Here is a 66,863-nt window from a genome sequence, read left to right as displayed (position 1 = left end):
TTAAGGGGTAAAGGACTTCATGTACTTCCATATATTTCTTCCTACATTTTCATATAAAAAAAAATCATATTGTGTTTTTTTAGATTGTAAAATCTTAAAGTCAAAAATAATTTTTAAATTGTGAAATGTAGAAACTAAATAGGTCCTGAAGCTTTTTTATTTTTAGTCTCTCGAACTTTTACTAATTATTCAATTTAAAAATAATTTTTAATCTTCTGTAATCTAAAAATAAAATATAACTTTGAAATTTAACTATGAAGGTGGAAAATATTTCTTATACAAAATAATCAAATTTGATTCACATATTCAAAAAGTAAAAGGCCATGAACTCCAAACATAATGAAGGTGATCAACATAGTTAGTGTAACATCCCAAAATACAGTAATTACCATAATCCAGAATTAATTACAATTAACAGTAACATAAACAGTCTTTGCATTAAAATTAGGATTTAAAAGCCGAACGGCATCAGTACAAAAGAAGGCGCATAAACGCAGGCCATGAGAATCTGAAACGAACGTTCTTAAAAGTATAAAACAACGTACGACAAAACAAAACTTAGAAGCTTAAGACGAACGACCTTACAAAATATTTGGCCGAACGTTTAAACTACACTAACGTTCACAGATCTATTCTAACGAGCGCTCTAAGGCTCGGCCTTCACATCAACTTCCACCAGATTTGTTTCATCCAAATTTTCTTCTTCCAGCATTTGCTCAAGGGATGCTCCACCATCTGCTCACATCCACAACGGATGATCATTGCATTTTGACAAGACGGAACATACATGGACAGTAGACAACACAAGGAAATGCAAGGGTAAGCTTATGATATTTAATTTATACAACCATCAAATAAGTTTACATTTCAATCCACACATACAACATGTAAGCATGTCAATTAACAATCATATAGAAACATATATAAAAGACAGACCGTCCGGACTGTATGAATCTGTGTAGTTACAAGCGTCCTTGCACCCGAGTGATGTAGTAACTGGGATACACCAAACAGCTGCCACTCGAGGTAAGTCCGTTCTTACGTCGCCCATGTTAACTTATGAACTAAGGACCTCCTGCCGTTCCCACACATGAATACCCCCTTCTACTTGAAGAGGCGTATCACGGAACATCAGGATGGACAGCGAGTCTTAACTTATCCACAGTCATACTTTACCAAAGTCAATATCCAATATAGAAATCAGAGTCGTTCCTCCTTGGAACGCTCGTTCAAATATCAATATCATAACTTCATTTCTTAAATCGTTCTCACACCTTAACTCTTTCATTAATTCACATTTTCATTCTATGTTCCACTTTCATAAAAAGACGAACGTTAATTAACTGTATGGACGAACGCTATTTGATATCAGATAATTATTCAATTGTACGAGCGCTTGATAGGAGACCTTGCGCGATTTAGAACGAACGTTTGATATGAGACCGAACGGTATTAAAGACGAACGCTCGACATAAGGTCGAATCGTTATCAAAGGTGGACGCTCGACATGAGGTCGAACGCTCTCAGAGACGAACGCTCGACATGAGGTCGAACGCTCTCAAAGACGAACGCTCGACATGAGGTCGAACGCTCTCAAAGACAATCGCTCGACATAAGGTCGAACGCAAATCAAGGACGAACGCTCGACATGAGGTCGAACGCTCTCCAGTATTAAAATGGGGACGCTCGTTCACGAGCAGAATTCTTTCCAAATGAAGGAATCCCATTCTAAGTTTATTTAAGGAAAACCGAACGGTTTAAGACCGTACAGTGACGAGCGTCATTTATCAAAGGGGATGAATAAAATTTCAGATTTTCTCAACCTCAGCAGAATTTTCCAGATTTCAAATTTATAAACTTTATAACTTTCATTCCAAATTTATTTCACATTAACATAGTTCTCATACAGATTTCAACATTTTAATCATTCCAACTCTACCATAACCATACTCCATTCATCCATAATCAAATCAACATGCGTTTCAAACCACCAACAATATATACAATCCATGCAAACAGTGATCGTTCATGACAGATAAATCAAAATCAGAAAACCAGATTCCTTAACAGTGGTCAACCATACAGCTCAAACATCATGCAGTTCATACATGCACAATAACAGTGATCATCCATACAACTCAAACCTTATATTTTTCATTCATACAACTCAGATCATACAACATACAGTATAAATTAAACATATAAGCTTCCCTTACCTGGATAGCAGTGAACGTTTAACAGTGTAACTTGATTCTCTCCAACTACGAATTTCTACCCGACAAGCTCTTTCTTACGCTCCTCAACTAGGTTTAACCAAAGAGAACTCAGAAACTCAGATTTTTCTCTTTGCATGCAACTGAAACAGTGTTCCTAGAAATTCTAGAACTAGGTTATGGCTTGGGAACTTACCAGTTACAGGATCAAAAGAGGTTCGGATCAAAACGAAGCTTACTGGCCCGTGAACGTTTCTATGGTTTCAGAAAATTGTTTGGAGTTGAGAGAAGTGAGTAATGGTAGAGAGAAGATGAAGGTTCTTAGTGAGAAGTTGGAGAAAATGAAAGGGTAAGTTTCTGAGATTGAAGATGAATGGTGCAGGTGAGAGAGAGAGTTTCTCAAAACTCAGATTTTGTGGATTCCACGTCAAACAGGCGAGCGTCTCCTAGCCTGCCACCTGCACACCAAACTCTGCTTTTGGAAGCTTCTCCTGCGACACATGGCATGCGTGCATGCACAGATTGGTGCGTTTTTAATGCACTGAATGTGTGCAGTGGTGCGCGTTTCAGAGAATGTTGTGGCACGGTGTTATTGCACAACAGAGGGATTTTAAAAGCAGATTTGAAATGGGATTTAATAGGATAAGCATGGATTATAACGAGCATAAATCTGGTTTATCACAGAATTATTATTGCTAATTATATAGGGTTTTACAGTTAGTAAACATTAACTCTAGTTCACAGTTTATGACAAATTTCTATATTTCTATCATGACATCTCATGCCTCAACATAATTTACTAACATTTTGTATTTGACTTTTACATTTTTCAGAATGTAGAAGCAACCTAGGAGATCATAATACTAAGGGAATACAATGTCCATGACATTCATCAAAGTCAGGTCTCTATCACTAGCAATGACATGTGGACCACCCTCATATGTCAGAAATAATCCTTTAAACCTTTTCAAAGTCCAAGTGAAATTGTTTTCTTCTTCACTTGATAAAAATGCAAAGGTAGCTAAGAAGGTTAACCCTCTAGATGTCATCTTAACTATCTCAAGCAATAACAATCGATATTGTATGTCGTACCTATCAAGAAAATAATATTAAATGCATTCAACAATTTCATTGCATTAGATCCAAAAGAGGTCACTTACCACTTCAAATTCGTCGACACATCTACTCAAATGGATCTATTTATCACGACCCATCATCATTAGTTGTTACAATTTAGTTCTTGACCATCTTAATGATTGTTTGTAAGTATATCTTGTGTTATATATTTACTTGATTGTTGTAACGTTACAATCATTATTTTCTTTTAGAATCAATAGAATATTTGCAAGTTTCACTTGATTCTTAGTCATATCAATAAGTAATAATTGTTCAATGAAATTTAACCTCGCAGCAAAAGAGTGACCAAGTAAACTTTGTGTCAAATAATGGTTATGATATCCACATATAACCTTCAACATTCATCCCTCTACATTAGAATTTGGTTTGTCCTTCAACTTAAAAAGACACTTGTATTTTCTTGTATCATATATATTTGGCCGAATATCAAGTTTGTATTTCTTGTATTTTCCATCTTTTTCACGTATGACAAATATTTGATCAATTGTAAAATTATTTGTATAATCTTCCTCTCACACTTCATTAACGAAGAAGAGAAATCTAATACAAAACTCAATTTTACTTGTGATTTCATCAAACCGAAAGGATAATATTTCATTTTACAATATAATCACCTATAACATAATATCTTCACCACTCAATAACTTACTTCATTGGTAATAATACTTATAATAATACCTCAACAAATTATGAAAAAAAAGTTTCAACAAATTAAAAGCAAGAAAAACTTAAAAAATAGAAGTAACCAAATTTTTGAGGGAAAAAGGTAGTAACTATATCTCGAAATTAGGTGAAGTAAGTAATTAGATTTTGAAATTATGTAAAGTCTTAATTGGATTTCAAAATTTGATGATTACGTTAATCAAATTGTTAATCAAATTTTGAATCTGGTGAATTTTTTATCCAAATTTTGAAATTTAGTAATTTTTATAATTAAATTTTGAAATCCTATTAATTTTAATATATGGTGATTTTTTTAAGGATTTTGAGATTTAGTAAACTTTTTAATCATATTTCAAAATTAATTGATCTTTTAAATTGGATTTCGACATTCGATTTGCTTTCTAACAGGAAATGCAACATAAATAACGAAAGAAACTTAAATGAAACACATATACGTGACGTGGAAGATGAACAGACCACCAACAAGAGAGATAACCATCAAAACTCTGCATGAGAAGTGAATACAAATAAAACCAAAGGAATCATGAAAGAGAAGCAGAAGAACGAAATGACCTTGGGATCACAAAGGAAAAACAGAAGAACGTAGTGAACTTGAGGTAGTAAATATATAAAGATAAAAATTAAATGACATCTGGGTAAACAATAATTATTCTTTGTCTTTTTTTTTTTTTTTATCTTTTATTGAATATTATATTCGTCTACTTGGAGGTGCAAGTACTAATTTTTATTCGGTGCAGAAAAAAACTGCCTTAGGAGGAGGGAATCCACTGGATCCAAACCGACACAAGCCCAATATGTAATCTATAATGATATCTGGAAGGTCAAACTGAAATGTGGGACCTGATTGGATAGTAATTATGATTTCCTACAGTCCTTTATATGGTCAAAGGGCAATGGATGGAAAGCTTGGAAATATGATTTCTGAATGTTTACCATGCATCATTGCAGACGCGTATTGTGGGACAGAGATGGCTTTGTGTTTGACCTGATCATGCAACACCATTGGAGTCATCTTCTTGTCAATGGTATCATACCAAGCTTTCTGCTTCACATACGAATGATTGGAAACAAACTCTGGCCAATGTGTTGTTCTGCTATCAAAATGAAGAAACTAAAACGAACCAATCATTGTTTCATGGTTACTTCATTTTTGGCATCTTAATCCAAAATGATTGGGTCTTGCTTTCGTTAGGTTGTCTCGTAGTTGTGTAATCCTTTTCTATCACAGACAGTAACAAGCTGATTTTTAATTTTCATGGTCTCTATTTCACTGCTCAGTCTAGTGCCAAAATGATTTGATTCAGATCTTTTTTAATCATGATTTTCTTTATCCTTAATTGATAAACTTTTCTTTTATCGTTTCTATGGGCAAGGTGTTTAATACTCCATTAACAGCAAAACTGAATCAGGTTTATATCTAACTTCTAACTAACCAGGTTTTGCTGGATTATGTATTCTTCCTGTTACTTTCCCCTCTTTCCTCAATTTGCTAAAAGCCAAGTAACCAGAGATTCTCACTAATTACTAATACTAATTCAGTTAAAATTTTATTTAAAACTCATTTTAAGTAAAACATGCTTTCAATTCACATAAGCATGGCTAAAACGAGAAAGGGAATAAAGAAAAGAAAATACAAAAATTATATTAGTGAATAAACACGACTAGTGTGTATATATATATATATATATATATATATATATATATATATATATATATATATATATATATATATATAAAATCATATATACTACGTAATTACTAAAAGATTATTGCCGTTGCTAATTATTTTACGCTTTTGAAATATTTTACAAAAGCAAGGTATTAAATTAAAAAGTAAATATATATATATATAATTAACGTTTTGGAAATTTTAAAGTCATCAATAAAAAATAATTCCAAGTATACCAAACTTTCCTATCAATCCTCGGGTAGATACTTGGAATTATTTTTTATTGATAATTGAGTCATGGTACTTTTATTAATACGGACGATTTCTTACTTTACCCTTGAAAGCAAATATCTTGTTTTAAAAGAGATCGTTTTTATTTCATTTTATTATTTGGTTACAAAGAAAAAAATAAAAATGAAATAAATTATCAATACCCTCTAAAAAACAAAGTTTTCTTTACCAGATATCTTCACTTTAAAATAAAATTATTACTTTCTCGCGTAATGAACTCGTAAGCCTATGTAAGCAATGTATAATGAACTAAGTATTAAATTAATGTTGAGGTTTAATTGAATGAATGTGTGGAAGCTTTTCACGTTTTTAATTGTAATTGGCAAGCAAAAGAGCATAGAAGGAGGGAATGTCTCACTTTATATGACTGAAATAGTGGTCACTTACCTTATCTATTATTTTTGTTTTATTCCATGTATTCCGTTTACTAATAATAAGTTTGTAAATAAATGTCAATGTCAGATAAAATAACTGAATTTTACCAAATATAATAAAATATATAGAACCATATTTCGTATTCGAAACTCTGGCCACGACACAAATTAAATAAGGAAATAAAATTTCTAAAATTTAGGATGCGGTAAAGGTTGAATCTATTAACATATTCATAACATTCACAAAGATAAACTGTTCTTTTACAGGATAATAAAAGACATTCACCTTTAAATGTAAATTATCCATAGACGTTAATGAGGAGCTAACTTAAGGTTAAAATTTTAAATATTTTTAAAAGGAAATAAAAAATATACCATAAATTTAGTTTAATTTTATACTGCCTTCCTTTTTTAGATAATATCTTTCTGGAAATATAAATAATGTAGTTTGAGACATGATTTGTAAGCTAACTTAGTTACTTTCTAAACTGTGTTTCTCTTGTTTACACTAGAAACAACTTTATTAATTTTTTTCTACAATAAATGAAAAAGTTGAAGCAAACACTACCACAATTCCATGAGGATCCCTAATTATTGTCTTATTGAAACTTTAAATTGGTGTTATCATTAAAAGATATGGCTTCATAATTATGTCGAAAGATAATCTTTCTCCATGAAAGTAGTAAAAGATGAATAAGAAATCTAAAAATATTCACTCAAGATAAGCAAGAGAGGAAAGTGTATACGGATAGGAGACAATTTAAAATGTTGTTACTTTATGCTTTTAAAGAGCATCTTAATATGACCATTGAATATTTCACAGGAGCAAAGTGGGTGGAGCGAGATTTATGGACGAATAACATAAAAACATGCTTTATTTTATATCAAAGAACATGTTTTTTTAATCGTAGTCATTCACAATTTACATAAATGACAACTATTTATATACTAGTATGACCATTGACTCAATTAATTACGGTATATTGTTATAGGATTATGGTGTGAATATTTCAAAGTCCAGGATCTAGGCTATGTAGTGGGTGAACCAAATCAGCGTACAAAGTTCCAATCTCAGTCCGTTCTTTTCGGCGTTAAACGTTGTCTAAAAACACGAAAGCAAATATACAAATTATAGAAACATCAAATGTAATTTAACAAGAATTTAGGAGATTGTAAACGACAGTGTGAAACGAAATTATGGGAGGGTTGAGAACAAAACACGCCCACGTGAGTGCTTCAGCTTCGGGGACATATATAATGAATCAAACAACAATATTTATGATGGAAGTACTCTCTTCTAAACAAAATCAATTTATAATAAATAACTGTAAATTTTATTTTATAAACTTAAATATCATTAAAATTTATTTTAATAAAATTTATTGTTTGTTAAGTATATTATTTTATTTAATATTAAAATATTTACTAATATATATATATATATATATATATATATATAAAAGTAAATATAAATTTTATTTTATAAAATAATTTTTTAGATTGTATTAGATTTAAAATCTATTTTCTAACGATTTATAAATTATATTTATTTATTTTTAACTTTTGATCTTAAATATGTCGCAGTGTTTGAAACCTAAATTAAGGGCACATGCATGGTAGAATAATTTTTCTGATATAACTAATATGGGTTAAAACTAAGTATTGTAAGGAATGATCTACACACAAAGCAAGTGCACAAAGTACACTTTTGCTTTCTCTATCTTTATACTGTTTTTGCAAACAAAAAGGTGAATATTCTATCAACGAATAACGAACTTTAATTCTTTATCTGCTACCAAGATATTCACCAAAGCCAAGCTCATACATAAATAAATAACAAGGTCCCCAGTGAGAGAATAACTCAAAACCATCCCTATTTGGCTTTGATTGGAATAACAAGATCAAAGTTTTTCATAACTTAATTTTTTCATGGTTAGTTATTAACTTTAGTTTTTATCAGCTACAGATTTAAACTCACAATTTAACACTTTCTCCTTTCCCTTTTATGACCCAGTGAACCTTATATCTCTTATAAAAAAAGTACAGTACAAGTGTGAACGAATATATATGAGGAAATTTTTTTCTAACATACAATAATTTGTTTTTTAATTTTTCAAGTAGTATACTGTAATTAATATTTAGGTGGATACAGTGATTTTTGGATAGGAATTCGATTTCTGGGTAATGAATTCTGATTTGAATTTTTGTGAATTTAATTGAGTTATAGTTCAGAATTCAGATTTGGAAAATCAAGTTTTGAAATGAATTTTAAGATTTTAGTCAAGATGTATATTAGAATTTGGTTTCTGAATAGTTAAGTTTTGACTTAGTTTTTCGAACAGTTAAGTTCTAACTTGATTTTGTGTGATTTTAAACCAAATTAGAATTTAGTTATCCGAAAAAAAAATTATAAAATACATCTCGATCAAATTTACCAAAATTCATTAGAATTTGACTTCTCAAAATCTAAATTCACGAAAATTCAAGCCAGAATTTAGTTATCCAAACTGATTTTTGACATGTGCAAAAACTATGCTATTCTGATAAATATTAAGCACATGTACTACCTTGGAAATAGAAAAAAAAAAGGCAAAGTATACTGAGATAAAAGTTCTATATATATAGGAGTGCTAAAACTTGTTTAATACAATAAAGTTGATTTTCTGTTCAATCAACTTGTATGCTTTCTCATATTTTATTAACAGAGATGCATATGATGTTTCTGAATCACTTTATAATCCACCACCAGTATAACGCTAAAATATGTGCAGTGGCCGCACCATAATCTCAACACAAACTCAGAACTTTGTAGTCAAATTTTGACTTCACACTTCTTTATTCACTTAGAACTATCACTTTGTCAAAAGTTATCCAGAAAGGAATTTTATACACTTTTTTTATATAGCTTAATTTTCCCTTTTGGCCATATATATGACCCCCATTTCACGTATAAAAATGGACTAATTTATTTCCTTAGTACATGCCATTTGCTTTTTGTTACGGTTGGTTTTGGTGAACTTGATGGACGAAATTATTTAATATATATGCTTGAACCGAATTATCACTAGAAATTGAAAAATCTTTGACTATTTTTGTACATGACTGTAGATGTAGTATTCTAGCGAGTGTTTGACAAATTACATAATAAAAATTCATCTTTATACAAAATTAGTTATTAAACTTAATTAATAATTTAATTTTTATATTTAAGTTTATCATTTATTTTTATCTTTTTATTTTTTTTATTCAATTGACTATCTATTTTTATTAAATTAAATTAATGTAGTCTATTTTAATAAATCAACATACCTTAAAAGGTGATTATATATTTGTTTAAACTCTCTTCTCCAATTCTAACTCTTTTTTCGACAACACCCACCACCACCCACTCTCTCATTTCCTCTCACCAGGCATTAATTATTTAAATTAATTCTATTTAACAAAAATATAAACTTAATTAATATAAATATAAAAACTAAATTATTAAACAAGTGAATAAGATAATAATAAATAAAAATAGAGATATATATTGAAAGTGGATTTAAATTAAAATAAGTCTCAACATCATGAAATCCTATATTCATAATATATTGCATGATACTTCTTACATCATATCAAATTTATCGTAGCTAAATAATATATTAAAAATAATATTTAATCTGTTAAAATTGATTATTATAATTAATAAATTATTTATGAAAAATAATTGACTTATAAGATAATAAACTAACATTTGGAATGAAATTACTACAAAATATAAAATAATGTTAGGTTGTGGTGTGGTTCACTTAATTTTTCCTTATGGTTGGGTCATTAGGGGAAAGATTAAGACAAAAGAAAAATAAAGTTGGTAGGAATTTGGTATTACTTGAAAGTCTAAAGAGATAGAGAAAAAAAAGGCGAGGCTGGATTTTCTCTTTGTATGGTATCCAAGGCGAGGCTTTTGTGTGTTATGGTTATAGTAATCATTTAATTTATTATTGGTTTGATTATGCTTTTAAAGAAAATGTCGAACACTGTGAAGTTGTGACAGTGGTAAATTGGCTGTTCTGAAGACAATGGATAATGGGTTGGCTCACAGTTGGTTCACATGAAATGACCAATTAAAAGCACAAAGAAATAAGGAAAAGGAAAAAGGAAAAAGGAAAAAGGGTTTCGTGTTCACATGAAATCTGGGCCATAAATATCGCATTCATCCACTCACCCATCAAACCAACCCATATATTGCTTAAACTGTTACTAATTATATTACTAATTCTATGTTAAGATCTATACAACAGACAACACAGGATGAGAAATAACTGTTTCACGTATTGTAGCACGTTGTTCATACAAACGAAGGAGCACCGCTTTTTATGCGCGAAACTAACTTCAGCGTTTACTCGTTAAAATAACACTACTAATCAGTCAACTAAGAAGATTTATTTACTTGAGTGATTTAATTTTAAATTTTAAATAAATTCTAAATGTCTAATATTTTGTGCATTTAATTATAGAGTTGTTGCCGTGGTGATATTTATTTGGATCACATTCTTTGTGTTATGGTTGTTTGGCACAGAGAATAGACATACCGATGGGTACATTATTATTACATAATTATTGTTACGTTGGAGCATTGGTTGGTCGCACAGAGCCACGCCCAGAGCGGTGTTCTCGACACCTGTGGCTACGAATGAGTGTGCGAAAAAAAAGCATGTTTTGTGTTACGTGTTTTTCCTTTTATAAATTGGTCTACTAAGCACTCAACAGTGGGCGGAGTGAGTTTATTAACTTCACCACTCTCTTCTCTTTCTCTATCTCCTTGGATACCAAAACCATAGCACTCAAACCAACACCCCGACTCTACCTTTTTCTTTCTTCTCTCTCTTAGCATTCCCCATTCTCTTCTTTCTCAGTGGTGGGGAAAGCATGGAAACCACCTCAGTTTCCAAAATACACTTTGCATTGTTTTGTTTGGCGTTCTGGTTGGCTGTTCAGCTGGACTGGGTTCACTGTAGTGTTACCTACGACAGAAAGGCCATTCTCATCAATGGCCAAAGGCGACTCCTTTTTTCTGGCTCTATACATTACCCAAGAAGTACCCCAGATGTAATTTTCTTCTTCCATTTCCTGCTATTTTGTTTTCTTGTTTGGCCATAGAAACTTTACCTTGTTTACTGTTGTTTTTTTCCTGTGTAGACGTGGGAAGATCTGATTTACAAGGCCAAAGAAGGAGGTCTGGACGTCATTGAAACCTACGTCTTTTGGAATGTTCACGAGCCTTCTCCTGGCAATGTATTTCACTGACACTCTTTCAGTTCCTTAATTTTTTTTTCCTGTTGAAATTGAGGTTTATTATCTCTGTTCTCTCTTCACGCAATTCGTTGCAGTTCGACTTTGAAGGAAGGTACGATCTCGTGAGGTTCGTGAAGACAATACAGAAAGCGGGGCTATATGCTCATCTTCGCATTGGACCTTATGTCTGTGCAGAATGGAATTTCGGGTACCTTCAAAAATCTCACACCCTTGTCTGTTGTTTGTTTCTAACTCGAGGTTTCGGTCTCGTGGGGTCTTGTTCGATTCTTCAATGATTTCTCTTGTAATGTGCAGAGGGTTTCCTGTTTGGCTCAAGTATGTTCCGGGCATCAGTTTTAGAACAGACAATGAACCTTTCAAGGTCTCTCTCTCTCTAGCGCGTGCGCCTGCACATACACACACACACACCAAAACCAATTTTCATTTCATGAACTGACTAAAGGAAAGTTGGAATTTCTTTCTACTGAAATGGTTTTTTTGATGACCCGTGAACGGTGTTGCAGAGGGCAATGCAAGGGTTCATTGAGAAGATTGTGGGAATGATGAAGAGTGAGAAACTCTATGAATCTCAGGGTGGCCCTATCATACTTTCTCAGGTGTTGTGTAGCCTCCATTTCTTAGTTGCTTTTTGTGTATTTATCTTCAACCACTAGTGACTGTAGACTTTTCAGTTTAGATCTGACTAAGTGGCCATAGTAACCGTGATATATGCACAATATGCTGTTTCAGATTGAGAATGAGTATGGGGCACAGAGTAAATTACTTGGACCTGCTGGCCAACGTTACGTAAACTGGGCTGCAAAAATGGCTATTGAAACGGGAACGGGGGTCCCCTGGGTGATGTGCAAGGAAGATGATGCACCAGATCCCGTGGTGAGCATTCTCATTCTTCCTTCCTCTAGAAAGTTATGTACTGTAGCATGCTGTGCTTATATGCACCATCAACATATCTTTGTATTTTGATTTGTTATTATTATTATTCTTGTTGTTGTTATCATTATTATTATATAAAAATGGAGCATAACGAATTGTAGCCCCAACCTTTCTTTTTCAAGAACCTTGCATGTTTAGGAGTGTGGTTCATAAATCTGTTTGTTTCCTTTTAATGGCAGATAAACACATGCAATGGCTTTTACTGTGATTATTTTACTCCTAATAAGCCCTATAAGCCTTCAATGTGGACTGAGGCTTGGAGTGGCTGGTAATAATTTTTATTGTTATCCTCTAAGTTTGGAATTAAAGAAACGAGCTTGTATAATTTTCTCTCTCAAATATGTAGGTTTTCTGAATTTGGAGGTTCAATTCATGAAAGACCTGTTCAGGATTTGGCATTTGCAGTTGCCCGGTTCATACAGAAAGGAGGATCTTTTGTTAACTACTACATGGTTGGTTTCTTATCCACTAACTCAATTGAGAAATTGACAATGAAGATGATGACAACAGCATTTACTCTAGTAATTTTCTTTTGCACATGTAGTATCATGGGGGAACCAATTTTGGCCGTACAGCTGGAGGCCCTTTCATCACTACAAGTTATGATTATGATGCTCCACTGGATGAATATGGTGAGAACTGAAAATTTTGTAATTTATGTAACTGCTGGCTATTGCTGTCTTTTTATTTAGTTTATTCATTTACATCTATATCAACAATTTTCCGTCCGAAAACTTGTTCATTGGTCTGAAGTATCGCAATGTAAATGCTTTCGTTAGTTGTCCCAACATTAACCCCAGACCATATTGCTGATTGTTTAACTGACTACATTTGTTAAACAAAAATGATAGGTTTGATTAGGCAACCCAAGTATGGTCATCTGAAAGAGCTTCATAAGGCTATCAAGATGTGTGAGCGGGCTTTAGTTTCAACTGACCCAGCTGTTACTTCATTGGGGAACTTTCAACAGGTTTAACATACTCCCTCCCTCCCTCCCTCTCTCTCTCTCTCTCTCTCTCTCTCTCTCCACTGTGCCGCAACTTTCTTTACTGATCCTAGTTAGTATTTTCTTTTTTCCAGGCTTATGTATACTCTGCAAAATCTGGAGACTGTGCTGCATTCCTCTCAAACTATGATACAAAATCTTCTGTTAGAGTTATGTTCAACAATATGCACTATAACTTACCTCCGTGGTCCATCAGCATCCTTCCTGATTGCAGAAATGCTGTTTTCAATACAGCAAAAGTATGTAACAAAAGTCTGAGATTTGAAATCGTATTCCTTTGGTACTCTGCGATCACCATGCTTCCTAGCACACAATTTATTCACCTTCAATATCGTCATCGATGGTATTCAACAATTTAAAATTGTCTAAAGCCACTAAATTCATCTTCTCTTCCGTTAGGTTGGAGTGCAAACATCTCAGATGCAAATGCTGCCAACAAATACTCATATGTTCTCATGGGAGAGATTTGAGGAGGACGTTTCTTCTCTTGATGACAGCTCTGCAATTGCAATCACTACTTCTGGTCTCCTCGAACAGATAAATGTGACACGGGATACAAGTGATTATCTTTGGTATATAACTAGGTAAGCTTGATTTTCTAAATTTGATTAGGCTTGCTTCTTAAGTAAGCTAATCTCGTGTTGTTTTAATTCCACCCACCACACATTGACTTTTTGATCAGTATGTAGTCATCATGCTTAACAATTCTCTATGTTCATTTTTCAAAGGGCAGATTACTTGCATTAACCATGAAAATAAATGGTTAATTTTATAGATGCTTAATATGGAATTGACATCATGAGATGACTTTGACATTTACTGGAATCTCTCGTAGGATCCTGCTACTAGACGTTTGGAAACCATTTTCTCCTTACTAATTATTTCATATCTATTTTTCTAGTGTTGATATAGATTCATCGGAATCTTTTTTCCGAGAAGGCAAACTACTCTCTCTCATTGTTCAATCCACGGGGCATGCCGTGCATGTTTTTATCAATGGTCAACTTTCAGGTGTGTAGTCTGCTTTCTTCTTTACTAGATCTCGCTCCCATGTTATTAGTCGAAGGAAACAAGATAAATATGATTGAAAACAGGTTCTGCCTTTGGAACACGAGAGGATAGGAGATTCAGATATACTGGCGCAGTAAACCTCCGAGCTGGAACAAACAGAATAGCTCTGCTCAGTGTTGCTGTTGGACTTCCTGTAAGTTTTTTTCCACCTTTACTTTCCGAAGAAAAATCCTACTACATCCAAGTATCGATCGATGCAATCCATTGTCAAAAGTCAATTTTTTGGAAAAACCATTTAAGGTTCTTCTTATATGGTTTCTTCTTGAGTTTTCTTATGAAAGATCTTTTAACCTTTTTTTAATTGAGCGAGTTATCATCAGGTCCACTAATTCTCCTTTTTATTATCTCAACTGTGCTTATAAAGGCTTTATTCTTGTCTATTAATAATTACTATCATTATTTTCGGATGTGTTGTCATAGAATGTAGGAGGACATTTTGAGACTTGGAGCACAGGAATACTTGGTCCTGTTGTACTCCGGGGACTTGACCAAGGAAAGTTGGATTTATCTTGGAAAAAGTGGACTTATCAGGTTGCTTAGTCTTACTTTAGTTTCTTGAGTAGTCTTGGTTACAAAGGAATTTTTTATCGAGACATGCTAACTTTTTAAACAGGTTGGGCTGAAAGGAGAGGCCATGAATCTTGCATCTCCAAATGGTATCACTTCTGTAGAGTGGATGCAGTCAGCATTAGTTTCAGACAGAAATCAACCACTGACATGGCACAAGGTAAAAATAAACAGAAATGTGCTTAAGGCTCATGGAAACCAATTACAGGCCATAGAAAATGATAAAATTTATTGGTATATTTGCAGACTTATTTTGATGCTCCAGATGGAGATGAGCCGTTGGCATTGGACATGGAGGGTATGGGTAAAGGTCAAATATGGATTAATGGACAGAGCATTGGAAGATACTGGACTGCTCCAGCTGCTGGTAATTGCAACGGTTGCAGCTATGCAGGCACCTTCAGACCTCCAAAGTGCCAGGTTGGTTGTGGCCAACCAACCCAGCGGTGGTAAGTATTATTTTTTGTCGACATTGTAGGTAATGCGTGGCACAGTCAGGCTCAGAGTCCCTTATATTTGGCACTAAATATTTCAGGTACCACGTACCTCGATCTTGGTTGAAGCCAAAACATAATCTGCTAGTTGTTTTTGAAGAACTTGGGGGAGATCCTTCGAAGATTTCAATTGTACAGAGATCAGTGAGCAGTGTCTGCGCTGATGTGTCTGAGTACCATCCAAATGTTAGGAATTGGCACATTGAGAGCTATGGGAAATCGGAAGAGTTCCATCCCCCCAAAGTTCACTTGCATTGCAGTCCTGGCCAAGCCATCTCTTCCATTAAATTTGCAAGCTTTGGAACTCCTTTGGGGACCTGTGGAAATTATGAGCAAGGAGTCTGTCATTCTCCCTCTTCTTATTCCATCTTGGAGAAGGTACTCTTCAACTCCATTTCTTAATCCAACTCATCAACTTTGCAATAAGATTTTCTAAAGACGATACCATAACTAATGTTCTTTGTTATTTATCTCAGAAATGTATAGGGAAGCCCAGATGCACGGTCACTGTATCAAACAGTAATTTTGGGCATGACCCTTGTCCAAATGTGTTGAAGAGGTTATCAGTTGAAGCTGTTTGCGCTCCAACCAAGTGGAGGGGATGAATGATTAAAAGCACCATTTTAAGTGCAGTATGCAGTGACTAACAAGAAAAAGTCAAGAACAATAATAGTATAGGTAATGTAAGTGCCATAGTTGTTTTAGGGAGACTTACTTACTACATTCTGATATGTTGGTGCCGAAGGCACGAGGTATATGATTTTTATTGAGTGATGTGTCAACGGGATTGTGTAAATTAGTGATTATCGAATAGGAGAGAGTTTTAAACCAAGAGTTCAAAATTTGGACCCTTGTGTGTGAATTTGGAGTGGTAGTTTCCTGCCTTCAAAGTTTTAACTACAGGCACGGAAAAGGTAGGAACTTTGGTTGGTGTGATGTTTTTTTCTTTTTTGGTTTTAGTTTATGGGGTAAATTAAACTCCAAATCAGGTTTAAGTTAGGAGCGGATCCTACTGTAACCATTCTCTGCACTTTACCTTCTATTTTTCTTTCTTTTTGCTTTTATGTTGCAGAATCTACCAATGGCTTTAACGTTTAAGTGTCTTTTTAAATTTTAACTGATTTTTCTACCGTTTTTTAAATTTAATTATATTTTTAGGTAAAAAGTTATTTATGAAATAAATAAAAATTAATTACAATAAAATTATAAAAGTTATTTATATTTAATTTTATAACTATAATAACAACAATAGTAATAATTTTATTATTTTTTATTATCATAAAAAAAAAGCGATTCATTGGTTCTAAATAATGCAAATTTAGTGTTATATTCAACGACGAAGATAAGAAGTATTATCAAACAACTTCAAAAAAGAGATGGAAAATAAAACATTTAAGAATCTCAGAAAATTGAGTTCAACTTAAATTTTTTTATATTAAATTGATTTACTGAATTATATTAGGAGTTTTTAATGAACTTAATAATCTTTTGTACTGTAGTTGGATAAAATAAAAGACAGTTTACTAAGACTATAAATGTAAAAATATGTAAGTTGCTAGTCTAGGTTTAAATGGCGCCTAGAATCTAGTGACACTGAGCAGAAGGTGCTTGGCAAAAAATACCAAGAACTTGTACCTTTAAAATAATTTACATTTAATTTAATCACTAGACCAGAACATTTTGTTATGAAATCAATAAAAATATATTTAATAATAAACCATATTTTAGATAAGATATTGCTTATTCAAACAAAACAACATATTTCACATCTTTTAAAAACACGAATTATATATATAATTAATAATAATAACAATAATCTATAAATTTTAAATATTCATTATTTTAAATAAAAAATAAAATTTAATACAAAATGAGATCAATTGCATATTAATACTACTGCATTTGAGAAAAATTCTAATTTAAGTAATGATAACAATTAGACTAGCAATACACTTATTTAATACATGATATTATAATAAAAATAATACTTTGATAATCCTAAAAGAATATTCACTTGACAACTCTCTAATAATACAATAATAATGTCTATTAGAATTTCAAATTAAAAATAAAATAAATATGATTAAGATAATATTATTTTGAATTGTAATATGAATATGAATGTTTTTCGGTCTTTAGTATCACCACTCATATTATAATTGTTTGTAGAAAAATATGATGATGTAAATATTATGATGTAAATAAAGATTAAAAGATGTCATATTTTTCTACCAACATAGAAACCAAACTTTTGACACATGAACAACATTGTATTAGGATTAGAAGGAGGATTATGGAAAACCAAAATGAGGCTAAAGCATTGTTTACCTCTTGTACAAAGTAGAGCAAACCAAGAGTAAGTTTTTTCTGATTCATATCCAAACTGATCATGCCAACAAATGGAAAATGACCATAAACTTTAATTTCTTATACTAAACAAGTTTATATAAAGAAAAATGATAACTTGACACGCATAATTTTTTTACACTCATTTTGATATTACTCATATTTACTTTTTACTTTTTTAAAAAAACAATAAAAATTCACTCTTTTAAAACCATTTTACTCTTTTTAAATGTCAAATGAATGTTAATGTGTGTCATACTACTCTTACTTAACTTAATTATCTCCTAAACTATGTCATGGATCTTCTACATTCATATTTTTAACAAAGTTGACTTCTTAACTATTTGCTAAAAGATGACTAAATGAAATTATAAAATTATGCAAAATAGTAAAAGTAATATTACTAAAATGGTAAATCTCTCTTAAGTAATATGATCTTTTGGTCTCTCGAAAGAGGGGTTGTGTTCAAAATTGTCATACCTTTTTTAAAAAGTAACAAATGATCCCAACTTGTGAAAAAACGGGTCAAGTTAATCCTTTTTGTTAACGGCGTCAAAAATAAAACGGTGCAGCTACCCCTGGACAAAACTTAATGTGTCCAGTTTATCTTACTGTGTGGCAGTTGCGTGGTAGTGAGGTTAAAATTGTGACAAAAAAATAGATTACGTGACAATGTTTTGACAGATGTTAAAAAAAGAGGGGTTGGGGTTTGGGTTCGTCCTACTTGGTGTCTAAGGTGAGGAAAGTGTTTGTGACGAGATAGGAATGACTTCTTCCCAAGGATGTTCTTTGTGTTCCAATAGATGGGGCAAATGATCTTTGCGTTCGTCCCATGCTGATGCTTCTGTTTTACTTGCCTCTACAAAATTATCAAGCATTTTACTGAGATCGAGAACTGCAGATTTTAAATCTTTTACAGAAATCCCAGTTTTCAAGCCACTAAGAACACGCCAAATTACTGGAGTGTCCTTCTTGGTGGAGAGAAGCAGCACCCTAAGCAACTTTGCACTGTACTCCACCAAAAACGTATTTCATTCTCCTTGTAAGAAAAAGTAAAAATTCTAGGAGCATTTTGTGGATACATGCCAAGCTCTTTACACAACGAGATTTCCTTATCACAATTAATGCTTCCAACCTGTCACACAAAATAGAGATATAAGCCATTTTGTGGACCACAACCTGAAACTTATCATTAGACATCCCAATCCGAACCCTGTAAATTAGAGCTGTCAAAACGGGTAATCCGGCCTGACCCGACCCACCAAGGGTTGGTCACTTAGTGAGCCAACCCAACCCGACTCATTTATTAGCGGACTGAAAAAATTCAAACACGACCCGACCCACCATGGGTTGGTGGGTTAAACGGGTTAGCTCATTGACTCACGTAATTAACCTTTTTTTCACCCTCTTCTTTTGAAATTCTTATAACATGTTACTTTGATCAATCAAATTAAAACAGTAATAATTGAACCAATTGATATAAAAGAAAATGAAACAAAAGAAATATATATATATATATATATATATATATATATATATATATATATATATATATATATATATATATATATATATTCTAAGCTATCAAGCATAAAATTTTGCCAATTTAGTTTAATGAGACATACACAACCGTTTTGATATATTCCTGAATTATCCAATCTATAATATTATCCAATCTATAATCTTAGGGTTTTATTTGCAAAGCGGAACTTTTGGAAAGACAGCAACACGAAAGGCTCTATTGCTAAGTAAAGGTTGTGCGTTTTGAATAATTAATTTAATTAATTTGATTTCAATAAAAAAATAGGATTTGAATAATTAATTTAATTAATTTGATTTAATTAAAAAAAAATAGGTGGGTTGGTGAGCCAACCCGACCCAGCACGGGTTCAACTCGTGTGAGCCGGATTCTTAGTGAGCCGGGTCAAAATTGGCTCGCATTAAAATTTTTGCATTTTTTTCCAACCCAACCCGGCTCAAAATCGTGGTGAGTCGGGTTGGCTCACGGGTTTGAACTCATTTTGACGACACTACTGTAAATGCAAACGGAGACCACTTGAAATTTCACCTTCAATGAGATAAACACTAACCCCAATTTGAACACAGTTTTCACCATAATGTTTAATCCCAAATCACGATTTCATTCTAACCCTAACCCCTCTTTTTTTAACCTCTCTCACATTACATTGTCACATACTCAATTTTTTTCTCCCATTTTTAATTTTACACGTCAATAAACCTAACACTGTCATACAATCACATAAAATTGACATGTCATTAAGTTTTGTCCAGAAGGACAGTTGCACCGTTTAATTTTTGACGCCATAAGTAAAAAGGATTAAATTGATCTGTTTTTGCACAAATTCGGATTGTTTGTTACTTTTAAAAATGGTAAAACCATTTTGAACATAATTTCTCTTTTGAGAGACCAAAAGAATTATTAAACCTTAATTTATCTATGTCGGATTACTCATTTCTTTTATATAAATAATGCATAATGGAATATGAAACCCCACGACACATGTTTTTGGTTGAATTAAAATTTCTCCACATTCATCAACATGTAAAATAAGAAGAACTGATGTAATTATGATTCATGATATAATATAACAAAGCACACCCACTATTATTTAAGACTTAAGCAAAGCACCAGTTTGTATCCAGAAAGAGATGACATAGTAAAAAGCTACTTAGTGCAATAGCAAAAATACCAGATAAGTCTAATACAAGATTCTAAAACATAAATACCAATGGATAAAATGTCTTTAAAGCTGAAAGTAAACTGCTGAGATAAGCAAGATTAAGCATTAGCTGCAGACACATGTTTGTCTATTGTCTGCTGCAATTCTTCCTTCTTTGCTCCCACCACTTTGCCCAGAAGAGTTCCCTCTTTCACAAACACAAAAGTCGGCATTGCCTCAACAGCAAAATCTTCAGCAACAGTCTGCAACCAACAAATTATTTATCATTATTCTCTAAACCAATATTTTAATCTCTTCTTTTTATCTGCTGCTATTTGGGTAGGAAAATTATAAACATAACTACGTGATTATTTATTTTACCTTTAATTCGTCTACATCCACCTTCAGAAATACGACATTTACGTACTTCTTAGCCAGCTCAGCCAGGAATGGAGAAATGAAACGGCATGGTCCACACCAAGAAGCAGTAAAATCCACCACAATCTGAAACAATTACCAATGAAATATGACTACAATATATCACATATTCTTATAAGATAAAACTTACATGTTTTGGACTCTTTATACTACTTTCAAAAGAAAACATTTTTATTTTTCAAAGCGACAATTTTCAGTTTCAATTAGAGAATGTATGAAACATTTTATAGGTTCTGTCATCAGTTATATGATGATGTTAGCTACAAATGTAAGTGATCATAACTGCTTGTAGTGTACTGCAGACTGAAATTTGCAATGCATGATTAGGTTAAAATTTATGGGTATAGGTGAACCACACAAGTAGATTATCCAAGAAGACTCAGCTGAAAACAAAATAATTATTTTAACAAATTTCAATATCCAAATAAAGAGTGAAAGTTTTCGAAGTAAAAATAATTTTATATGCCCAATTTCATCAATCAAAAACATATATTTCATTTAACTAATTTTAAAAAAGGGAGTATATCTCTCATCACGTTTCCTCTTTTTCTGATTTTCTTCTCCACCCATCTCACTTCCTTATGGTTGTAAGAAAATCATAACTCTTACATAAGTGGAATTACCCCACAAATATTGTATTTCACAGATCTTGCAAAAATATTGTATTTCACAGATCTTCCTGATTTCAAAGCTTAATATTATCAAGCCATCGATAACAAACTAATCATCGTGTTTGATTAGTGTTTACGATGATTAACATATATATGGCACACGATTCAATTTGATTACCACGAGACTTTTTGGTAAATCTGATATAGACAGCACTCAAGATCAATTCAAAATCAATTTTAAAAATCAAACTCAGGTGTTGTTTACAAAAAGTGCAATGAGTATAGCGTGCAAACACAGTAAAGAGAAATCATTATATATGATCCTCCACACACACACGATCTAATAAAAGTGTAATTTCACTTATAGTCAATGAAAAACCCTATATTAACAAGTTCGTTTATATATAATGGATAATGAAAAATAAAATCAGTAGAGTCCTTCACAGTTTCTTTCCTCCTCATCGGATTCAGTGAAACACATTCTCCGGAAAGCAATACAAATCATCCCCACAAAAAAAAGAAAAAAACAATACTTTTTTCTTTTCAGAATCATCTTTGAATCAAGTTTCAGAACCAGTGAAAGATGAATCAAAATATAACAAGAAACGGCAAAGTTAAGCACAGATCGAATCCAACGATGCACGCTTCGGACAATTTATTAATAAAACGATACATGATATATGAGACGTAACATGATGTGAAAATGACAACAAAAACGAAAAAAAATTAAGAATCACAGCATAAATTGAGATCGATCGATCCATGCAGATATTAAAATTAAAATTAAAATTAAAATGAATAAAGATTAATGAGTTGATTGATGCGTACGAGTTTCTTGGAATCATTGCCCTTTTGGAGTTGTTCCGTCCATGCCTCAATGGTGTGGCAGCCGATGACTTGTCCCTCTTCCGATGCGCCGGCCATTCTCTCAATCTTTATTTTCTCAGAAAGAAACCTTTGACAGTACAAAATTTCAATATTGAAGATCGATCATAGCCATAGCAGCTGCTGTGTTACAACTTTAAATAAGCAACGCATATGGGTACCCACTCTCGCCAAAATGGGCTCTCCTTTCTCATTATTTACCACTTTGCCACCGACTATCATTTCTGCTGATGCATACGAAATAAAAATTAAATTGCCCAATTAATTGTATTCATCCTTCAGTCAGTTCTCAAGTAAAACAAAAAGTAAAATAAATAAATAAACAAAATCACCCTTCACTGTGTTCATTTCGAATTAAAAACACAGCTTCTCAAATTAATTCATTTTTTCGTGAAATATTTTCTGAATAAACAATTAATTGAGTCGTGCTCGCTCCATTAATCTTCCATGTAATTTGCTTATTTTTTATTTTGTTGTAATTGTTTAAGATTTATTAACTTAGTTACTGTACAAGCTGCTCGTTGTGTATTATAAAAAAAGTATAATATATATAACTACAATTCGTCAAAAAAATCTTAAAGAGTGAGTGTTTCTAAATATTTGTTAATCTACATTGACTTATTTTTTTGTTAATATGTTTTTAAGTATTAAATTTTATTTTTTAAATAATAATAGTAATAATTTGTTAATATACTTTTTATTCAAAAAATGGGTATAACGTAGAATATATATATATATATATATATATATATATATATATATATATATATATATATATATATATATATATATATATATATATATATATATATATATATATATATATATATATATATATATGAGAAGTTTTTAGCCTAATAATTTACTTTTTGTGGACGTGAATTTTATATTCATCTGAGTGAATGGCAGAATTAAAGCATTTTATTTCCTCTCTATCATTTTGGCATTTTGTATGATTTAAGAAATAAAAGTAGGCGTTTTTACCCTAAATAGGCATGTCTTATTAACATAAGATCCAAATTTTAACATAAAATTTTGATCCTTTTGTGGATTTATTGCTTAAAATGAAAAGAAAAAGTGCATAGTTTCTACCATAAGTAGTCATATATTAATTTTGTAAACACATAACGTTAGATCCTATAAATTTTAATAATTAAAAAATATATAAATGTGATTAAATATTTTAAATAAAAAATAAAATGTTTTGTTAGTTAAAATTAAAGGATTTATTTTATTTTAAAATATTTTCTAATAATGAATAGTTATTCAATTAAAAAAATTATTAGATATTAGTTAGTATTATTGAATATTGTGATACTTATACAAATTAAAATTTGATCCTAATATTTGGATTTAAAAAGAATTCAAACTAGTTTTGTTACAAAAATGGATTTGGATCCAAAATCTGATGAATTATTTGGATCTAGATTGAGTCTTTAAAAATCCAATCCATGTTCATCACTAGGAAGAAGAAAGAAGTAAGGAGTAAGAGATAGGTGAAATTTACATTTATTTTGTTTTTCTTTTATTGTTTTCTTATGCATTTGTACATAGTGAATTGACAGTGATGAAGAATAATGTCTAATTATATTAAAGGTGAACTTCAGGACTTTTGAGAAAAGTATACTTATGTATTTCATTGGGACTCTCAAGGGGAATAATGGAAAGTGACACTAGTATACTTTGTCGGAGTCAGTAATGGAAAGTGACATCTATATGAATAAACTGTTTGAGAGTTACAACTCAGTTTCTTGATATTGAGATTACTAGTGATTGTAATATTGGGTGAGACAATAGACTTTGTGTGTATTTGTATACTATGTGGTTTGAATTTGTGATTTTTTAGTGAAAAATACATTTAAACTTATAATATGATAAAAATTATTATTATTTGTTTACATTATCTTACCTCTTCTATTTGATAGTTTTCACTATGTGATATTTTTATATAGTATAGATGTTAAAAAATATACATAATTCTTGAGAAAGAGGTTAGTCAATGTACGACTATAAAGAAAAAATTAACATAGAAATACATTTGAAATAATATTTCATTCTTATATTTTTTATTTTTTATAAAGTTTGTTTATGAAATAATATTTTTTATTTAAGATTTCAAATAAAAGAGAAATAATGTTTTATTTTGATTATGTAATTTTTGTTAATTATATATTGTAGGAAGTGCAAAATTTAGGTATCACACAAGATACAATTTTAATGCATTTAATAAAAAATGAAGTCATTAAAAATTTGTTTAAAAATTATCCTATAAAATAGTAAAAAAATAATTAATAAACATATAACATTGTGATATTGACATAATTTTTAATCTTAGTTTGCTAAATAAATAAGTATATCAAATTAATTAGTTAATATGGACAATAGAAAGCTACAATTCGGGAGAGTAGAAATCTATGTGGGAAGGAACCCTTTGAAAGTAATTAATTCAGACTTTAGAAAATAAACGGAATGCATTTTTCAATCTTGAAGTTATGTATATTTTTCTTTATATGTTTTTTGATTGAATATTTCAATTTCCAAGGAAAAATCATATTATTTTTATCCCAATTATCAATGTGGATTTGATTTGACGTTTTTTGTTATGCTTTTCTGTCTAAGAAGGAAGACATATAGTCGTGCAGAGAACAATAAAATGGAAAACACAGCTGAACCTTTTGTAGGAAAGAAGACTGGATCTATTATAGAACATTATCAATTGAATGATTTTTTTCACGAATACAATGTAATCTTAAATAAAAAGTTAAGCAAATAAGCAAAATTTATTTATTTTTCCAATCGAGAAGAGACACGAAAGATTAGCATTTTTAACCTAAAATCCTAAAATTTTAAAGTAATGAATTTTTAAATCATTCTATTTGTATACTAGTTATATCTCTCATTTTATTTAACGTGAAACTTTCAATTCATTTTAAACTATTAACAATTTCTTTTAAGTGTGATTTTTTTTCACATTATGATACTTTTCTCTCAAACGAATATATAGTAGTGATCAACTTTTTTATATTGTTCTATAACAGAACATACTTTCCTAAAAGATTTTCGATATAAGAAATTCTTAAACTTTAGAGTTATTCATTTAATTTATACTATATTTATTTTTACCAAAATAAATTATCGATTCTGATATTACTGTAAGATTAAAAAAAAAGACAGAGAGAGATTAGGTACCAATGAATTGTGAATATGCCACTACACTTCCATTTTAATAATTTATATTTAAAATCACACCATCTTAAGAAAAAAGCTAGTTGAAATGACTACAGTATTTCAATCTTCAAATATATAATAAAATAATTCAAATTAATAAATAAACTAGATGCATTGGTAAATCAAACACGTGTTTTATAGTTACGTATCAATGCTATTAAGCCTATTATAATTGAAGGCCAAGTTTAGTTGATGCCCCATAACCAACATCTCTCTATTAAAGTTACCGTATTTTTGTTCTAAGAAATGGCCATGCATAAGGCACAACTTGTACAAATAATGGAGGTGTTTACAAAGAGAATAATTTGGTACTTTTTATTTTCGGCCATCCTTTTCTGGATTCTTCACGATTTGATTTTGACGCACACATATTTCTCGTACCAGAACAATTATTTTTTTTCAAGAGTTGGGTCATGCACCATTGTACACAAAGATGCGCCTCCCATTTTTTATTATTAAAAGGATTTATTTTAAAATAACTACAAGATAGCAATGTTTAATTTCGCACAACAGAGACTATGTTCTCGCTACTGACATTGTGATTTAACAAAACAAGTGCAAATAAAAGCTATAAGAAAAAGCTCCGTAGGTGCTGCAATCAAGGGTGCACATGCCACTACTCTTGTATTCCTGCGAAATGTTGAAGTGTTGTCTTTTTTATGTGGCAGACTTGTGCTCACTGCTTTTTCATGTTCGTGAAAGTCACAATAGCTTGATTACTAAAAAAATATCCAAGTCCAATTCAAAACTCAATGAATAGGATGGCAGCACCCTTCGTATTTCCAAACGTAAAACGCAGTTTGTGAATGACCAACGCCAATCAAAGTCCATTTATACCAACCTCAATCTATTACAGAGACGTAGGACAGAATGTCTTAGCATCAATAAGATGTGGGGCAGGATGCTGCAATTCAATTAGTTAACAAAATCATACCAATAGAAGAACAAGTCCTACTAAAGTAACAAGCCTTTGACAATAAAATTAATCTGAACACAGTATATGATTAATTAGCCATGTTTCACCAAAAATAGCACGTATTACACTTGTATACGAAGTAGAGCCAGAGAACCGGATACTACAACTGAATCAGGTTCTTGAAACAATAAGTACCAAGCAGGAACCAACCAATAAGAATGGAAGTGAAAAAGAACCAAAACTTCAAGAAAGTGAAGCCCCCGAATGCGACTCCAAGAAAAAATACAACCACAAATGGTATGATAGATCGAAGCATAGATGCTTTGCTGACCCAACGACCATTGAATAAAATGAAAATTGCAAGGTTCACCACATTCCATCCACCAGACAAGAAATCCAACCTGTTTAAATTATTGACAACAAACGAGTGGCAGTTGCAGGTAAAGAGATTGTAAGATCGATGCTGGAATTCTTGAGTGCTTTTCCTCAGTGCATCATCCCAAGTCCTTAAATCAACTATATTTTCTCCCTGCGTGTAGTCTTCCTCACCATTGTACGCAGACTGGCCCAAAGGTATGCAACACTGCCAACAATTTTTTTAAACAACACTTGAGAAGCAATACATGAACAGAAAACCAACGAGCTAAAATCAAGTTCCTGCAAAATATAACTTTGTACAGCTTCCATTTAGTATATATCACAGCGTGATGAAAAAATAAAACCCCAAAAGGAAGTTAGCCTCAAAATTGTTAGAAAAAAAAAAACAAGAGTCTCATAATATGGTCCTACTTTCCGTTTCTTGATTTGTACCAGCTTTAGTTTAGGACAATTTGTTTATTAAGGGGAAGTAGACCATTTTTATGTTCTCTTGACACAAAGAAAGACTTAAACAATAGAATATACCTTTTCTTTGGGAATCTGAAAATAGCGAGTGGCGGCTCCAAATGCAAAATGGTCTACACACACAAAATTAGGCCCTGCAAAATCCAATATTACTCCATCCTCTCTGCAGATGCCAATGTGCCCGATGCAAGGAATGAACCACGATATCACAGGAAGTGGTGACCACACAATAGAGCATGGAAATCGAGCCCTTTTGGGATCAATTTGCATAGTTTGCGAATAACTTCTTTCCATCATCTCCTCCTGTTGTTCAGTATCCAACTCTTCTCCCATTGTAAAAGTCGGTAAAACTATATTACTGACTTGACAATACACAACAATCCATTAAAAAACCGAAAGTCATGACATCAAACAAGTTTATAACCAAAGGCGTATACTACATAAATACATATATATGTTTGTCTGTGTATTATTTGAATCTAAAGCCAAAAAAATCATTAAGAAGCAGGTGTAGTGTCTAATATTTCCAAATTCAGGATTCACGTGAAGCAACGATGGAACTCAAATGTTGTATGTCTCACGTCCTCAATTTCTGGTTTCAAGAACAACCACGATGCAGTGCACTAAGCCTAGTTTGACTGCTACATCGTTTCCTAGACAGATTTGGGTTTCGAAATTCAAGATTTAGGTACGGTTTCGCGAAATGAATTGATGGGAGAATGATTCCTAAACTGACATAAACAATATGTGCGATTCATGATGAAATTACAAAGCAGAAGAAACCCTAGGCTAGCATACTCATGAATTATAGTCTAGACATAACATATAAGAGAAATAAGAGAAAGGGATCCGATCCAATCACCTTGTATAGCAGACAGAAGAATCTGTACCCTGCCCGCACACTGTGCAACAGAGCCTAGTAAACGCAGTGTGTATAAACTAATTATCTTCTTAACTCTGTACTTTTTCAGCTTATTGGGATTATTGTTGTTGTGCATCTCACGTCCTTGTTAGAGTGTGAAGCAAATATTATTCAAACTCTTTTTTCTACCGTCGCATCTTAATTTTAAATTTTAATTACGTTTTTTTAATGACCAAATTGTGTGAATATTTATATCCGGCCAAACTGAGAAGTCTAAGTGGTAAACGAATCGATAAAAATATGAAATTAATTAGGGATATGGAGACAAAATTGGAAATTAATTATGGAGAAGAACTTTAGTTGTTAATATTTTCTTATTTTATTATTGAAAAGAGTTGAATTGATAATATTTCATTTTCTTTCTTCCAAACTTACTAGACTTATTTTATATCTTTTAAATATGGGTTAAATATGTTTTTAGTCCCTAAACTATTGGTCGTTTCTGGTTTTTGTCCCTCTTTCAAAGTAAAGTACGATTTGGTCCTCAATCTTTAAAAAACGTTCGTTTTAGTCGAAAAAACGAACGTTTTGAGGACTAAAACGAGGACTAAAAACAAAATTTTGAGGACTAAAACGAACGTTTTTTAAAGATTGAGGACCAAATCGTACCTTACTTTAAAAGAGGGACGAAAACCAAAAACGGCCAATAGTTTAGGGACTAAAAACATATTTAACCCTTTAAATATTAGTGGAAAGAGTTAAATCTATTACATATTTTTTCTTTTCCTTCTACTTTACCACTTTTGGGATAATGTTCAAATTAATGTTAATGAAACTACTCGATATTTTTTTTTAAATCTCTAAAAAAAAGGTTTTTGATTTGAGTCCCAATCTCTAAATTACACTAGTCTCATTATTTTTTCTTTTTCGTGGTTGCGAACCTAAAAATTTCTTTAATTCCTTTCAAAAGAATATTACAATAGGCTCATGTATTTCATCAACCTCTTAATTATTTGAAAAATACCATCTATATATCTATAATTATTATATATAAAGAAAATACACCCTTTGGTATCCTTCTTTGTTTTTTCAATTTACCCTCTTAATAATTACTCTTTAAATTTAAATAATTATTTACAATAAAAAAATATTTTTTAGTTTTATCATTTTAGTAACTACTTTTTTAAATTCATATAATTACTCATTATAAATAAAAATATTATTTACTCTCACTATTTTTCAAATTTAAATAATTACTCATAATAAAAAAAATATTTACACAATATTACTTATAATATTTTTTGTTTTAATAACTAAAATTTATTTTATCAATAACTATATATTTATAAGTGTTTTTGTCGAATCGAGATATACTCATAGATGCATTAATCTTTTATCTAGATCAATGTGTATTAGGTAATTCCAGTATCCACTATTTTCTTTAGTAAGATTGTAATAGATGATATCACATGAATAATGATTATTTATAATACCTGAATTAATTTGTACCATAACAGTAACATATGTGTTTTTTGATTTTGTTATGCAGCATATGTACACTAACCTTCATCGAAATAGTTAAGTGTGTCATCGATCATCTAAACTAATATGTACTAAATTTGCATATGTACACTAACCTTCAAAACCAAAATAATTGATAGTCTTATCGAAGTGTCTTTAATATTCTCAAATCTATGTAGTAAACATACAAATACAATAACTATATGCACTTTTTATTTTTTTAATTGTATCCTTTCTAATTACTATTTTTATAATTTAAATGATTTATAGATATTTAAAAATTACCTACACAACACAGTAACGTTTTCTATAAAGATAATTGCTGTAAACGTAAAACAGGTTTATTGCGCGCAATTGAGCAAAGTCACAGAATAAAATATAAGTGTATTTCATTTGTTTTTTTCAGAATGAAATGGAATGTCACCTAAATGTTTAGGAATTCAAATTCCCCTAACTATGATTATCATCAATAGCACATGTTGTCAAAAGTAGTAACAAAACAACTAATAACCCTCTATAATGGAAGAAATATTGCCACACGTGGTCATACCACAAGTGACATTTACATTTTTATAATCATATTAATTTCTTCTCCCATTACTTCTAAGAGCTTTGTGCAGTAATCAACGGTTGGTTAAGAGAAAAAGCGTCACTTCTTTCTTCCCAGTGATTCTTGGAATCAAGGGGGCCTATGACCTCTCTGAGAGTCTTGGTTTCTTGACTTCTTCCCCATACAACAAGATACAAACCGAATATGATTAAGAATGCTCCAATAATCCTGCACTTCAAAACAGAAAATAATAAAATTTATGTACTATACACCATTGTTGTTATTATAATTTCATAATTTACATCAGAATCTTATGATCCAACACCTTGTAGTTATATACCAAGATGAATCTCAAATGATTTTGCATCTTAAATGAATCTATGAAATTGGTATCACCCATACAATATACTCGTTCATCAATTCTCATGAGAAAAACAAATTTTTAAATAGAAAGAAATTTGACAGAGGCATTGTAAACCTATCTTACTTATCATTCAACACCTCTAATTAATTGTTGAGTCCATGATAGTCCAACTCAAACTTCAGAGCCTTTAGCAGATAACATATTTTGCTCCATAAAAATAAGTTTAAGAAAACAATGAAACTAAATTTACTTGGACTATCAAAACCTACCCTCCCAAGAAGAATTCTTCACCGAAAATAATAGATGCCATCACAGCTACTAGTAATGTTTGTAAAGGTAGATAAATTGAAGCAAGAACTGGCCCTCCTTTGCCAATAGTCCATATCTGTATTGCTGATGCCAGCCCTGAAGTCACCACTCCCTGATACAATTCAACCTTTTTTGTCATCTCAGATCCCATACATAAAAACAACTCACACCATAAACACCAACAACTAAATCAGGTTTCTTGATGTCAAGGTCACCAATTTTGATCCGTGATTAAGTTCAAAGCAAATTTAAATTAAGCTTGCTACAGTTGTGCCTCAGAAAAAAGAAATTTCAGTTTTCGTGTAGATAGAAACATCAAGTGAACAGACATGCTGATGAAAATGTAAATAGAACAATCAGTCTAATTTACAAACCGAGAACAAAACACTGTAGATCTCTCCACTAGAATTGAACTGCCAGGCTTTGGAATCCTTCTCAAAAAAAGCTGCAATTGTCAAAAACTGCACAACACCAAAGAAGCACGTAAATGCAGAAACTGTGAGCGGGGCTGAGTATATTTTCAGAACAAATGCTTGCATCACAATCCAACCAGACCAACATAAGGAGTGACAGAAGAGATAGATGCCACCCAAGTTCCAGTCCTTTCCTGGGGTATCCCCCATCATAGTCAAGTATTGTTCCTGATTAAATCCTAAACGCGGAGAATAAATAACAGGTCCCTTGTAAAGGGTAATGATTGTAGCTCCACCAACAGAAGCAAGGACACCAAGGACCTTAGCCACACCATCAATTCTATTGAAGTGAACGCTCTCATATCTGCACTTCCCTTGTATAAATGAACATATAAGTTATACTCATGAGCTTAATTTATATACAATGTGATGTCGCAAAACATTTTCAATAAAATTTGACCATTTTTTCATGTCATCATCCAATTTGCTAGACTTTTGACAGAGGGTTAACAACACATCTTTTATCAAAAATTACAAAATCAGGAGAAAAACTTGTCAAATAAGAAGTGAGAATCATAAAAAAATGTCCTTTTGAATACATTTTACCACAATAGATTAGAGATTGTGTTTCATTTCTTTAGAGGTTAAAGATTGTAGCTTGCCTGAGTAGTGCAGCCATCAGAAAAGTGAGGGCAGGAACTGAATTCTGCATAGCAGCGGCAAACGTAGGTGAAGTTTTCTCCAAACCCAAGAGGTAGAATCCTTCTTTCATTGTTATTCTGCCAGAAACAGAAGTGGGGTTTTAGTAGTTACGCCTAACATATATGTCTGATTGAAAAATGAATGGCTTCATAAAGGGATAGTACCCAACAAGTCCAAGTAGGAAAAAGTGTACCACACAGTAAGTGGTTATTGATGGCCTATCTTTCCTTGCAGAGAAGAAATCAGATACACAAATGAAATGAAAGGTTAGATAGCTTAACGGGGGATAGGTAAAGGGTTCCTATAAGAGCTAAACTGCATACTTCTCTGAAAAATACGCGAGTGGACCCAGAAGAACCAAGGCGGTGATGTTTCTAAAGACAGGAAATATAAGCTTGCTTACTCCTGTATCAAGTGCAATTCTCAGAAATATATGATTTCCTGCATAACAAAATTGCAAAAAGGTTAAGGCTATGTGCAGATTAGCTCGTTCGGGCAACATGTTTCTTAGTCTTTTCTGTATTGTTTGCTGATAGTGATAATTCGTATCCCACTAGAGAAGCAGAATAGGATGAAGAGTATGAAGAGTTCAATTTTTTAGGAACAGTTTGACCAGGGAAACAGGGAAGAGAGGGAAGGGATCTGTGGAAGATAGATCGATCTAACTTGTGGACAATCAAAAGAAAAAAAAAGTATATAAATCCCATTTTTTTTTAATATATAATAACATCTAGAATCAGATCACTTCCTTGCATGCCATTGTTAATCACTCTTTGCTGTGATTTGATTCTATCTAAAAATACCATCTTTAATAAAGACTAGATCTCCATTTTAGTCCATATATAAGCGTGTCTTATCTTATATACCTTTTTTTATATATATTTTGACTTATAATAAGAATGAAAAATAAATTCTCCCCCTTGGAATGAGAAGTGAGATGGATTTTTTGGCTATAAAAACATGATAAACAAAAGTTAATGACAACATTGCTAAAATGATTTTGAAACTAAATCATCGGGATAAGAATCACAAGCATTTGTGTAAGTGTTGATGAGTATTCCTTTGTTTGAGCTCGATATCCTCCATTCATTAGTCTTTGTGTAATATAATAAAGTCCTCCAATATTCAAAGTCAAAGTAATTGCTTATAATGTTTTCATGAATGATTTATAATTAAAAAATGAAACACCAATGAATTCAAATTAAGTAATTGAACACATGAAAATGTTTTTTTTTTTGTTAAGAGAATGCTTCTCCAACATAATTGTTTCTTCTTCAAAATTTTAATTACAAATAATTACTCATAAATTATTATTTTTAAATGAAATTCATTTAATATTACTCTATGGTAATTAGAAGTGATAAATTTACCGTATAATTCATAATATTTTCTAATCAATTTCAAATATAATTGTTTTAAAAGAAAAGGTTATATACTGATGGTGTGAATTATAGAGATTTATGTTCAGTAAAGTTGAAACTTCTATTTTTTATAACTTTTTTGGAATGAAAAAGATAGTATTATACACTCATTAAACTAATATTATTTACTTAATTAAATAATAGCATTGAAAAAATATCATACTTTTCTCCTATTGCCCTTCTCTTTCCAAAATGAAAGAAAGGAAGATACCAAAATTAGTTAAAAGGGTAGCTTAAAAATGAAAACTTAAACGTGAGTGGTAAACTTAGTTGAAGAAATAGGTGGAAGTTGTAAAATAATAAATAAGAATATGATTAATTATTAAATTAAATTTTAATATCAGATAATTTCATATTTTTAATAAGTATAATCTATATTTTTACTTTATTAACAAAATGTAAAGCACATTTCTTATATAAATTAAAATTTAAGCAATATTTTTGTAACAATTTTTTTTATTGCAATTTGAAATGTTATATATTCTTAATAAAGAAATAAATATTTTATAAAAATAAAATAGCCGAATAATTAAATTAGTATTGAAAATAATAGTAATAAAAAAGTGACATTAAATTAATAATTAAAAAATAGTATGATTGTGCTATAGTTAGAATTAAGGTTTGTAGATTGAAAATTTCAATTCTTATTTAATATGGAATATTGTAAAATATAAATTTTATTTGAGTAAATTATTTTAAAACTAATATAATAATTTATTAATAGTTATTAAAAAAATACATTATTGCAAACAAATAAAAGAGTTTTATCAAAATTTTACAAAATAGATAATGATGAAAACTAACACACCAAATTCACCGTCGTTTCTAAAAGAGAAAATGGAATAAAAGTTATTTTCACTGGTTTTTCAGCCATAGAAGACCTAAACGGTGGAGTGTGCAAGTGAAGAGGTGTGCGAACGTTGAATGTTTAGGCGAGGGAGAGGAAGAGGAAGAGGAGAGATCAGCTGAATTGCGCTTGCAAGCCATGAGGAAGCGGGATTTGGCAATTCTTATGCTCTCCGCTTTCGCTATTTTCTTCACTCTTCAGGTTCCATTTACTTTTCCCCTGTTATCCAACTTTCTCTCACTCTAAAACCCTAATTTCGTCATTCATTATCACTCGATCCAATTTCACGTTTGTTTCTTAAATTGATCGCTGTTTAGCAAGATGGCGGTATTTCGTTCAAAGAGGCGTGGATGCACCTAACCGATGACTATCCAATCAAATACGAAGCCGAACGTCTTCCGCCGCCTCTCGTCGCCGATCTCAACGGAGACGGTAAAAAGGAAGTTCTTGTAGCTACTAACGACGCCAAAATTCAGGTAGGTTTGATTTAGAACCTGTTTCCACTTCTTTAATGCTCTTAATTTTCGTTCAATTGTATTTTTTCATGCTTGTTTTTGGCATCCTTCTCATTTCCAGGGTCAATGTGCGAGTGTATAGCACAAAAAATGTCTAGTCTTTACTTGATTGTTGGTTTTGCTTGGTAATAGCTTTGTTCTGACTGGTACCACTACTGTTGGTAATCGGGTTGTATGGTTGTGGTGGGGGTCTCAGGTTTTGGAGCCCCATAGTAGACGTGTCGATGAAGGATTCAGTGAGGCGCGAGTGTTGGCCGAGGTGTCTCTGTTGCCCGACAAAGTACGTGTCATGTCTGGGAGACGGCCTGTTGCTATGGCCACCGGCACTATTGACCGGTATAAAATTGGACAGCCGCAGAAACAGGTTTTGGTTGTAGTAACGTCAGGTTGGTCTGTAATGTGTTTTGATTCCAACCTCCAAAAGTTGTGGGAAAATAATTTACAGGTACGATGTTTTTAGCTGTGCTGTGACATCGTTATTACACCGTGTTGGGTTTTACTAATTCCTCTAGTGGTTGTTATAGGAAGATTTTCCTCATAATGCTCACCATAGGGAAGTTGCTATCTCTATAAGCAATTACACTCTAAAGCATGGAGATACAGGATTGATAATTGTTGGTGGCAGGATGGAAACGCAGCCACATGTATGTCTCGCTTTACTTATTGTTTCCTGGTTCATTACTATATTTTCCCACTCGACCCCTTTCTGTGTTCTAATAGCAAAACTTGCCATATATTGTGGATGATGTTCATCATCCTTTTTATAAAGTAAAGACCTTAGCAGCGTATGAATGACACTTGGTTGTGGCCATCTCGTTTTCTTTTACACTATGCAAGGTCAAATTTGAAAGTTCCTCTGCAATTCTGTTTGATGACGTATGTTAATAATGTATGTTTTGCTTTACTTCTTGGATTTCAGAATTTCTATTTGTTATTTGATTATTATAATTGTAACGTTTTTAGTTTATACATCTCTAATGTATGTTTAGAATTATTACTATTTAGTATTATCTTCTAATCCAAACTTGTTTCTTTGCTAAAATTGGTAACTTGGTCCTTTGGCTGCTAATTTTTTAATCAATTGTTTCAATATGTTGACTGTTTTCTGCTTTTTAGATTTTCATGGATCCTTTTGAAGACATAGGAGCAAGATTTGCTGAGCAAAAACGAAGAAGTACTACTGAAAAGGAGGTAAAGTCAGGTTGCTAGTGGGTGCTAAATTTTTTTGCCTGTTTTGTTTACCACCTTGTAGCATATTGAATTATACCCGTGAAAAACACTGATGTAGTTGTAGTGCTTAAAATTTCACTAAGGGTTGGTATAATTAGGCCAATAAACTCGGGATTTTGCAGCTAGTTGCATAAGAATCTTGACCTTAATAATCAGGCTGCTAAATAAATAAATAGGAGACTGTTTTAAATGTATGTTTGTATAAACTTCTTCATAAGTTAGAGAAAAAAAAAGGAAAACTGAACAAACTTTTCCATAGGTTAAAATTAGTTTATACATAACTTAATAAGTTTTTAGATAAGCTAATACGAAAGAGTTTCTACAAATATCGTACCTTGCTACTTCAGTTCAATTTCCATTCTTGTCTTCTCCTATAGGTGCTTACAGAGGAGGTTTTCTTTAAATTTCTTTTATTCTGAAAAATGTATCAGGTAGATGTTAGTTCTCTTCTTATCCTTACGTGGTGGAAGATTTTGACTTTTTATTCTGATCCTTTCCCTGGGTAGGCTTCTGAAAACTCTGGAACTGTGGATTTACGCCATTTTGCATTTTATGCATTTGCTGGTCGATCTGGTGCTGTAAAATGGAGCAGAAAAAATGAGGTGCTGTACTCTATTCTTTGGTCTTCAGTATGTTCTATTGTTTGGGTGTTGTCATCATGCTAACTTTGAACTAAAATTTCATTTGTAATACATGAGATTGAAAAGAAATAATTCTTGAGGGCTTAATTGATCCCTCTCATAATCTTCTATTTATAAAAATAAATTGATACAAGAGAACATGATAATTAGGGTAACCTTATTAGACACAATATAATCATGATAAATGAGGTAACTCTAGACACAATATAATCATGATAAATAGGGTAACCCTAGACAATATAATTATGATAAATAGGGTAACCTTAGAGACAATATAATCATGATAAATAGGGTAACCTTAGACACAATATAATATGATAAATAGGGTAAATATTCTAACACTCCCCATCAAGCTGGAGCATACAAATTGTATGTGCCAAGCTTGGAATAAATAAACTCAATCCAACAAAATCAACTTGTCTAAAATGTCAAGACAATAGACGTGGTAACTTTGGCTCCGAACAAGATGCACATATGCTTCAGACCATCGAGAGAGAATGTCTATAAACCAAATTGGACTCACAAACTAGCGTAACCAATAAGCTTATAGAGAATAATATTGGACAACCACGAAACTTCATCTAGCACCATGAACCTTCACGTAGATGACTTTGACAAAGTTAATTTCCATCAAAAGTGAATGACGAGTGGTAGACAACGACAAACTGCAGAAACTAGATTGCCATCAAGTAAGGATGGGGCCTGCATGACTAAAAGTGACAAACTACAGAGACTGGATTCCATCGAGAAAGGATGGGGCTTGCAGTGGCTAAAAGCGACCAAACTACAGGGACTAAACTGCCATCAAGTAAGGATGGGGTCAGTTACAGGATTAAATTGCCATCAGTGACTGATGGGTCCTGTAGTGGTTGAAAGCGACCAAACTGCAGGGACTAAACTGCCATCAAGTAAGGATGGGGCCTGTAGTGGCTAAAAGCGACAAACTACAGGGATTAAATTGCCATCATTGACTGATGGGGCTTGCAGTGGTTGAAAGCGACAAAACTGCAGGGACTGCCATCACTGACTGATGGGGCATGCAAGGACTGCCATCACTGACTGATAGGCATGCAGTGGCTGGAAACATATTGCAGTGGGTGGAAACATACTCCTCCTCACGGCAAACGACGGAAATGACGACGCGCTGAGACAAATCGTGAAGGTGGAAGATCATTATGGTCTCACTTGAGATCTAAAAGAGAGAAAAAATGTTTCTCAAAGACTTATTTCATTTCTACTCTTAAGCTTACATTTATAGAACTAGAGAGAGTGCTCTCTAGTTGTAACCCACTTAATACAACTCACACACAACTCATACACACTCATACACACTCACACACAGCTCATACACACTCACCCATAAACCAATATTCTAACACTCCCCCTCAAGCTGGAGCATACAAATTGTATGTGCCAAGCTTGGAACAAATAAACTCAATCCGAGGTCCCCTTAATGACTTAGTCAACATATCTGCAAGTTGGTCATTTGATCCAACAAACTCAGTACATATTTCTTTTGACAATAATTTTTCCCGAACAAAATGACAGTCAATTTCTATATGTTTGGTTCTCTCGTGAAACACTGGATTTGATGCAATGTGAAGAGCAGCTTGGTTATCACAATACATCTTCATACTCTGGATGTCACAGAAGTTAAGTTCTTGAAGGAACTGCTTCACCCATATAAGTTCACATGTTAATGAAGCCATTGCCCTATATTCAGCTTCAGCTGTTGATCGAGCCACTACATTTTGTTTCTTACTTTTCCATGAGATAATGTTTCCTCCAAGGAAAACACAATATCCAGTAGTAGATCGTCTATCAATAGGAGAACCTGCCCAATCAGCATCACAATATCCTGATACCTGAAGGCTTCCTTTTTCTTCGTATAACAGCCCTTGCCCAGGAGCCTTTTTTAGATACCTTAGAATGCGAATGATAGCATTCCAATGGCCAACACATGGAGCTTGCATGAACTGACTAACCACTCCAACTGCAAAAGATAGATCCGGCCTTGTAATAGTAAGATAGATTAGTTTTCCAACTAGCCTCCTATATCTCTCTGGGTCGGAGAATAACTCACCTTCTTCTGTTGTTAATTTTTGATTTGGATCCATAGGGCTATCAACCGGTCTACAATCAATCATGCCTGTTTCTTGCAAAATATCCAGAGCATACTTCCTTTGGGAGATTACAACTCCATCTTTTGACTGAGCTACTTCAATGCCTAGGAAGTATTTGAGGCTCCCAAGATCCTTGGTTTGGAAATGTCTACACAAATACTCCTTCAATTGAGATATTCCAGCAGTATCATTTCCTGTAATAACTATATCATCAACATATACTATCAAGTAAACACATTTCCCTGGAGACGAATGATAATAAAAGACTGAATGATCTGCTTCACTGCGTTTTAGCCCAAATTTTTGAACAATGGAGCTAAACTTTCCAAACCATGCACGTGGTGATTGCTTGAGCCCATATAGAGATCGGTTCAATTTACAAACCATACCAGACTCCCCCTGAGCAACAAACCCAGGAGGTTGCTCCATATAAACTTCTTCCTCAAGATCACCATGGAGAAAGGCATTTTTGATATCCAATTGATGAAGTTGCCAATGACGAATGGCTGCCATTGCAAAGAACAATCGAATGGTAGTCATCTTTGCCACGGGAGAAAAGGTATCACAATAATCAAGACCATAAACCTGAGTGTACCCTTTTGCAACCAGTCGAGCTTTGAGTCTATCAATGTCACCATTAGGACCGACTTTAATTGCATATACCCATCGACAACCAACAGCCTTTTTGCCTGGGGGAAGTGGCACAAGCTCCCAAGTATGACTGTGGTCAAGAGCCTGCATTTCTTCAATCATTGCTTGTCGCCATCCAGGATGATCAAGTGCTTCTTTCACACTTTTAGGAATAACCACAGAAGATACTGAGGATAAAAGTGAATAAAAAGAGGGCGACACTCTGTGATAACTAAGAAAATTATAAATGGGATGAGGGTTTCGAGTGGAACGAGTACCTTTTCTGAGAGCAATGGGCCAACCAGAATCATCTTCACCAGGAGGCGTGACAGGAGATGGTGACGGAGAAGAATCTGAAGAAGGAGATCCACCATTTTCTGGAAGAGGATTATCCATCGGGGTATTGTGTCCAAGGATATCAGTATGTGGAGAGGAAGGTTCGGGAGGACCTTGGGTATGACTTGGATTGACAGAGGTATTGGAGATATTAGACTCAACCACTGGAAGAGGGAGTACTTGGTGGAGGATGTGAACATCTTGAACAGATGGAGAGAAGAAAGGTGTTTGTTCAAAGAAGGTAACATTAGCAGACATGTAGTACTTTTTGGTTTCAGGAGAGTAACATCGATACCCTTTTTGAAGTCGAGAATAGCCCAAAAAGACACATTTGATCGCACGAGCCGAGAGCTTGTCGAGCCCCGGAGACATGTCGTGAACAAAACAAACACAACCAAAGACTCGAGGAGAGGTGTGAAAGAGAGGGTCATTGGGAAAGAGAATGGAGAAAGGAACTTTATTATTGAGAGAGGAGGAGGGCATCCTATTAATAAGAAAACATGCAGTTAAGATGGCATCCCCCCAGTGATGAACAGGAATATGAGCACCAAGCAAAAGGGTACGAGCCGTTTCAACCAAGTGTCTATTTTTTCTTTCGGCTATACCATTTTGTTGGGGTGTATGAGGACAAGTGGACTGATGTAAAATACCATGGGAGCTAAGAAGTGAAGAAAAAGTTGATGAGAAATACTCTTTAGCGTTATCACTTCTTAAGACTTTAATTACTTGACCAAATTGGTTCTTGATTTCATTCAAAAAGGATGTGAAAATGGGTAACAATTCAGAGCGATCTTTCATCAGATAAACCCAAGTACATCTAGAATACTCATCAATAAAGGTAACAAAATACCGAAAACCAAAAGAAGAGACGCGACTAGGTCCCCAGACATCAGAATGAATAATAGAAAAACTAGAAGTACACATTGATTGAGATCTTTTAGGGAAGACAGATCTAACATGTTTTCCTAGTTGACAGGACTCACATTCTAAGGTCTGAAGACCACTAAGTTCAGGACACATCTTTTTTAATTTTGACAAGTTAGGATGGCCAAACCGATCATGTAACACTTTAGGGGGAAGAGCAGCAACACAAGATACCCGTGGACGAAATCCAAAATGGTATAAACCTCCAGCTTCATATCCTTCTCCAATCTGTCTCCCCGAGCCACGCTCCTGTATAACAAAAGATTTTGAATCAAACGTTATTGAACAATTTAGTATTTTGGTTAACTGACTTAGGGAAATTAAATTGAATGGACAGTTAGGTACAAAAAGAACGGATTTCAGAGTTAGAGAAGGAGACAGGGAAACTCGACCGACTCCCTTTGAACAAGTTTTAGAGCCATTTGCAAGGGTAATGAAATGAGGTTTTTCTTGAAGGGAAAGATTTGAGAACAATGAGGTATTACCAGAAATGTGATCAGAAGCACCCGAGTCAATTACCCATGAATTTGGACCTGCCATGGATTGAGAAATGCAAGCTGTGGACGTACTTGAGGACTGAGATGATTGTGCCAAGCTGTTAGACTTTAAGCGCAGATACTCTTGATACTCTTCCTCAGTAAACTTGGAGTTGGAAGTGGAAGTTTCAGCCTGAGATATATTGGCAGTTTTTGAAGGAAAGCCATGCAAGGAGTAGCAGTTTTCTCGGATGTGACCCATCCTCTTACAGTAAGAGCACTGTTGATTTCCCCGACCTCCACGTCCTCCTCCTCTAGTTCCACGTCCTCCTCTTCCTCGCGTGGCAACCATGAGAGATGGTGCTATTGTGTCATGAGCTTCCTGAGACTGAGGCACAGGAACACGAAGAAGACGTGTGGTTAAGGCTTCCATAGAAGGGACTTCATGACTTGTCAGAAGTTGATCTCTGATGTGATTCAAATCTGGATGCAAAGCACGGAGGATCATCACCATATAATACTTGTCAAGCTTCTTTTTGATATCTTCCGAAGATTCCACTTCCAAGAACATTCTCAATTCTTCCACAGCTGCTTGGGCTTCAGTCATGAAGGAGACCATATCATGGTCTGTCATTTTGAGACAGGCGAGCTTGTTTGCGGTATCATAGAGACGTTGAATATCATTAGCATAAATGCTTTGAGCTTTCTTCCAAAAAGTGTGACATGTCTTGAAGGCTCTAAGAGATATCAAAAGTCGGGGTTCCACAGATTGCCACAAGAGGGCACACAATTGAAAATCAGCTTGTTTCCATTGTTCAGCTATGTCAGAAGGTACTTGACTCCCATCCTGCTCAAGGTGGTCATAACGTCCTTGACCAAGGAACCACATTTCTACAGCAGCAGACCAAGACATATAATTCTTTCCATTTAGCTTTTCGGAAGTGATTGAGGGACTTCCAGAGAAAGAAAGAACACTTCCAGATGCCATTCTTTGATAAAAACAGGAGAGGAAATCAGAAAATCCGTGAAGGACCAGAAAACCCTAGAGGGTTTCTTAAGGTTTTCTTAAAAGGGAGCTTCTGGACCCACCAAAGTAAGATTTTGAGGGTCAAAATGGACAGAGGAGCTGAGGGCGACGGCTATGGAGGTGGCGCGGAAACTTTCTGGTGAGCAGAGGGCGGCGCGTGGACAGCACGTGCCTATTCGCAGCGCGCAAAGAGGTGGCGCGTGACGGAGCGTGGAGGAGAATCAGGCGAACCCACCGGCGTGGTTGGCTGTCGCGTGAAGAGGCGAACCAGATCCAGTGGTCGCCGGACGGAACAGTGGCGGCGGACGGCGGCGGACGGCGGCGGACGGCGGCGGATAGCGGCAGACGGTAGCGGACAGATACCAGGATGGCGGCCAAGTTGAAAAACTTGAAATTGCAGTTGACAGCTGCAAATAGTGGCGAGACAGCCGCAGACAACGACGAACGGCACCGGACAGGTGCGACCAGCAGTGACCGTGCTGGTGAACAACACACTTGAAACCAGAGCAGGATGAACCCGCTCTGATACCAACTTGAGATCTAAAAGAGAGAAAAAATGTTTCTCAAAGACTTATTTCATTTCTACTCTTAAGCTTACATTTATAGAACTAGAGAGAGTGCTCTCTAGTTGTAACCCACTTAATACAACTCACACACAACTCATACACACTCATACACACTCACACACAGCTCATACACACTCACCCATAAACCAATATTCTAACAGTCTCCTTTATTCATCAAAGCATCCAAAAATAGATTTCACAAGGGACTGTGAAATTGTTTGACTAAGATTCTGAATCTTGCCAGAAATAGACTCCCCTCATGCCATGAGGAACCTTCAACCTATGACTTTGGTTTTGAAATTCCTTGTGTTAACCAGCTAATAGCACTGACTCATCTTGGAGACTTGTAAATAAATGACACAAGCCATTAGAAACATCACAGCTGCTACAATGTGCAAAGCTAAACACACATTATGAAAGAGGCTAAGGAACAATGCTGAAACAAAGAATTTTTTTTTTCTTTTGGTCGAGCGAGACGAACGGTAGTGTCGAAATATGATTTTGACATTGGGAAGGTGACTTGTGACAAACACGCACCGGAAGCTGATCAAAGAGAAGTCGTCCGTGACGGTGCGCGTGGAGGAGAATGAGGCAGCGACAAAACCCCTAACTTAGCCAGAGAAAACGAGACGACAAGGGTGACAGAGGTAGAACGGATGTGGCGTGCGTGGCGGTGCTTGGATGAGAACTAGCCCTCGACACATGCAGGGTTGACCATCGCTCAAGGAGGCGATCCAGATCCATTGGTCGTCAGACTAAACTGTGGCGGTGGCCGGTGGCAGGTATTAGCGGACAGCGTCAGAATGACATGAAATAGAGGTTGATGGTGACAAACTTATGTAGACAGCTCCTCACAGTGGAAAAATAGTGCCAAGTGGACAACAGCAAACGATGCCAGGCAACTGGCCATCGGCGGCAACGAAGATAGAGTAGGAAGAGACTTAGACAACCTGCTCTGATACCATGTTAATAATGGACTTTAAGTCTAACTCAACCCCACAAAACCGGCTTCTAGGGTGAGGTTTGCACCCACTTATAAACTATGAATTGGCCTTATCTCTAGTCGATGTGGGACTTCCAACACACCCCTTTCACGCCGAGGTATAGACATCTCGTGCGTGATAGTAGAAATTGGGTGATCCGATAATGGTCCGATAGCGGGTGGAATAAAAGAATAGAATGCCCACTTAGAACTCGCTAGGATAGGCGGCTCTGATACCAGGCTTACTTGATCCCTCTCATAATCTTCTATTTATAAAAATAAATTGATACAAGAGTACATGATAATTAGGATAACCTTATTAGACACAATATAATCATGATAAATAAGGTAACCCTAGACATAATATAATCATGATAAATAGGGTAACCCTAGACGCAATATAATCATGATAAATAGGGTATCCTTAGACACAATATAATCATGATAAATAGGGTAACCTTAAACACAATATAATCATGATAAATAGGGTAAATATTCTAACAGTAATAATGCATTTTTGTTTCTTTTTACTGTCTCTGTTTGAATGATAGACTTTTCTAACTTTAAATTCAGTAAGTGTACTTTATCTATTCTACCTCGTTTGATTTATGTTTCAAAGTTTATCTAGGTGGTTGCAATTCAGGAGAAACACGAAAACTAAAGAAAATGTATGATTTAAGTAAAAAAAATACAGAACATATTAAGCTATATTTTGTTGTCAATAAACTGTACCCTTGAAGAAGGATGCTAAATGTATGCTGTTAGCATATGCACTAGCGTTTTAATCCACTGGTGCCCGTTATATGGTTTGCCGAAAAATACCCATGAAGGAAATGAAACCACCTTCCAACAAGCACCAAAGTTAGTCCTGTCACGTCTGGTTTTGGCACCAGATATTAGATGTTTTACAACCAAGTGAATTGATGTCATGGTCAAGTCTGATTGAATTGTGTGATTGATGCTAATCTGATATTTAACAATTAACTACAACCAAGCCTTGGCTACATGGATAAACCAACGTTAGTGTCACTATGTAGCATCTATTTTGTTGAAAGCTAGTGTATTGTTATCCTTTAGTCTAATTGCTGCTATTGTCGTTTCATTTAGAACATTGAAGTGCATTCTTCAGATGCTTCACAATTACTTCCACAGCATAACTACAAGCTTGATGTTCATGCTCTGAATGCCCGTCAACCTGGAGAGGTACTTGCATTTTAGCTATTCAACTAAAGTGAGGTACTTGCATTTTAGCTATTCAACTAAAGTGTGCGTCTACGTGTAAGCTAGATTAGTGAAATGTGATAATCATATACAAGATTATTATTCTTTAGGGCCTTTCAGCAATCACCTGGCCAAATTTGGGGGAAAGCAATGAAAACCGTTGTTTTTCTTTTTGAATTATATTGACTACAATCACTGTGTCCTTTTAGTTCAGTTTAAATGTTACCTATAAGTGTTAAGAAGTAATCCAAAGTAATTACATTTTTCATTATTTTCCTTTTCTCATTAATCCCCAAAAGTCAAAGTTTCAGGCAAAGGATATGTAATACCATCCCTTCTCACGCATTCTATTCAATTGCAATAAGCTAAACAATTCAAACATAAATGTTTAAACGTGTTTCTGTGCTTATTGTCAACATATTCCAATATAAAGTGTGCTCCTTGTCATTATTCATGTTATCCACCTTTTCTCTTACAATGATCAACCATTAAGTTAAATATTTGCTTACTTGTATGAGCTTTTCCAGAAGAACTCCCGTCATCAATCCCTCCATTATGTGTGGAAACACTGACATATGCATATACTGCAGTATTTTTGTTTAAATTATGTAATTGAGAAATCTTTTTGTTTTTTAATTCCCCTAAAATTTGCTTCCTGTGACATGTGAGATTCTAGTTTGAATGCAGGGAATTCAGAGAATCAATCTTGGGAGTCATGCCTCATCGCTGGGTACCTTATATTTGACATTCTTTGTTAGCCTTTTATACCAACTTTTAATATCAAATACTGTCCATACTTTACATTATACGAATGTGTTTATCAGGCTAGGAGAGAAGATACTTTGTTGAAGCTTGCCCACTTCAGACGGCACAAGAGAAAATCATTGAAGAAAACTCCTGGAAAGTCGATGAGTTATCCTTTTCACAAGCCTGAGGAAAACCATCCTCCAGGGAAGGACACAACCAAAAAAATTTCAAACATAATTGGAAAGGCAGCAAATTATGCTGGTTCAGCAAAATCTAAGAAGGTTATACACTAACCATGTCATGCAACTGCTAACAAAGCTGGTTATAGTTGATAATTTGTATTGGAAATCATTCAATTGTATTGACAGAATGATAATTACTTTCTATATGACTATAATTTGACAACTCAAAATTCATCCAGTAATAGAAACGCCCTGTTTACTTGGTAGCTGTTGCATATCCAATTTTTATTTTATGATTTAAACTTATGCTGGTATTCATTTGCATCATATATTGGTTATTTAGGTGCAAAGGCCTGAGTAGTAGTAGATCACTACTGTAGTGAAACATAGCATCTCTAAATTAGATATTCTTGAATAAGGGTTTGCTATGTTGAAATAAACTCTTTGCGTCATATTATTTTAGTTTTCATGCTATTGCCTAACATGTGATTGGTTTTCTAACAAATAAAATTGACATGTTATGACGCTGAGAAAATAAACTTTTTGATATAAAAGGGTAAAGAATTTGCAGTCATGATGTTTCTCTCTTGGAATGCAGCACCTTCCCTATGTTCCCACCATAACCAACTACACTCAGGTTTGGTGGGTTCCTAATGTTGTTGTGGCTCATCAGAAGGAGGGAATAGAAGCACTTCATCTAGCATCTGGCCGAACAATATGCAAGGTAAACATAAATCCTTTAGTCAACTTGAATTTGTTGCTTTACCATGCACTTCTTGATTAGGTTAATACAATTTTATCCAAATAAGATAGAGGCCAAGGCCACTAAAGGCTGCAAGTATTTGTAAAGCTGAATATTCTGATACTATTTTCAGCTTATGGAGCACATTGATTCTTTGGTCAAAATACATCCTTCATATAATTCGTATGCATTTTCATGTCTAATGGAATGATAAATTTGTTTATTTCAGCTTCATCTTCAGGAAGGTGGCCTGCATGCTGATATTAATGGTGATGGAGTACTAGATCATGTGCAGGTTCATGTCTTTAACCCATTCTAATTAAAAAATCGAGCTAGACCATATTAATTTAGCCTGATAGCAAATAGGGGATGTTATTCTGCCTGACGTCTGAAATATTCACTTATCAGGCTGTTGGAGGAAATGGTGCCGAGCAGACTGTAGCCAGTGGGTCTATGGAAGTGCTACGTCCTTGTTGGGCTGTAGCAACATCTGGTGTACCAGTACGGGAACAACTCTTTAACGTATCCATTTGTCATTATACCCATTTTAACTTATTCCAACATGGAGAACTTTATAGAAGCTACGGTCAAGGTTCAGATAGTGCCTCTTTAGAGGTAGCAACACCTATTCTAATTCCTCGAAGTGACGGTCATAGGCATCGGAAGGGAAGCCATGGTGATGTTATCTTCTTGACAAATCGTGGAGAGGTACAACATTTGTTCAATTGTTTGTTGAGCACCAATACTATCATTGGTTTTATTTATCTTTGTTTCTATTCACGAATAATTTATATGTTGGTTTTTTGAGATATATCACTATTGGGAGTTACTTCTCTAAAAGAAATGATTACTGAATCTTTTGAAATACGAAATTTATGGATTAAATTGGATTCGACCTTTTGAAATAAAGAGTTTTTGAAATGCGGGAGAAGCTTTGTCTAGCGCTTGGATAGTTTCCAATATAACTTACAATTTTATTGACACTGATATTGGTGGCCTGGAAAAATCGTTTCTTGCAGATTACATCATACTCCCCTGGCTTGCATGGTCATGATGCTATTTGGCAGTGGCAACAATCAACTGGTGTTACATGGTCAAATCTACCTTCCCCATCAGGAATGATGGAAGGTGGTCTGGTGGTTCCCACACTAAAGCCTCTTCCCTTGCGGTTGCATGATAATCAGGAAATGATCCTTGCAGCTGGGGAACAGGAAGCCGTGATAATGTCACCAGGAGGAAGTATATTGGCTACAATTGAATTACCTGGCCCACCAACACACGTTTTGATCTGTGAGGACTTTTCAAATGATGGGCTCACTGACCTTATTCTTGTCACCTCTAATGGACTGTACGGCTTTGTTCAGACCAGGCAACCGGGTGCTCTCTTCTTCAGCATGCTAGTTGGTTGTCTCATAGTCGTGATGGGGGTTATATTTGTCACCCAGCACTTGAATTCCACAAAGGGGAAGCCTCGTCCCTCATCGGTTCCTCGGTGAAGAGCTGGAACTGAAATTTAATACCAACCGAACTTGAGGCTAAAAGAACAGTGAAGTGTGCGCAACCAGTCAAGAGAAGAGCATTCAAAACGCGTAGAGCTTGAGTAAATCTCTATAACAGGTGCTGAACGGTTCTAGACTGTTGATTGTAAAATTTGGACAGAATGTAGGAAATTTGATGTTATAATATTATAAGGAAACTTATACTGTCTGCTTCATGGAATTTTGACCTGTCATTGAGGAAGCTATACTGTACACAGTGGTTACTTGTTCAGAGTTAGTTGATGCACTAGAGAATTTCACCAGACGGTCTTTCTAATTCTTCCCAAGGATTTTGTTGCTTAAGAGAGGTATTTAACTCACCGTACCAAAATTGTTATTCATTTTTACTGAGGATCAATTCAGCTGATAATAATGCTTTTTTATCCACAGCTTCGAGAGAGAGAAAAAGAATGGTAGTGATAGCTCTTCTTTAGTTATTACCCCTGTCGAAAGCAAGAAAATGGTTAGAAATAGAAATCAGTTTCTATTATCCACCTCATTCATACTTTTCTGCGCAGCTATTTTCATGTATCAGAAAATTTAATAATTTATTTGAAAAAAGCCTGTTTCCCAAAATTTTTTTACTTTGTTTTTGTTTTAAGATGGAATTGAAGAGAAATAAAAGTTATGGTTTGAATTAAGGAAAAAAGATAAAAAAAAAGAAAAATGAAAAAAGTTTATGAAAATTAGTGAATTAGTGAATGATCTGATGGTTTGATAAATTAAAAAATATTTTAAATAATAAAATTATATGATTATTATTTTGTCTCAATCATAAAAATAATTTAAAATAAAATATAATTAATGTAAATTATGTTAAAATATTAATTGTTATTTAAAATTAAAAAATTATATTTAATCATTTAGATAGTCTTTATTTGGTCATTATATTTTTATTTTATATAATTTAGTTTTTGTATTTTTATTTTGTCTCAATTTAGTTCTAATTTTATAATACTTAAATAATTTTGTTTTTCTCCAAATACGAACAAAATTTAATTTGTATATAAATTTTACAATTATTTTTATACAAATTGATACTTTTTATTAAAAAAATAAAAAAAATTACAAATTAACATGATACATTTTTATTTATGTAATACTAACAAAAATAACTTAATTATATTAAAGTTTTTAAAACAAACTAACTTGAAACAAATAAAAATAAAGAAACTTATTTAAAATTTTACTACAAAATTATATAACAAATGAAATCATTTAACCTAAATAATATGAATAAGTAAACTATAAAATTTAATCTTTCAATAATAGATATTTGTGTGAAGATTCTCAACTATTCATAAAAAAATTTCTAGAATTAAACATTAAGATTTGGAATATTTCAAAACTTTTTCAAGCAAAAAATTATATTTAATTAATCTTTTAATAATTTAATTTTTAAGACGAAACTATATTTTATATATTAACAATGTAAAAACATAAACAGTCAAATAATACTTATAGAATAGTATTTAAATTTTTAAATTAGAATAATTTTTTTAATTTTTAAAAAAATTAAGACTAAATTAAGAAAACTAAATTTACAGAAATCAAATTGAGACAAAATAAAAATATAAGGATAAAATTGAAATAAATGCAATGATATCTGTCTTGATAGTGACACGTCACATTGTCGTTATCACGTGACATGATATTAATTTGACACATGAAAAATTTGTTTTTTTTCTAAATTAAAAGAAAATAAAGAATAAAAATAAAAATATTTTAAAAAATATGTAAAAAATTCAAAAAATTACAAACTGACACATATCACTCTCTTTAACCGTGTTAATAAGGATTAACTGCAAGATTCAAAATAAGGATCCAAGATAAAAAAAATGAGAAACATGTTTAAGAAAAATCACCAAAACCAAGAAATATTTAAGTAATTAAATAAAAAAATTATATTAAAATAAAATAAGATAGATAAAATAAAGTTGAAATGAATTCTAAGTTATTACTTTAAATAAACTTAATTTCTATACTACTATTACTATTATTATTATTATTAGCACAATAATCAACATTATTATTATTCGTATTAACAATATTATATTATTATTATTTTTATTATTATAATCATGATAATAATCATAATTTATTATTATTATTATTATTATTATTAACTTATTATTCTGCAAAATCCATGTTTATATCTGTATCCATCATCCTCGTCTGTTATGAGAAAAAATATTTTAATGCCACACAAATGGACAATGAATTAAACGAGGTTTAAAACGCAAAATATCATGCCTACATCATGGTTTTCTTCAGGTAAAGCCATACTCCGTGAGAGTGAAGACAATTGAAATAAAATTGTAAAAAATTATTAATGATTTAATGGATATGATATATAAAATAATATTTTAATAAAGTAAAATTAATATAAAAATAAAATAAAATAAGTTAAAATTAATTTAAAATAAAATATAAATTATTTTTTTTTCAATAAAAAAAATTAATAAGTAAAATTAATTTGAAATAAAATGACATTGGTTAAAAATAATTTTAATTGATAAACATCCTATTTTAAATAGTAATTGCAAAGGAATTATTACATCAATAATAAAATAGAACAATTAACAAACTCGAAATATAAAGTTTTATTATTATCATATGATATAATCATAAAAAAGTACTTCATATACAAAGCACTAGACTAAAAACTATGCATTGGAATGATACTTCAAACAACCAAAAGAAAACGTAATCGCTATAGGTATAACTACAAAAACTATTATGCATATGAACCATCTTCACCTAATGCTTACTCCACAATCACATCATCTCCCTCTACTCACACCCACCAAATGATCATAACCAACATGCGAACAAGCAATAATACCCAAACACAAAAGAAAATAAACAGAGTAAACTAGTGTTACAAGACAAATCATAATACATATTATCATTTCATACATGAGTCATATTTCACAAATTCAAACCAAACATCTTAATCATGCCAAAGACTTAGACTTAATTATCCGAATTTAGTATGAATGTCAAGTTAAGGTGAGTCATGCACTTGTGGTGGCCTCTATTAATTTGTAGAGTCATTACCAATGAGTTTTACCTTACCACACTCACAAGGTTACCGAGTCTTATGCCATACTGAAAGCACATAAACTAAGATTTTTTACTACTCTCACCACATGTATCAATCCTCTCTAATTAAGAATGAATAATCATTAGAGTGTTAGAATAATCCTCAAGACTGAGCTCCCTACATTCATACCAACAATACTTTGATACAATCATTAAGAATTCTCCTTAGAACTCTTACACACCTCATTCCATTCAAACATAAATTTCAAGCCTTACAACAAATTGTACAACAAACCATTATAAATTTTTAAACCATACACATAAAAGAAAGGATTCAAATATACCAAAGAACTCATACTCACTCGCCTAGCAAACAACCTCTACTCGCCTAATGAGAGGCAAGTTAGAAAGCCTCCCAAGCAACTCTATGCTAAACACCCCAAATACTCGCCCAATGAGCTCCAAAACTAGTAAGCTCCCCAAGCTGAGCGAGCTAGCTCGCTCAACCTTTGGAACTCACTGGCAAAACTCTCCTAAACTCATCCAGTGAAGCCATTTTGCTTGCCCAACCTCACTACATAATTCTGCAATGCCAAAACTGCATAATTAGCACTTCTAAACGACCCATGACCTATTCTAATCATTTTTACCAACTTCTTACTCTCCTAGATTAGATTCTAACCTATAATAGACTTAAACCAAGGCGTATAACTCAACTTATACTGGTTTTTCACTGTTATGCAACAAGATTTCAACTTAAAACAACTAAATTCTCACCTTAGAGACTAAAATTGAATTCTACAAATTCTAACTCATTTTTATGTAACTTAAGGACTCTAACAAGTTAGAAACAACTTACAAACAACCTTTAAACTGACTATTTTAACACAGATCCTATAATTAAAAAACTCACTAGTCCAAACTCTAAAAAATAAACTTGAAAAGCAACCAAAACACTATTACCTCTTTCTAAAACAAATTTAAGGTAGTTAACACCTCTAACAAGTCACAATTCACATTTAAATAGACTCTAAAACTGAATTTAATCTATTTCACCCTTAGCTCAAAAACTCACCTACTAAAACCCCATTTTTGAAGTCAAAATGACTAACAATTCTACATATATTTTGTTTCCTCTATATCAATTTCATACTATCAACCTTCACAACATCAACCAAACACAAGACAATAATCACCTTTAACCAAATTCATACAACCACTTTCATTGAATTACTCATGCATATTAAAACAAACACACAATTCAAAGATCAAAATTAACATACATTCAACTTTCATATTATTAACTACCAAAACATGCTTTGTAACTTAAATTAAAAGAAAATACTAGCTGCCCTTACCTCAAAGAGAACTACTATAGCTCTAAGAACGCCCAACATTTGCTTTAAACATAAGAAACCCTAGAAACACCTACAAATCACTGAATCGTGATCGAAGGGGTTCCTAAGCATGATCATGAATAAAAAATTAAAAAAAAGAATAGAAATATACTTACTCTAAATCAGAAATTGATCGGATAAGAGTGAAGATTATATCAGGTCATTTTATTTTAAAATTCAATTAAGTTAAGAAATAATTGAACGTTTTATCTTTTGATAAAAGTTCCTTGAGCATATTTATTGAGGTGTGATTTTTAACACTTATAAACATGCATTTGTAAAAGATAAAATCCATTTAAATAATATTTATTTTAGAATGCATCTTACCTAACTTAAAAGTTATGAATGAATAAAATGATATTTTAGGATAAAATGATACATTTACAACGAGTCTTCTACTTTGATATTTTTTAGGAATTTTTTTTTCTTGATTTTAGAATTGTTAATGAAACCACAAAAGTTTAAAATATGAAAAATTTAAAGATGGTTAATTAATATACCTTAGACAGTTTTTTTTTTCACAACTAATAGCACCGAAATATTAATAATATTAAGATATTATCATAGTTTTAAACTTACTTATCAGCTCTATAATAAAAAGAATTACAAATTATTCATCAATTAGCTAAACTCTACCTATAGTGGCATATGCTAATTGGCAACCAAAGAGTGGGAAATAGATCGAAAAGTTTATATGATTCATTTTACTAGATGCATGTATGTATGTTTATATATAAAGAGTATTTCGGTATTTACTTTTTTTCTTTTACTCTTCAAGTTACTAATTTATTTAAATTTAATTGATTTTGAAAATTTAACTATTTTTTAAAATTAAATAAATAAAATGATTTAATAAATAAAGAAAAATATCTATAATTAAATTATAAAAGTTATTTATATTTATTTTAATAATTATAATTTGATTAGTTTTTTATGTTACAAAAAGGTAAACACATAGACGTACGTAGTATATGAGTTTTAAAAGTATATTTGATTTTGATTGAATACTTTTTAAATAAAATATGCAAAAAGATTTATAAAAATGTGTAGCATTGATCTCAAAAGAAATGATGTAGACTCTATAACTAATTACATTGGAGGTGTTTATTACAGGAAGCTTTTATGTAGTATTTGTAGGTGTGCATGATGCATACTGAGAGACAAAGACAAGTATTATAGTTATTTGTCTCCTTTCGCTTTATGTTTATTTATGATACTGATTTTATTTACGCCACACACCAATGACATTATTTACTGTCAGTTTTGTTGAGAGAAGGCTGACTACTGAGCCAAACTTCAGTTGATCAGCCAAAAGTAGACATCTTCCTGCTTCCATTCTTCATCCATTCATGTCTTATTCGCATTTTAAGTTCTTATCTTTTCAGTAAAATAATACTTTATCATCAACTCTCAAAAAGAATATGTATCTGTCAAAAACTATATATTTTTCTATCATCTTCTTCTTTCTAGTAATTTCCAATTCTTGTTCATTTTAATTCTTTTCTTTACTTGTCTATCACTCGATGCCATATATACTTAAGGACAGCTCATAATTTACTTTTCTTATATATATTTCTCTTTGTTGAGAATAATTTACTTCAAATCAAATCAAGTTATTATGAATGATAAAACTCTTCTTATGGTTATAAAAAGTAGATAGAAAAATTTGTTTAATAAGATAAAGATGAAGATTGTATAATGATAAAATCATATATTTATATTTTTTTGGCGTAGAAAAATAAAATGATCATAAAAGGTAATTCTGTATATATTTTTTTAGAAAATAATATTAAATGAATATAAAAAATTATTATATATATATATATATATATATATAAAATAATATAGAGTAGGATATTAGAGTTAAACCCTTGTGAGTAAGGAAATTTGAATAGATAACACAACAATTCCTAATTCCTTTCACAAAAAAAGGGGCTTCTGTACAGTATTTATCCTGTTTTAAATTAGTATATTGAATTTAATTGTAGTTTAATTTATTCTTATTTTGATATACTAAAAAATGGTTCCTAATTTAATTAGTATATACTAAAAAGTACAAATTTATAAAAAGGCTAAAATATATAAAACTAATAAGTTTGATAATAAGTGTTTTAGTTTGACCATATTTATGATTAATGTAGGCAACTTTTTAAAAGAATTAAACTAATAAATGGCTAGGATTTTTAAAACTAAATAAGTAGTAGCTTATCGAGGTTAATTATTATTTTTTAATCATAAACATATACCATTCTTAGTGAATGAGATGGGACAGAGTATTTGGATTCTTCCAATGTACAAATGGATTCTTCTAATGAAAATGAAATTCTTATAAAAATATTAGTATTTTAAACTTGCTTCTGTCCCCATTGCCTTATCCAAAGACTATCTGGATTAATTAATTTTTTATTTTGTTATATGTGCTATTATACTTGGATAGATAAATTTACATATTCGTAAACAAACAAAAAATCGTGTCAGTGATATTAGCACAATAATACACTGACTGCAAAAACTATCCTAATTCATTTTGTTATTGGGATAATTTTAAAGAAGATGTTGAGTATTTTAATCAAACAAAATTAATTATGTAAACAAGAAACCATTAGAACCATAAACTACATCACAAGGCCATTTGAACAATTCTTTTCAGAATTTTTCTAAAAACAAATAAATAAATAAAATATTTTTTATAAAACAAAAATAACTTATATAAAAGTTGAAAATAAGAATTACATAGAAGAATTTTACAAATTATTTTAAAATTGATAAAATAATTTGAACTGTACAAATTATATAAGAGAATTTTTATAAAATTAATTTATAAACAAACTAATTTTAATTTATAAAATAGTATAGAGAAGTTTGTATTATATTATTTGTATAGTTTATATAAAAATAAAATATTATTTTATTAATAAATTTAAAATAAATTAGTTACATGTTAATAAATAAAAGGTAGACAAATCTTTTAAATTCATTTTATAATGTTTAGTTCTAGACAATTTTACTTTCCTTTTTACATTTATCACAATATGATTTTGACTGTGGCTTCCTAACTAATTTAGAGTCTTGTGTAGTGGGTGTAAAAAAATTTATTATATCTATTATTATTCTAAATTATCTTTTTCTCTTCTTAAATAAATAGTTTAAGAAAAATGTTGATCTTATTTGATTTGTATTGAAATAATATCCATATATTATAATTAATCTTGACAATTTAATATTATGGTTATTATTTATGATAAGGTAACTATTTTATTATTATATATTTATTGTAAGTATTATTCCATGATAACAGATTCGTATTGATATTGATTATATAAATACATTTAGTATTTTATAAGAAATACTCATTTTTTCTTACTAAATTGAATGTCTTATAGTCTTTTAGAAGCGGATGTTGCTTTTCTAAATAATAAGAGATTCAATTTTAATCATAAAAATATTCGAGCGACCACTATTGTCCATAATTCTATGTTCAAAATCACGGCAAGATCATATATTATGATTGTAGGATCGTGCGAGAGCTTTTCTTGATTAATTATAAAGTTTTAGCAAAGATTACCAAGTCTTGATGGATGATGAGCATGCTTCAAAGTTTTAGCAAAGATTACCAAGTGTTGGTTGATGATGAGCATGCTTCAATAGAGAAACTAAATATGTTTATACAACAACCTGTTGGTTGTTAAGCATGTTGTTGAAATGTGATAGTATATCATATGTATGGAAAGGTAAAAAATATGAGACTTAGAAGATTGGAATAAGGTAAAACAATAATCTCTTCTTTGAAACCATGTTACTCAAGTATTGAGTATGATGCTCTGACAATAAGGCTAGTGGCTCAAACATTGTTATGAGACTGTCTACAGGTATCACTGCATGTGGTAGTTTGTGACCTGGTGAAGGTGTTTATAGAACTTATTATATTTTCAAATAAATGAATACCACTCAAGCGAGACTGTAACACTAGAACCACAAAGAGGTCATTGGATTAAGGAGATATTTTGGAGGTTATTGATCTTGGTAAAGTTTTCACTCATATAATGATTATGTTACTCAAGTGAAATGGATATGGTTTATATTTATATAATGATTTATCATAGTGACCTTGGGTGATTACGTGATTTTAACTGTTAAAGTAGGGATACCCCAGTGAGTGATATCAGGATTTGGTGATAGCAACAAATTTGGAACTCATGCTAAGTATCCCAATTCACTATTGTTTGGTCAGGTAGATAGAATTGACAAGAAGATCACGAGAACTTATATCTACTTTGGAATCAAATACGGTGTCACCTAACATCAAAGACATAGCTCAACTATGATTGGGTGAATTCAATATATGTCAAGTTATAGTATCTAGTATGATTTCTTTCTCAAAAATAAAAGTTTAATTAACTTAATAAAAAACTTATTGCACGGGAATAAATCCAATAATTCAAAGGAAATGCATTTCTTATATTTAATTTTAAAAAGAGAAAAAATAGTACATTTATTTTATTTTTTTTAACTCTCTCTCTCTCTCTCTGTAAATATCTTTCTATTTTTTTTTTGTACTTTTATCAGATCATGTTATCTCTAAACCTATCCCCCCTCCCCTTTTCTTTTGTCTTTGTTATTAATTATTGAATAACATTAGATATTTAATATGGGTTAAGTAAAGGTTGAAAATATGTGGAAAAAAAAACTAATATTGGATAAATGTATGCATGAATAAATCCAAATTGTATGAATGCCAATACACTGATAAATGAATAGAAGACATATATTATGAAGTAGGTTGGTACTTGTGTTGGATTGTATGTAATTTTGTATCGTTCCCCACCCATGAAATGAACACACTTAAGAATTCTGCAGAAAGATGACAACACAAGCACATGATCAAAGCAATCACTCATTCTAGCATTGACAACTGTACCCAATTCATCAAAACAAATTAATAGCAACCTTTCTTTCTTACACACTGTTACAAGCTCATCATCAAGCCTACTCATCGTCCCCCCATGGTTGTAAGAACAACACATGCTTCATTTGAGATTTTCTTGGTCCAAGGGACATGGCAAACATTTGAAGAACAAGAGATATAGCTGCATGAGTCATCCCTAACCACGAAGCACAAGTCTTGGTGGGACCACCGAAACTGCTATGTACAGTGCTGAGACCACCATTCCATTATGGTGCACACTAGGCTCCTATGCCTCTGCCTCACCCTATGCTACTGCCATGCTGCCGCTGAAGCAGTACGAAAACATAACCCATCCATTATTCTGCAAGAAGCCCTAGTCTTTCATTAGATTTGGGTGCTTTGGTCCTGCTTTACAAATATCAAATCACACTTCCAATTGCTTAGATCTCCTCAGACGCCTTACTTCAATTATACTACAATTATTATCGACACGTGAACTGTGTAGTCCATTTCAAACTGCTCAATGCCAGTAGTGTGCCATCTCTTTGCACAACCTTTTGACCATTTCACAAAATATATATACTTCTGGAAAACAGGCATTCATAGCACCAGTACACAACACCGTGCCTACAACCAAGTTCAGTTTTAGCTTATGTTTCTTCTCGCAACCCTCAAGTTTTTTCATTACACTTTTCAAATCCTGGGACTATTTCACAGCCTACCTATCAAATCAAGGTGTGTATATCCTACCATTCCCTCAAATGTCAGCTTTAATAGCTTTTTTCCTTTATATATGTTTAAACAAACTTGTATGATTACTGTATGTATCATAGATAGAAACAACCTTTTTATTTTATTTTATTTTTTATTTTGAATAGAGACGAATCTGCTAGGGCTAACCAAGAGCTACAAATTAAAATAATTTATTAATGAAAGTAATGGATACAGTTGAAAGCTAATATCGACCCCAAGATTCATCAACGAACCCATTTGAGTTTTATTCCTTTGCTTTCAAGTTGGCACTGGCAAAGTCCACTTCGCTATTGAACTCTTTTTTGCATGAAAAAGAATACGAATCCAAGAAAGAAGCAAAATCGTAAAGCGGAGATCATAGAGATCAGTTCCGCACTATCAATTGGTAAAGTGGTATGAGTATGTTAGAAATGTCAAATGATAAAATCCACAAATTCTTATTTAGTTACTCTTCATTTTTGCATCTGCATTAATTTTATTTCTCTGATAAAAAAAACTGGTAACAACAAACACCATAAGAACCAATGCATGCGTGCTTTTCTACTGCTCAATACACAGTTATGTCAAAATTTAATATCAAAACAGAAGTTTGTACTTATTTATCTGGTTGCAGACAATAAACATATTAATTAGTTATGCATTTTTTTAAAATTATTAAACATTATTTACTGTCACTAATCCTGTACTTCACAGGATTCATTCAAATAGTAGCATGAAAATTAGGAAACGACACCAACATATACTGTGAAGACGAATGCCACAGTTAATTGTGGTGTCTATGATTTTTACAGTTTTAGTTTGATTAATTATTACCTATTAAAAACATTCCGAGGATTATCCAGAATATTTAAAACACTGTTGTGGTAGTAAACAATGAGCTGCATGGCAACCAAAGCGGTAAAATAAACTTATGGGAGAATTTCCTTAGAGGTAATTGTAATTACAATACTTAGTAATTGTAATTACAATACGTAAGTATGGATCTTACTTTCATAGATGTAGTTGTATATTACTTTTACAAAAAATTTAATTCCATACAGTAGCTGACATGACTACTAGTATTTAGTTAGATTAAGGATAGGGTTCAAACACACAAGTTCATACAAAAAAAAATGGTACATAGACAATGTAAAACCCGGTGTACAAAGAAGAGAAGAGAGGTTCTGGAATTTGTTTTTTTACAACCATATAAGTTCCGTACTCTAATTACTAAATGAAATAGTAAATTATGTTGGGATTGTATTAGTAAAAAAAAGTGCTTAAACCACAGCATTAATAAAGTCTACTGTACTTGTTCAATGTATTGATTATTTATTGTATCGCATGTATTAATAAATTCTAACACTGTCCTTCAAAGTAAACACACTTATGATAGTAACAAACTTTTAATATTTTTACTTTTTACATCTTAAACAATTAAATAACATGATAAAAAAAATACTTAGCAGATAGAACCTTGGTTCGTTAGTTAACCTTTTAATACACAAACACAAAATACATACAAATAATTCCACACGGCTAAGTTCATAGATAAAAACAAAAAGTTCTGACAAATCCGTGAACCTTGACCAACCAAATATGAAACTAAAACTCAAAATCAGAACAGCTTTAAGTACAAGAAAGAATATTAGCATAATGGCGTAGATTTTGAACACTTAATATAAACTCCAAACTTCATATGCTAGGGAAGACTAACCATTATGATCAATGAAGTGTCAAGTCCACCAGATATTAAACTTATAAACCATAAGTAGTCAAATCCTAACAGAAAAGCTTTTCAGAAACCAGAGACAAACTAAAAGAATCAGGAAGATCAGAAGTATGTCAGATTGCAACACCTTCATGCATTATTCCTTCCTCATAAGTGACATTTTTATAACAAATGTCTCTATTATCGTTGCGCACATTAATGATGCATTCATACAAAATTAATTATATTTTCATGTCTTCAATATTTCAGATAAAACTTTATGGTAAGATGCTAATATTTGAAAATCTATGAAAAATTCCATTACAAAGGGTGTAAATGGGCAGGTGAATATTGCAGACCTAAGGAGTGTTGACATAGAGAAAAGAAGGTGAATTGCAACAACTCATGGTTTGTGTTACATATATGCATATATGTTTTGGGAGTAGGAAATGAAGCATATTACACAACTCAAAAATCAAGCCATATGGAATGTGAAATATTTTCATCAAATAGATGTAAAAAATTCTATTGAAAATATATTAATTATTAGAATAAAAGGTTGTTTTAATGTTTAAAAACATTAAATAAAATGCACAATAAAGACATAGGGATGTTAGTATTTTTCTTGTTGTGTAAAAAATGTTGTTTAAAAACATTAAATAAAATACAGAATAAATAAATGGAATTTAGTATTTTTCTCTACCTTCATTTTTTTGCCATATCTGTCATATATCAACTATTAAAATAAAAATCATGTTAAATAAGATTAAACAATATATAAAATAAGAACACATTGCGTGACTCACATCAGAAAAAGTTGACTATCTATAATAGGGTAGTTATTATCTACGGGTTATTTTGTTGTAATATGTAATTATAAGACATTAGCAGACATCTCATGGAGGACTGAATTACATGACACTGATCAGAGACTACAGGGGTTGCCAGTAACGAGATAGAGAGAGCATGTAGCATCACAAGTTTTCCAATTATGCTGACATCTTAACCTTTCCCTTTGTTTTACATATTTTAGCGTTTTTGGATCAAGCAACAATTTGTTTTATACCATAAGCTATACTCATTAGACATAGAATGGAGTGTTAGCCTATATACGTATAGTTGCTGCATGTGCATTAAAGATGAGAATATTGATTAGCAATATTTCCTCTTCTGTAATCAACGTCACATCTGTGCAAATTTAGATTGAGTAGGATGTTAGAATTACAGCATCGCATGGGAAAGAGGGAGAGAAATGCTCATGCATGGTTGGAACGCCCATACCCAAGAATGAAAAATTAATTTTAAAAGAAAAGATGAAATTTTTTTTTTGTCGAAACCACCCTGGAGAATTAGTCCAAACGAAGATCAAAATTGTGTTTCCGGTTCATTTTCAAACTGGCAAGCATACGGATAAACAGGGAAAAGGCAGCTTCGTAGTTGAGAACAAACCAGACAGCGTGATATAATTCAACAAACGAAGGCAAGAATCAACCCCTAAAACCATCACAAAAATACACGAAGACGCGGAAGAACCCAATATCAGAACCAGGTGTCCATTAATATCGTACAGAAAAGGAAACAAATGAAATATCATTAGCTATCTACTTGTATATCCTTAATTACCAAGAATGATACATTATCAGACTAATTAAGCATTGATGATTTGCATTTGCATAAAAAACAAAACGCGACAGGTCTGCATTTTCTTTTCTTTTCACTTTTTTTTCTCATTCTCAGCCTATTGGAATGAATGAGCATCAATTTCAGACTACAAGATGATCATAAATAGTTAAAAAACCGAAGTTGGCGAGTGAAGATGCAGTAAATTAAAACATAAAAACAACATAAAAATTCTGTTTGTTTGCTTTGTTTTGGCTTTTGTTTGTTCAAGATCGTGGGTGAGGGAAGAATTGCGTACCACTACCAGGCATGAAGGTGTTAAGAGGAGCTGGATACAAGGAAGAAGAAGGATCAAGGAGTGGCTCTGAGACAACGGCACCAGTAGTGAGGTTCAAACCTCCAACACCAGTGGACGAGCTTTCCCCAGCACCACCCAAGAAGTTACTGTTACCTTCCGGACCATAGTCATATAAAATCCCTTTGAACACATGCCCTCCTATGTTGACAGCAGTTGAGTACGCATACTCCTCTTCCGCCTCATCTATCGAGCTCACACGTACGCACCTGAACTCCGCAGAAGATCTCACCACCGCCGGGAAATTCACCTCCTCTAACCCTTTTTTTATAGGGTAAAATGTGTAGAGAGAGAAAGTGAAAACAAAACAAAACAAGTCAGTGGTTAGATGCACTTTAGAAGTAGATGAATTATGTTTGTGAGAGTTAACAAAGGAAATAGAATCTAAGTAAAGATACTGAGACAAATACATATGATAGAAAGAGCGAAGCTGAAAATGAATGTGTAGTGTTGTGTTGGTATGCGCCAGTGAGTGTTAGCAAAGAAATAAGGAGTACAGTCAGTCGCTCAGAGAGAAAGAGAGTAAGAGAGAGAGTGCGAACAGGTTCTTCTTCACTGTCAATCTAATCGTCAGGTCAGGGCTACTAAAATAACAGTGTTGCGGTAAAGAAAAAGGCGAGAAAAAGAGAAATTTTGCTTCACACACGCAATCGATACCGTCCTTGTTTGGATGTATGCTTCTAAAACTTTCGCAGTCGCTGCATATATCTTTTCAGAGAATTTTGCTGGACGGGTCTCTCCGTTATTCTTTTCTTTCGTAACACATACACGTTTCCTTTCTTTGCTTTCCTTTTCTTTACTCTCTCTCAGGAGTCAATCACCCAAACTGTGAGGTGCTTGTGGTAGCGTATGTAGCAGTGTGACAAGACGAGACGAAGTAAAACATGATGACGAAAATGTATTCAATAAGTATAAAGCAAAGACAATAGTGATATGCAGTGGTATATACCTGAAGAGGAGGGATTAGAAGGCAAGCGAGTGCAAGCAAGAGGAGAAGAGGAAGTGGGGTTATTATGATCTCTTTCTCTCTGCCTTCTGGGAAGGTCTCCAGAAGTTTCCATGTTTTGTTGCAACGCAGAGAGTTGCTGCTGTCTCTCGCGGCGGCGTGAAGCGGGGACCCATGTGCTCTTGACATGGGTCTGGCAATCGAAGCCCCGGCTCTTGCAGCATGTTCTGCACCGCATGTGAGGGCAATCCTTTTTAGCTTGGTTCCCACAGTCCTGACAGCTAATTCCACCGCTTCCACTCCCGCTTCCTCCCACCATGAAGCTGGATCTTGACGATGACTGATCGTCGGATATGGGTCTGCTGGGTCCAACACCCAAGGCGGAGTATAGATCTTGGTGAAAGAGAGGCCGTGGTTGTGGAGGACCCTGACCCATAAAGTGTTGTTGTTGCTGTTGTAACTGCTGTTGGTTCCATAGCTCAAAGCCACCTCCTCGGTGATAAGAAGAAACATCATCATTCTTGTTGTTATACCAGTATAGGGTATCAGGAGGGGGAGGAATTTCCTCTTCGTTGTTGTTGTTCCCTCTACCTCCTAGTGAGAATAAACCCGCCATTCTTCTGCCTCCTCTACTGCTTCTGTCCTTCGAAAATCCATATCAAGAACAGTACCTCGATCTCCAACCAAACAACCCTCTCTACACACAACTATAAATATAAATAATTAATTACTAAAATACTCCAATCCGCGACAATGAATTCTGCTTCAATTAATTGTGTTCTCAATTTGGGAGAGAGGTGAGAGAGAACTACACAACCACTAGGGATCTTTTGTTTTGTATTTTTTTTTTTTTTTTTTCAGTTAAAAATTTTAGGTTTTTGTATGCTTGTGCTGTGTTTCTCTCTCTTGATTTTTCTGGGTATGGGTTAAGTGATAGAAGTAGTAGTAATAGGTGTTGTGGGGTGGGTGGTTAAAGAGAGAATTGATTTGAAGGGTTGTTGGTGGAGGACAGAGGAGGAACAGTGTCGGGGCAGCGTTAATCGCGCCCTCAACTCATTCTCCCTCGGCCAGTGCCAAGGTGCATTAATAAATTAGAGCGAAGCCACAATCACAAAAGCGCGATTTACAGCACTGCAAACGCCGCCATGCCTTCTCTGCTGTGCTGTTCTGTGTGCTGCACCTCTAATTTAAGTTTCCAATCCCATTCTCCTTTATTTGTTTTCTCTCTCCCTCTGATTCTTGGCCAGAGTTTATGAGACCTTTTTTTTTTTGTTCTGACCACTTCTTCTTTTGTGTCTGTGGCCTGTGGTGTGGTTAAGTTAGCAACTGAGTACTATCACAAAAACAAACCCACTCCACAGTAAGTAAGTTACCAGTCTTCTCATTCTTTTTTATCAAAAACAAAAATTCTAATTCTAATGGAATGGATGTCATTCACCTCATCTTCACGGCCCATATTACTTCCCATCCATATCCTGCGTTCCATATAATTCCACGTGTCACCTCAAATACCTTTCTGCGTCCTGTCCTTTCTTACCGGAAAAGCCGCTTCTTTTTCGTGAGATATTATTATTATCCTTTTCATTTATATTCAAATTCTTCACTTCCCTCTACCTACCTGAACTATTTATATAAATTACTGATTAGTATTAATTTTCAGAGATAATCCTATATGTGGGTGTTAAAATTAGATGAAAGAGTAGGGAGAATTTTTGTAAAATATTGTGAGACAATGACATAAGTATAGGTATGTATAGAAGGAGTATTGAATTAAAAGAAACATTGGGGGTTGGAAAAAACTTGTGGCGTTTCCATAAGGGAGGGTTTGGTTTTCCCTATGACAATGAACGAATCAACTTTGGTGTAAATAGTTTATTGAGGTAGAGAGATTTTGGATGGTGAAAAAGAGGTAACTTGATCGGGTTTCCATAAAAATAATCATGTGGCCTCAAACATTATGTGTGGATGAAGGGGAACAGAGCGCCACCACATCGTGATCGTACGTGTATTCTTTTGGTATTAAATATTTAAATTTTAATAAAGGAAAAAAAGAGAGGTAGCTAGAAAAATGAATGAATGAGGTGAAAGGTGTTGAAGTAAAGAGTGGAGCGATGATAATTATAATAATATGGAGTGACTCTTAGGTTTATGTGAGTGTCTCCTTAAACAATGTGCAATTAGAAGAAGAGAAGAAGGGGTTGACTCGGGCATTGAAGGTGTGTGGGAACGCATGATGAATAGTTTAATGGGTTAAAATGAAGTGGGACAGTGATGAATTAATACGGTTAGAGAATTGAGAGAAAGAGAAAGAGAAGGCGCCGACCTGCAATACCAGCGCATGAGCATCACCCTCATGCCACATCCCTCTAACCGTACTCTTCTTTATTTTATGTATCTATACACTCTTTCACCATGCATCACTACACTCTTTACCTTCTAAAACTCTTTTAATCATTCATGCATCAGTCTCCACCTTAGAATAACAAAATTCAAAAACCATCAAATTCAGTACTGATTTCTGATATAACTGAGACTTTTAATTTTTTTTATATATTTTATTTCAATTTTTCTTTATTATGTTATAGTCATCAAACATGTGTTTAATTTTTCTTTTATATTTCTATCTATTTTATTTTTACTTGTAGAGAATAAATATGACGGATAAAATATAGATAGCAAAAAACATGTGAAAAATAATTAAAAGTTATATTTGTTTTCTATTATTAAAAATAAATAATTCAAAAGTGTGCTATTTAATAATTTTAGTTAAATCCATAACACTTAATTATAGCTCTAAACTTATAGAGAAAAATAAAATATTTACCATTTTAATCTTCTTATAGTTTCCGTAGAAGAAAAATAATCTACAAAAACAAAGTTAGACATGTATGTTAGTTTAATATTGATTATAAAAAGAGGGACGGTATATTTTAAATATTTTCAGTAATTTTATAAACAAAATTAAAATATATTTATCCAAACAAAATAAATTATAAATACAAATTACTTGTTAATTATTTTCTAATCATTAGAAACATTACAAATTTAGATTATTAAATGTAAAACTTTCTCGTGTCATATGATTAGTTAATAAATTATGTCATTTATAAAAATATATAATGATATTAAAATTTATAAAAAAAATTATTTTACATCTATTTCAAATTCATACAGAAAGCATGTTGAAAAGTACATAATACATCTCATAAACATAATATCATTAATAATAAATATAATATTATTAATTAGGGTATTTTATATTTTAAGGTTTCACTAATATTTGAAGATTGTTATAAAATAACAGTTTTTATGCACAATCTTTATCTAATGTAGGTTCTTGGTAAATATAGAGTGTTTCATGAACTAAGAAGATGTAAAACATTGTCTTGATGTTACACTTCAGATTATCTTGCTTAATTATATATTTTACTAATTTTTTTTAAATTCTTTAAAAATATATTATATGTTTATTTGAGAAGTTATATGTTGTTAACTTTAGAGTTTTTATTTTAATAAACTTTATAAGACATGTACTCGTGAGAAAGTTGATTATTGGATTTTTGTTTTCTTTCTTTTTTGTTTTTGGAGACAATTCAATTG

At 32.6% G+C, this 66,863-nt stretch overlaps 7 protein-coding genes across 10 annotated transcripts; 2 read left to right on the top strand and 5 right to left on the bottom strand.

Moving 5' to 3' along the window:
- Nucleotides 1–11,004: 11,004 nt before the first annotated feature.
- LOC108335889 (beta-galactosidase 3) lies at nucleotides 11,005–16,798 on the top strand. The gene is made up of 19 exons (XM_052869550.1): nucleotides 11,005–11,456; nucleotides 11,547–11,642; nucleotides 11,738–11,850; nucleotides 11,958–12,024; nucleotides 12,167–12,259; nucleotides 12,393–12,536; nucleotides 12,776–12,864; nucleotides 12,943–13,048; nucleotides 13,141–13,228; nucleotides 13,448–13,566; nucleotides 13,677–13,841; nucleotides 14,002–14,186; nucleotides 14,504–14,613; nucleotides 14,697–14,806; nucleotides 15,094–15,204; nucleotides 15,287–15,400; nucleotides 15,487–15,689; nucleotides 15,776–16,112; nucleotides 16,211–16,798. The coding sequence occupies exons 1-19, from the start codon at nucleotides 11,277–11,279 to the stop codon at nucleotides 16,337–16,339; spliced, it is 2,559 nt and encodes an 852-aa protein (XP_052725510.1). The 5' UTR covers nucleotides 11,005–11,276; the 3' UTR covers nucleotides 16,340–16,798.
- Nucleotides 16,799–20,682: 3,884 nt separating this feature from the next.
- Nucleotides 20,683–22,813, bottom strand: LOC108334809 (thioredoxin H-type). The gene is made up of 3 exons (XM_017570744.2): nucleotides 22,639–22,813; nucleotides 21,143–21,265; nucleotides 20,683–21,024 (listed from the first exon to the last, which is right to left on the bottom strand). The coding sequence occupies exons 1-3, from the start codon at nucleotides 22,732–22,734 to the stop codon at nucleotides 20,881–20,883; spliced, it is 363 nt and encodes a 120-aa protein (XP_017426233.2). The 5' UTR covers nucleotides 22,735–22,813; the 3' UTR covers nucleotides 20,683–20,880.
- A 4,111-nt stretch (nucleotides 22,814–26,924) lies between these two features.
- LOC108335149 (protein RTE1-HOMOLOG) lies at nucleotides 26,925–28,697 on the bottom strand. 3 transcript variants are annotated; one of them, XM_017571092.2, is made up of 3 exons: nucleotides 28,545–28,697; nucleotides 27,743–28,044; nucleotides 26,925–27,422 (listed from the first exon to the last, which is right to left on the bottom strand). In XM_017571092.2, the coding sequence occupies exons 1-3, from the start codon at nucleotides 28,678–28,680 to the stop codon at nucleotides 27,000–27,002; spliced, it is 861 nt and encodes a 286-aa protein (XP_017426581.1). In that variant the 5' UTR covers nucleotides 28,681–28,697; the 3' UTR covers nucleotides 26,925–26,999. The 3 variants fall into 3 exon arrangements, with proteins under 3 accessions (XP_017426581.1, XP_052725509.1, XP_017426582.1); XM_052869549.1 differs by having other exon boundaries at nucleotides 27,743–28,005; nucleotides 28,545–28,695; XM_017571093.2 differs by having other exon boundaries at nucleotides 27,743–28,040; nucleotides 28,545–28,683.
- Nucleotides 28,698–30,434: 1,737 nt separating this feature from the next.
- LOC108335290 (protein WALLS ARE THIN 1) lies at nucleotides 30,435–33,176 on the bottom strand. 2 transcript variants are annotated; one of them, XM_017571272.2, is made up of 6 exons: nucleotides 32,727–33,161; nucleotides 32,568–32,630; nucleotides 32,364–32,480; nucleotides 31,663–32,065; nucleotides 31,249–31,400; nucleotides 30,435–30,843 (listed from the first exon to the last, which is right to left on the bottom strand). In XM_017571272.2, the coding sequence occupies exons 1-6, from the start codon at nucleotides 32,903–32,905 to the stop codon at nucleotides 30,669–30,671; spliced, it is 1,089 nt and encodes a 362-aa protein (XP_017426761.1). In that variant the 5' UTR covers nucleotides 32,906–33,161; the 3' UTR covers nucleotides 30,435–30,668. The 2 variants fall into 2 exon arrangements, with proteins under 2 accessions (XP_017426761.1, XP_052725508.1); XM_052869548.1 differs by having other exon boundaries at nucleotides 30,679–30,848; nucleotides 32,727–33,176.
- Nucleotides 33,177–34,670: 1,494 nt separating this feature from the next.
- LOC108335747 (uncharacterized) lies at nucleotides 34,671–48,814 on the top strand. The gene is made up of 13 exons (XM_017571874.2): nucleotides 34,671–34,872; nucleotides 34,989–35,147; nucleotides 35,383–35,631; nucleotides 35,711–35,830; nucleotides 36,303–36,377; nucleotides 36,923–37,018; nucleotides 45,229–45,324; nucleotides 46,019–46,072; nucleotides 46,167–46,370; nucleotides 46,870–46,995; nucleotides 47,243–47,308; nucleotides 47,422–47,721; nucleotides 48,033–48,814. Exons 1-13 carry the CDS (start codon nucleotides 34,810–34,812, stop codon nucleotides 48,507–48,509), a joined length of 2,085 nt encoding a protein of 694 aa, XP_017427363.1. The 5' UTR covers nucleotides 34,671–34,809; the 3' UTR covers nucleotides 48,510–48,814.
- On the bottom strand, nucleotides 40,416–43,140 carry LOC128194304 (uncharacterized). Its single transcript, XM_052869547.1, has 3 exons — nucleotides 42,636–43,140; nucleotides 41,556–42,535; nucleotides 40,416–41,319 (listed from the first exon to the last, which is right to left on the bottom strand). The coding sequence occupies exons 2-3, from the start codon at nucleotides 42,532–42,534 to the stop codon at nucleotides 41,282–41,284; spliced, it is 1,017 nt and encodes a 338-aa protein (XP_052725507.1). The 5' UTR covers nucleotide 42,535; nucleotides 42,636–43,140; the 3' UTR covers nucleotides 40,416–41,281.
- Nucleotides 48,815–61,925: 13,111 nt separating the features above from the next.
- LOC108335165 (protein SHI RELATED SEQUENCE 1) lies at nucleotides 61,926–64,614 on the bottom strand. The gene is made up of 2 exons (XM_017571116.2): nucleotides 63,267–64,614; nucleotides 61,926–62,578 (listed from the first exon to the last, which is right to left on the bottom strand). Exons 1-2 carry the CDS (start codon nucleotides 63,877–63,879, stop codon nucleotides 62,229–62,231), a joined length of 963 nt encoding a protein of 320 aa, XP_017426605.1. The 5' UTR covers nucleotides 63,880–64,614; the 3' UTR covers nucleotides 61,926–62,228.
- Nucleotides 64,615–66,863: the final 2,249 nt, after the last annotated feature.

Source organism: Vigna angularis, chromosome 10 (assembly GCF_016808095.1).
Source record: "Vigna angularis cultivar LongXiaoDou No.4 chromosome 10, ASM1680809v1, whole genome shotgun sequence".
Classification (NCBI taxonomy): domain Eukaryota; kingdom Viridiplantae; phylum Streptophyta; class Magnoliopsida; order Fabales; family Fabaceae; genus Vigna; species Vigna angularis.
This window is presented reverse-complemented; position numbering and strand designations above follow the sequence as displayed.

What these genes read in the sequence shown, in the direction of transcription:
- LOC108335889 (XM_052869550.1), top strand. Translation starts at nt 11,277, where the DNA reads ATGGAAACCACCTCAGTTTCCAAAATACACTTTGCATTGTTTTGTTTG. An exon ending in ACCCAAGAAGTACCCCAGAT is followed by an intron (nt 11,457 to 11,546) that starts GTAATTTTCTTC and finishes TTTCCTGTGTAG; the next exon opens with ACGTGGGAAGATCTGATTTA. An exon ending in CAGACAATGAACCTTTCAAG is followed by an intron (nt 12,025 to 12,166) that starts GTCTCTCTCTCT and finishes ACGGTGTTGCAG; the next exon opens with AGGGCAATGCAAGGGTTCAT.
- LOC108334809 (XM_017570744.2), bottom strand. Translation starts at nt 22,734, where the DNA reads ATGGCCGGCGCATCGGAAGAGGGACAAGTCATCGGCTGCCACACCATT. An exon ending in GCAATGATTCCAAGAAACTC is followed by an intron (nt 21,266 to 22,638) that starts GTACGCATCAAT and finishes TAATTGTTTCAG; the next exon opens with ATTGTGGTGGATTTTACTGC. An exon ending in TGGATGTAGACGAATTAAAG is followed by an intron (nt 21,025 to 21,142) that starts GTAAAATAAATA and finishes TGTTGGTTGCAG; the next exon opens with ACTGTTGCTGAAGATTTTGC.
- LOC108335149 (XM_017571092.2), bottom strand. Translation starts at nt 28,680, where the DNA reads ATGCACAACAACAATAATCCCAATAAGCTGAAAAAGTACAGAGTTAAG. An exon ending in TCTTCTGTCTGCTATACAAG is followed by an intron (nt 28,045 to 28,544) that starts GTGATTGGATCG and finishes TGTATTGTCAAG; the next exon opens with TCAGTAATATAGTTTTACCG. An exon ending in TTCAGATTCCCAAAGAAAAG is followed by an intron (nt 27,423 to 27,742) that starts GTATATTCTATT and finishes AATTGTTGGCAG; the next exon opens with TGTTGCATACCTTTGGGCCA.
- LOC108335290 (XM_017571272.2), bottom strand. Translation starts at nt 32,905, where the DNA reads ATGTTGCCCGAACGAGCTAATCTGCACATAGCCTTAACCTTTTTGCAA. An exon ending in TTCCTACTTGGACTTGTTGG is followed by an intron (nt 32,481 to 32,567) that starts GTACTATCCCTT and finishes TGTTTCTGGCAG; the next exon opens with AATAACAATGAAAGAAGGAT. An exon ending in CTGATGGCTGCACTACTCAG is followed by an intron (nt 32,066 to 32,363) that starts GCAAGCTACAAT and finishes AGGGAAGTGCAG; the next exon opens with ATATGAGAGCGTTCACTTCA.
- LOC108335747 (XM_017571874.2), top strand. Translation starts at nt 34,810, where the DNA reads ATGAGGAAGCGGGATTTGGCAATTCTTATGCTCTCCGCTTTCGCTATT. An exon ending in ATGCCCGTCAACCTGGAGAG is followed by an intron (nt 45,325 to 46,018) that starts GTACTTGCATTT and finishes GTGAGATTCTAG; the next exon opens with TTTGAATGCAGGGAATTCAG. An exon ending in GAGTCATGCCTCATCGCTGG is followed by an intron (nt 46,073 to 46,166) that starts GTACCTTATATT and finishes TGTGTTTATCAG; the next exon opens with GCTAGGAGAGAAGATACTTT.
- LOC128194304 (XM_052869547.1), bottom strand. Translation starts at nt 42,534, where the DNA reads ATGGCATCTGGAAGTGTTCTTTCTTTCTCTGGAAGTCCCTCAATCACT. An exon ending in TGCTTCTGATCACATTTCTG is followed by an intron (nt 41,320 to 41,555) that starts GTAATACCTCAT and finishes TTTGTTATACAG; the next exon opens with GAGCGTGGCTCGGGGAGACA.
- LOC108335165 (XM_017571116.2), bottom strand. Translation starts at nt 63,879, where the DNA reads ATGGCGGGTTTATTCTCACTAGGAGGTAGAGGGAACAACAACAACGAA. An exon ending in TTCTAATCCCTCCTCTTCAG is followed by an intron (nt 62,579 to 63,266) that starts GTATATACCACT and finishes CTATAAAAAAAG; the next exon opens with GGTTAGAGGAGGTGAATTTC.